Genomic DNA, 72089 nt, shown 5'->3' with positions numbered 1-72089 from the left:
AGCCTCCTTTTTTTACAATCTTCTTTTCCTCCTTTTTTTTTTTTCTTAATTAACTTCTTACCTTATCATTATAAATGTATGTACTCAGCTATTCAAGGCGGTGTGGTGAATCAGTCTCCCAGGACAGTCCCTCGTGAAGAAGTGGGACTGGATGGCTTCCAACAGGTGGAAGAGATGCATTAAAGCGCATTACTCATAAAGAAAACAGGCGAAGGCCCATTAAACAGTTCACATTAAATGCCGGTGAAGCAGACAGAACCCTGGTGGCTGCAATGATGAATGGACGAGCTATCTGAACACTGTGCTGCGCGCAGACCACTTCCTGCGCTTTTCCAGTGTTCTAAATCAGTAGAGTAAGTTTGTCATAAACAAGTATCCTTGTGGTCTGCTCGGATAGGGGAGGTGTGGTTAAGCAAGGCCATAGCAGTAAATCAGCCCTAGATCCCGCAGATTAATACACCCCTCTGTCCTTTTTCAGATAATGTAACAATCATGAAGATAAGAGCCGCTCCCTGTAGACAAATAAACAGCAATAAACATACAAAATTGCAAAAAGAGAGAGAGGGAGAGAGAGAGGGAGAGAGAGGGAGAGAGAGCGAGGGAAAGAGAGAGAGAGGGAGAGAGAGACATAATCTCACCCAATACAAAGCATTAAAAACTTCATCTGAAATATGCAGTTCAGTTTGGGCTCAAGTTCACAAAAATGGATGTTGGGGAACCAGAGAGAGTGCAGAGAAGGCACCTGGAAAAGGAAGGGCCAAAACCATGGGCCATGGTTTTGTAATGGAATTTGGAATGTACCTGACCTCACAAATGGAGCAAAAAGTTTCCCAGCACACTCACCAGCCAGCATGGAAAAAAAACTTGTCTCACCGCTAAGTTTAAAAACAGAGGTTTAGATACACGTCTTCTGCAGAAGCCGCACATCGGCGCCAAGGCACCTCTATATAGTGCGGTCCTAACTCTAAACTATGAGAGTCTCCATCTTGGAGCACATGCAGCAAAATATAAAATTGGCTGCAGGTTTGTCAGGAGGTAGCCCAAGAGGGACGCACAAGAGACCCCGCACATCTCAACGGCAGCTGGGACCCCCAATGCGTCACTGCACCAAATCAGTCAATCAAAACAAATGGCAAACGCACTCATCAACTTATCACCAGCTTTAAAGCAAGGTGCACATGGAAGGGCTTTAAACAATAGCAGCAAAACCTTTCCCAGCACACTCACCAGCCAGCATGCAAAACGCATGGGAGGTCTCAGCTGCAGTTGTAATGTGCGGAGTACCTGACCTCACAAATGGGGCAAATTCCCACAGACACCCTCCAAAGTCTTCTGGAAAGTCTTCCTAGAAGAATAGATAGTATAGCCAAGAAGGGGGGCAACTCCATATCAATGGCCATGGGGACAACTCCATATTAATGGCCATGGGGGGCAACTCCATAGCAATGGCCAAGGGGACAACTCCATATTAATGGCCATGGGGGGCAACTCCATAGCAATGGCCAAGGGGACAACTCCATATTAATGGCCATGGGGGGCAACTCCATATTAATGGCCATGGGGGCAGCTCCATATTAATGGCCAATGGGGGCAACTCCATATTAATGGCCATGGGGGGCAACTCCATATTAATGGCCATGGGGGGCAACTCCATATTAATGGCTATGGAGGGCAACTCCATCGCAATGCCCATGGGGACAACTCCATATTAATGGCTAAGGGGTGCAATTCCATATTAATGCCCAGGGGGGGGCAACTCTATATTAATGGACATGGGGATAACTCCATATTAATGACCACGGAGGGCAACTCAATATCAATGGCCATGGGGACAACTCCATATTAAAGGCCATGGAGGGCAACTCAATATCAATGGCCATGGGGACAACTCCATATTAAAGGCCATGGAGGGCAACTCAATATCAATGGCCATGGGGACAACTCCATATTAGTGGCCATTGGGACAACTCCATATTAATGGCCATGGAGGGCAACTCCATAGCAATGGCCATAGGGAAAACTCCATATTAATGGCCATGGAGGCAACTCGATAGCAATAGTATGGGGACAACTCCATATTAATGGCTATAGGGGGCAACTCCATATTAAGATCAGATAGGAGTGATGGTCAAGCATCTGACATCTCTGGACCCTATAGTGTATGTAGCATGCACACCCCAGAAATGTACATCTCCAAATAATACTAATATTATCATCATGAGCATTATTATAATTATTATTATTATTATACAAATAAAAAGACAAATGGGGAAATGAGAGGTTCCAGTAGCCTCATTGGCCACAGACTTATGAAGAACATTCAGTGGCTGCTACCTACACATTGACCACTGCATACAAGCTGTCAGGATCATGTCTACTATTCATATGGAGCTTCAAACCATCTGTTTGGCTACACTTTTAAACTGCTTTGAATTTATCCAGCATATAATTGTTCAATTGAAATTAACTGAATGTCTTTGTTCTTTATTGAACCTTTTGAACCAGTCCGGTCTGAAGCTGGCCCCTGGGAGATCGTTTAACCTTCTGACATATCGTCTATTTAGATGTCAATCACGCGCGCCTATTGAAAGCCCTTAGATTTAGTTTGAAGCTGAAGTGACTGGTGCCTAGGTGTCGCTTTGTACATAGGTCTACCTGCCCCTGCCCTTTGCTTTGGGACTTTGGAGGTGGATAAGCTTCCTTTTGTTTATCTGTTTGGCTAATGATGACATCTTAATTACACTGCGATCAGAAGAACAATGGTGGACCGGCGGGGTGGTGATGAGTCCGACTCAGTGATTTATTATATTAATAAGCCTAAGCAACCAAGCGGACATGTGTTTACCATAGGCATGTTCGCCTTTTTTTAAATTCAGCTGATCACTTCCGTTTTCCCTTGTCATTGTCCTCACGTAACTTCTGCTGTAGACTAGTCTATCTTTTCCTAATTAGTGTAATGCATAGCAGTTATCTTGGATCAGTACGTGGAAATGTTCACATTACTGGTACACAGAACAATTTGCCTAGCTTCAGCGCGACTCTCTGCCCCGGTTGACCCCTTACAAAGTCATGCTTCCCACCCGGTGCCTTGTTCCTATTTTAGATTGCTGTTTAAGTGAAAAGATGACGATGAACCATTGGCTGCCTTAGGAAACACAGCCGGGGAATAGAGCCAGGGCACACGCAGACGTTCAGAAATGTACCACCGTGAGCGTTTCTAAACATGGCACAGACGCGAACAACACCTTGTGTTTATTTAAAGATGAATAACACGCTGGTCTTGGTTGGGAGTCTTTTCCTTGTTTAGCTCCCTTGTTTAGTTATTCGCCACCCCACCCCCCCGTCTCCCGGGAGGATTAAATAGTCTCATTTCGAGCAGGTTAATATCCACTGACCTCAGCACCTCGAGTCATCCAGGATCCTCACTGCAAACAGGATTGCTATTTACTCGGCGCTCGGCTCTTTGGCGGCCACAATAGAGATGTGGGAGGTATGTCAGCAGGAATCAAAGCTGGGGAAAGCAGTGAATGGAAGAGGGGTCAAGTTCTTCATGAGTACGAAGAGGCTGTGGGAATCTGTCGAAGAGCTGATGGGTACTTGGCTTTCTGCACGACTCCGAGATGCGAGTTGTAGGCCTGTACAGGGAGAAGTGCGGCAAAACATTCATCCGGCAGCCAACCCAACAGATGTGCTGTATATTCTGATGGACTTTACCCCTCGTCATAATATGAAGGGAATAACCTATGTACTGTACTAAGAAGTAAAGACGTCCTTAGTAATTCTGGAACTTCAAAGGAGTGTAATGTCTAACCATAGAAAGCTTTTATATAGGTTCCAAATCTTGTCTGGTGACACTAGAGGAAGAATGTTTGATTCTATAGCTGTCCATATATAGGTTGGAAAAAATGATGGTTATGTTGAATAAATATCTATATATTGAAGTGTATCTAAAACGTTTTTGTCTATTTCTTAGTTCCATCTGAATACCTTTAAAGGTGGATTTGACCTCCTTCTGACCTACTTTTACCTACTAGGGTATGCACCATTCTCTGCTCTCAAATTATGGCACATGATGGCCTGGGAATTGACTGCTCAGACACCAAGTGCTGCATTGTTCAATATCACATATTTATCCCCCCATGCCAAGATGTAGCAAGCGATATCAGTCTGCTGCAGGCAGGAGGAAGCATTTTTCTCAGTTGTCCCTCCCCCTAGTAGACAGACTGCTGCATGCAGGAGGAAACATTTCCTCAGTCTTCCCTCCCCCTAGTAAACAGACTTCTGCATGCAGGAGGAAGCATTTCCTCAGTCTCCCCTTCCCAATGATCAGTCTGCTACAGGCAGGTGGAAGCATTTTTCTCAGTCTCCCCTCCCCAGTGATCAGACTGCTGCAGACAAGAGGAAGCATTTGCTCAGTCTCCCCTCCCCCAGTGATCAAATTGCTGCAGGCAGGAGGAAGCATTTGCTCAGTCTCCCCTCCCCCAGTGATCAGTCTGCTGCAGGCAGACATTGCACACGCCCGCATATTTTACTTTGGATTTGGTTTTTACATTGTGTTCCTTTTTTTAACCTATGAATGTTTTCTGATTAGAGTTGTTTTCTTCAATCCCATCTCCATCAAATCCCCACCTTCTCTCAAGTTATTAAAGGTCAGGACATTACTTCGCTGAAGGCCACTATTACGAGCGGCGCGGTGCTTCTAATGGCCGGTTATATATATATATACTCGTTTTATTTCTATGATGTTTAGGAGGCTGGAACACGCTGTAAACAGTCCGTCTGACACATCTGAAAGAAATCTGTTTTTAATCTGCGGCAGCCCTTATTTTATTGAAACGCGCTACAAGAAAAAAAGGAATCTTACTAACCATTCACATAAAACATTCCGATTCTTTTCCCTCGCTGAAGGAGAACGTTGAAGGAACGCGTCCAGAGATCTGTCACGTTCTTTATTTCTCCCCAGAAATCAGATTATCCTCATTTAATTAGTCAGCAGCACAAACACCACCCTCTGAGACAAAACAGCTGCCATTTTTATAACTCCCCGTATCATACCACTGAAAGGAACCCGGACCCCCTCCGTCATTCTCAGCCATTCCCCCAAAATGAGGAGAAATTGTGAATAGTCCACATTTTTCCCAGGATTTGTCGGGAAAGTGTTCCTAGATCGCCGGCAAGTTCGTCAACGTCTCGAAAAGAACCTGCCGCTTCGAAAAAAGAAGGGAAGCCATGTTTCGTAGAGACTGTTGAAGACCCGGGACAAGTGGAACGAGTTGGTCTAAACCGATTTAAAGATGGAGTGTAATTGTTAATTAAAACCTTTGCATTTGCAAACCTTATTTTAGATCCAGTGATGTCATCACTTGGTCTAGTGGGCTTTTCTGTGCAATGCAGGCATATCATGGCTGGTGGGAGGGGCCGGCAGGGCGCTGTACATAGTTTCCTGAAAACATCACAGCACCCTGTCTAATTACACCTCTCAAGAGCCCTCAGCCTTCATACAAGCAGTGGGTGGGCTCTTGGGAAGAGTTATGCAATGTCTGGAGAATTGAGCACCCTATCTGCATGGAGACTGCCCTAAGAAACAGCCCCATGTGAAGCTGAGCCTACATGATTGGAAGAACTGATGGGTGAGTTGAAAGTCTGGACAAGGTGGGCATCCTATCTGCATGGAGACCACACTAGGTATCATCCCCATGTGAAGCTAAACCTCCATGATTGGAAGAACTGATGGGTGAGTCAGTGTAAGTCTGGAGAAGTGACCATCCTATCTGCATGGAGACCGCCCTAGGAAACAGCCCCATGTGAAGCTGAGTCTCCACGATTAGAAGAACTGATGGGTAAGTGTCAGTTTGGAGGAGTGGGCATCCTATCTGCATGGAGACCGCACTAAGAAACAGCCCCATGTGAAGCTGGGCCTACATGATTGGAAGAACTGATGGGTGAGTTGAAAGTCTGGACAAGGTGGGCATCCTATCTGCATGGAGACCACACTAGGTATCATCCCCATGTGAAGCTAAACCTCCATGATTGGAAGAACTGATGGGTGAGTGTCAGTCTGGAGGGGTGGGCCTCCTATCTGCATGGAGACCACACTAGGTATCATCCCCGTGTGAAGCTAAACCTCCATGATTGGAAGAACTGATGGGTGAGTGTCAGTCTGGAGGGGTGGGCCTCCTATCTGCATGGAGACCACACTAGGTATCATCCCCGTGTGAAGCTAAACCTCCATGATTGGAAGAACTGATGGGTGAGTGTCAGTCTGGAGGGGTGGGCCTCCTATCTGCATGGAGACTGCCCTAGGAAACAGCCCTATGTGAAGCTGAGTCTCCACGATTAGAAGAACTGATGGGTAAGTGTCAGTTTGGAGGAGTGAGCATCCTATCTGCATGGAGACCACCCTAAGAAACAGCACCATGTGAAGCTGAGCCTACGTGATTGGAAGAACTGATGGGTGAGTGTCAGTCTGGAGGGGTGGGCATCCTATGTGCATGGAGATCATCCTAGGTAATGTCCCCATGTGATGCTGAGCCTCCATGATTGGAAAGAACTGAAATCCAAATGAAATCCAAATGAAAGGGGTTGGCGAGGGATAGTCAGGCTGGGAAGAAAAGGATATTGTCCTGGAGATGGGCTTCAAAAGCCACCAAAAAAAACACCTTAATTTCACCTTCCACAATGACTCTAATGCACTTTACCAAAATCTAATAATTTTGATATTTTTCAATATACCAGCAGGGTATATTTCTGTCTGACCGATAAAATGATAGGAGTGAGCAAATGAAAACGAGTTATCTCTGGGGTTTATAGATAGATGATGGATAGATAGATAGATAGATAGATAGATAGATAGATAGATAGATAGATAGATAGATAGATAGATAGATAGATGGATAGATGGATAGAGGGATATATAGATAGATAGATAGATAGATAGATAGATAGATAGATAGATAGATAGATAGATAGATAGATAGATAGATAGATAGATCAGTGTGATTGGTTGGCTTGTGGTTGGGTGAAAGCTTCTTTGACTTGCATGAGCAATAAGCACTTTCAAATCTCTTTGTTGTCATTATTTTGTGTTCTCGAATCCCATTAGCTAACCTCAGACTAGACAGAAGATTTTCTGTATAATACGGCCTTTGATTTTTAAGGTCTTTTATCTATAGCTCTGCATTTGGCAGGCGTGCGCCTACACCGAGGACACAACAAAGGGCAGGTCAACGAGAGCTGCATGAGCGTTGCAGAGTCCATCTGACCCTATAAGTTGTAGGAATTATTTTCTGCAAGAAGTGACTTCTGGTCCCAGGCCAATGCTCCGGGAGAGGAACCGAGAGAGCGCTCTGTGCCCGTGCAAATATTTATCTTAACATCAGACTGGCTTGGATTTAAATTCCTCAGCAACCTGCCTTGGCAAACAGTAACAATCCGGGAGGCAACAGGGTAACGGTGCCACTCAAGCCAACTCTCTGACTCACAGTTCACAGGCCTGTCAGTGAAGGTAATTAATTTGCTATTGCTCGGATATTCATGTCTAATTGCTTGTCTGCCTTACTTAAACTGAGCAGCCCTGTGCAGGTTCGCCCAAAGCGGCCCTCAAATGGGAATCGCTGTTACGTCAACGAGGTCCTGTCATCGTTTCATGTAATACTCGGCTGAGTTCCACCAGTTAGAACGAGGATCTGATGAACAATTTCATTGTCATGAATGTCATTGACCAAATATACCCATGTGGTCATATAAAGTCAATGACTCAAAGTATCCTGTCCTTAGGAGCAGCTATAGGCAGGAAGTTCCCCAGCTGCAGCCAATTAGAAGTTTTGTTTTGTATTCGGAGGAGCTCAGTCGGTCCAAGCCTGAGCTCATGCCTAGTCCTCTACACTACGTGAGGTGCTTTACCAATCTCCAGCCAGTTGTTGGTGCCACTGCTAAAGCAATACATTTTGGGATATGTAGTCATGTCACTGAAGCATGTGCACCACTCTTCATCAACCATGGTCCATGAGGAGAATAAGGGTCACATGACCGTACATTATTTGCTGTCTTTATATTAAAACAGGCAAAAATACCATTGAAATAGTTAAAAGGTGAATGAGTTGCATCAGTGAACGTAGAAAACTGAAATTGGGCTTTTACTCAGCGACGTTCCAATAAGTTTCACCGGCTCTATGAGTCAGGGAACATCCCAATGCACCATCATTGTCTGATTAGGAGCTGATTCCGATCTTCGAGTTCTAATTTCTTAGCCCAATAAGACAGAAGCACAGGGAAGGGTTGCAGCTGGTCCGAAGACTGGCAGCAGTTTTAGGCCTGAGGAATTTGTGGATTTATGTCTTTCAGCAGGTAGATTTCTCTCTTGTCTTTTTAATCAGCCCTCCCTGCCCTCTCTTTAATCACAGATGACAGCTTCTTCACCGCTGCCAGAAAAAAAAGGCTTCTTTCTCCGTTTCCTTTTATCCTATTTTATTCATTGCTGACTCTGTGGAGGAATAAGTACGACTGGCAGACAAGAGGAAGGCTTTGTTACTAAGCTACTCAGAGCACAGGTTGGATTAACACAAACAGTCTGGGGGTGAGCTGCTGTGGAAAAGACCAGTTAGGAGACAGCAATGACAGCCTTGGAATCAGCCCCTTGTTGGTGCCAGTGGAAGATTTGGGGGGGCTTCTATAGTGACCTTGAGTTTGTTTTTTAGTTGAGCACATGATCTGCCACAAGGGGTCTGCATGCGAAGGACAACTGAACTGTGAGCAAAACAGCAAAGGCCGAACCCTTATCTAATAGGGAAGTTTACACAGACAGAAAGGGGATGCCTGATAGACGTGAGATGTTTTTGTGACTGCCTTTATGCTTCTGCCTGAGGGGGACACCGACACCCTGTTTACACAGACAGAAAGGGGATGCCTGATAGACGTGAGATGTTTTTGTGACTGCCTTTCAATAAATAAACCATGGCCTACATTGCCAATGTCCTAAGCCCACTTATTTGGCCAGGAACATTAAAGCCAGGTGTGGTTCCTTCTTCATTGCTCCAGGTGTGGTTCCTTCTTCATGGTTCCAGGCATGGTTCCTTCTTCATGGCTACAGCTGGGGTTCCTTCTTCATGGTTCCAGGCGTGGTTCCTTTTTCATGGTTCCAGGTGTAGTTCCTTCTTCATGGCTCCAGGTGTGGTTCCTTCTTCATGGCTCCAGGTGTGGTCCCTTCTTCATGGCTCCAGGTGTGGTTCCTTCTTCATGGTTCCAGGTGTGGTTCCTTCTTCCTGGTTCTATGTGTGGTTCATTCTTCATGGTTCCAGGTGTGGTTCCTTCTTCATGGTCCCTTCTTCATGATAGTATGAAGGATGGGCACCAGTCACTTTAAAGATCAACTTGGAACAATCTTGGGAAGTCTTTCTAGACTTTTTACCTTTGTGCTCTCCAAGCCTATGCTGTCTGGGTGCCCACAGGGATTTGGCTCCTTGGAAACTCCGTATCTTACTCCTGGTCTTCTAAGGAAAAAGATCTGAGAAGGTCCATATGTGAACTTATTAATTATCCATTCACTTACAACATCTTTTGTGGAGGACAGCCCCAGTTGCTTCCTCTAGATCGGACATGCTATCTTCAAGCAGTCAGCATCTTCAGGAACTCTTTCCAGGGTGGAGCATCCAACTCCTTGGCCGAAGAGCCTGGAAAGAAAAAGGAAAGAAAGAAAGTTTTCAGCATCTTCCTGAGGTTGGAATTTAGGAGCCTGGTGATGTGGCTTGGAAACTGCAAATTATTTGAGGCTAGGTGTTCCTCCATCCAGGGCAGAAGTCCCTGAGGTAAGACCACATGGCCTCAAATAATTAGCACCTCCCCAGCCACATCACCAGGACTCTGAATCCCAATCATAGGATGAGCAATTCAATATTCATATCAATGGTTGTGACTTAAGTGCATCGTGCTGGGGCATATTTAAGGGCTCCTGACAGAAAATTGAACTCTGTGCTTAGAGAACACTCACATAAAGGCCGACTGCTTCTGGCAAGGCACACTAAAGTACAAAAGAGAATTTGGAAAATGCCAGACCTCCACATCCCCAAGTTTTATATTTACTGAAAACAAAAAGGCTTGGAGTGCAAAAGTAGCAGAGACATGCGCAAAGCTCTACAGATTCTTGGGGCAGATTCTTGGGGTAAAAGGTTCACTCTGAACTTCAAGAAGTTTGCAATAAACGAGTAAACAAACTGCTTCTGCCTGAGGGGGACACCGACACCGCTCCTCTTCATCTCCAGCCACGGATCACACACCTTGCCCAGGCCATGCAGCAAATTCTTCCTTCGAAATGTTGGTCCGTCATGACCCAGTGAAAGGCAGCATGCAATTTATTAAAATTCTTGGCAGAATGACAAACTGGACGTCAAAAATCCTCGATGTGTTTCATACCCCTGTGCTGATTCATGAAGCCTTTTAAGTCAAAGCTTTCTGATATCCCCTGCGTCATTTGGTCCACTAATGTAAGAAATTGCAAGATTAAAAAAACCCTAAATGTAACCCTAATGCTAACCCTAACGCTAAGCCTAATGGTAACCCGAACTCTAACCCTAATGGTAACACTAAATGTAACCCTAAATGTAACCCTAATGCTAACCCTTACTCTAGCCCTAATGGTAACACTAAATGTAACCCTAACGCTAAGCCTAATGGTAACCCTAACTCTAACCCTAATGGTAACACTAAGGCTAAGTCTAATGGTAACTCTAACTCTAACCTTAAGGGTAACCCTAACTCTAACCCCAATAATAAATCTAATGGTAACCCTAACTCTAACACTAATGGTAACACTAATTCTAACACTAATGGTAACACTAAATGTAACCATAATGGTAACCCTAATACTAAGCCTAATGATAACCCTAACTCTAATCCTAATGGTAACTCTAACCCCAATGATAACACTAACTCTAACGGTAAGCCTATCGCTAACCCTAACACTAATGATAACCCTAATGCTAAGCCTAATGATAACCCTAACTCTAGCCCTAATGGTAACTCTAACTCTAACCCTAATGGTAACCCTAACTCTGGCCCCAATGATAACCCTAACTCTAACCCTTATGGTAACACTAAATGTAACTCTAATGGTAACCCTAACTCTAACCCTAACTCTAACCCTAATGCTAATCCTAACTCTAACCCCAATGATAACCCTAATGCTAACTCCAACGCTAACACTAATGGTAACCCTAATGCTAAGCCTAATGATAACCCTAACTCTAACCCTAATGGTAACGCTGACTCTAACCCTAATGGTAACGCTAACTCTAACCCTAATCATAATCCTAATTCTAACCCTAATGGTAACCCTAACTCTGAACCCAATGATAACCCTAATTCTAACCCTAATGGTAACCCTAGCTCTGAACCCAATGATAACCCTAACTCTAACCCCTAACTCTAGCCCTAATGGTAACCCTAACTCTAACCCTAATGCTAACCCTAACTCTAACACTAATGGTCACCCTAATGCTAAGCCTAATGCTAACCCTAACTCTAACCCCAATGATAACCCTAACTCTAACCATAATGGTAACCCTAACTCTAGCCCTAATGGTAACTCTAACCCTAATGGTAACCCTACTGCTAAACCTAACTCTAACCCTAACACTATCGTTAATGATTACCCCAATGTTAACCCTAATGCTAACCCTAACTTTAAGTCTTTTTATACATGGGCCTCAGTACTTGAAACAGCAATGTGTATAACAACCTTTTACAAAGTATCTTCAATTCTTTCAGCAAGCTTCAAGCAGCTTTATTGAAGCCTTTAAAGAAAATCTTGGTTCCTGTGTGGGGGTTTTAAACATAGAGACAGCAATTTTTAGACTCACCAAACTATGCAAACTTTTCTTGTCACATGACAATTATACCTGAACGAATTGTAGCCCAAGCTAGCCATGGACACAGTAGCTTCGATTTCAGCAGCTTGGCTGTTTGTAAAGTATTTTTCCAAAAATTGAGATGTCCTCAGATGCTGTGTAGTCAAGAACCAGCTGCACTCCTTACCAGAATAGTAGTAAACCTGCCAAGCAGGTGGGTGCTTGTAGTGACCACGGACGGCCCCGTGAACAATGCAGACCTAGTAAGGATTGTCACCAGCACACCAAAAGTTTTGAAGGAAAAAGTCCTTTATTGACAAATCGCCATCCAATACAAGCGCTTTCGGGGTCTCAGCAGTACCCCTTCATCAGGCTTAGAATGACTCACTTTCGGGGTCTCAGCAGTACCCCTTCATCAGGCTCAGAACTACTCACTTTTGGGGTCTCAGCAGTACCCCTTCATCAGGCTCAGAACTACTCACTTTCGGGATCTCAGCAGTACCCCTTCATCAGGCTTAGAATGACTCACTTTCGGGGTCTCAGCAGTACCCCTTCATCAGGCTCAGAACTACTCACTTTCGGGGTCTCTGCAGTACCCCTTCATCAGGCTCAGAATGAAGGGGTACTGCTGAGACCCCGAAAGCGCTTGTATTGGATGGCGATTTGTCAATAAAGGACTTTTTGCTTCAAAACTTTTGCTGTGATGGTGACAATCCTTACTAGGTCCTCAGATCCTGCACACTATCATTGCCAAACTCAGGTCTATTCGGTATTCCCAAAGAGATCGATCCAGACATGGATTTTAAGTCAAGTCAACTGGTCCTCCCTAGTCCTGGATTCTCCTAACCCTGTATAAAATCTCAGAGGGTCCCAGTAATCTTTTTTTCCCCCAAAATAGTCATTACAAAAACAATTTCACCTAAATCACTTCACTCGGTCCTATAAATAGATGTGTGGAAAAGCCACAGCCTCAGAATTTCAAGGGAGTTAAAGGATGCCTCTGCCATAGGCTTGTTTGCAGTTTGGTATTCGTTTTATCTATATGGGAAATACACAGAAGAAATGCTGAGATAAATAAGAGACAATGATAAAAAAAAGTCACAGTTACTGATCTATTTGTGTTTCTTTTATTCATCTGTATCTTTCTCTCTTCCGATCCTCAGTTTACTGCACCGTCCTAAATCACTTGCTCCCGGTAACCTTGCCTTTATCTCTCTCACAATTTGCGGGTCTATTCTTCATAACCTCGGTGACCTTCATTCAAGACCAAAATATCTTTACCCTTTCCACTTCACTGAATCCATTTTCAGCTTCTAACACCTTCACTTCACATATTTCCCTATTCTTGGAAATTCGACACCTACTGTATGTAAGCAGGGGACCCTGTGGATACGCTTTCATGTTGTTTATGATTTGTGATTCATACATATATACTTGTACACATATTCAGTTATTAATATGATTATTATTATTATTATTAGTAGTAGCAGAATAATAAAATATAATAAGAATTCATTTATTGATGCATTAATATTTAAAGAGCTGCAATAACACAAAGAAAAGCATTACAATAATAATTACATTATTATTTTTAATATTATTATTGTTACTGTTATTATTTCCCTGATGTACATTTCGTCATATATTCAGCCGGGAAGAGGGATTATAGGTTCCTGGGGACTGCTGGACATGGGGACAAGGGTTGTAAAATTCAGGTAAAGTTCAGATGATCATGGAGGTCATTAATGAGCCCGGCCAGTGTAATGAGGGGACGTTTCATTCTTCTTCTGAGCTGCTTCCAGGGTGCAATATATTTCTTTACAAGGTTCCATGTTTATCTTGCCAACCGCTGCAGGGAAAGGATTCCATGTCAAGCGAGAAGCCTCTCTGCGCATTCATTAGCACACATTTGAGATTTCTCAGTTACCGTCCAGGACAGTGACTATTTTGTTTCAGTCAAGGAGCCCGTGAAAGGACTTCACGGTTGAGAAATCGGTCAGTCACGTTCAATCACGGAGTGCAGTCTGGTAGCGGCAGAATTTTTAAGTGCTTGCTTTCACTGGGATGCGTATACTCTGACATCCCTGCCTCAGATCCCTCTTAAAGTGGAACGGAACTCCGCTGTCTGCAACCCAAAAAAAAGAAAAAATACCCCTCGGAATTCCATTTTCAAAATTCAGCAAATTCTTGGAAGAGATCTGTATTGGTTTCCGTTACTTGGTTGCTAATGTAGGCCACTCTACCTCTGCTCTTGCTGAAGCTGGCGCCATCTTCTACACCTCTTGGCATTTACTTCCCCATCCTTTTTTCAGCTCCCTGTTAAAGTGGAACGGAACTTCGCTGTCTGCAACCACCCAGACCACCCCCCTCGGAATCCTATTTTCAACATTCTGTACATTTTTGAAAAACGCTCAAGAGACCGTTTTGGTTTTATTACTTGTGTAATGAAGTCAGAATTAGCCTGTGTGGTCGGACTGTTGGACGGGCACCTGTGCATGCACGTCCGCATGCGCATCTTCCTACACAGAGGATTGTGCACGGCCACGTGTGCACGAGGACTTGGGCACGTGCTCGTTCCTAATGATGGCGCCAATAGGGCTATTTAATGCTGAGACACCTTGACCTCCCTGCTGACTGATCTTCAGCTACCCTTTTGCTCCTGAGACCTGTATACCTGCTTGATCATCTGTTACTGACCCAGCCTGTTTGACCTCTGCTCCTGCTCTGTACTCCTTAACCTCGGCTTGTTTTTTGACCTCTCTCCTGTCTGCTCCCTTGGTACCTTGCTGCCTGCAAGTTACTGACCCGGCCTGTCTCTGATTACGTCCTGTCTTCCGATTGTGTAACTGGCTGCCAGATTGTTGCTGACCCGGCTTGTCTCTACTCTGCTTCCAGGATCCTGCATTACAACTGCATCCTGCTAAGGGACCCCTGCAACCTGCACGCAGCTGTGACAGGAGAAGCAACCTAACGGCACTTGTGCCCCTCCTCGTTCTCACTATCCAGGGGTGTTTGGATTGGAGCAGCAAGAAAGGCCGCCCTCGTCATCTCAGGCTCCCCTTGAGGTACATGACAACTTGGTTCTTGATGTAGGCCACTCTACCCCCACTCATTCTAAAGCTGCCACCATCTTATACACATCTTGGCCTTTACTTCCTCTTCCTTCCTTCAGCTTCCTGTTCAAGTGGAACTGAACTCTGCTGTCCAAAAACAAAAAAACTGAGAACCCCATTTCCAAAATTCAGAAAATTGTTAGTAAACGGTCAAGAGACCCGTATTGGTTCCCTTAATAGTTTGTTAGAGTAGGCCATTCTACCCCCGCTTCTGCTTAATCTGGCGCCATATTGTAAGCATCTTGGCATTTACTTCCCCGTCCCTTCTTCAGATCCCTCTTAAAGTGGAACTGAACTCCACTGTCCACAACCAAAAACCTCAGAATACCATTCCCAAAATTCAGGAAATGCTCTGCAAATGCGCCAGAGACCTGTATTGGTTCCATTACTTGGTTTCTAATGTAGGCTTCAAGAGGAACAGGAAACCCCTCAGAACCCCATTTCCAAAATTCAGCAAAATCTTGGTAAATATTCCAGAGACCCGTATTGGTTCCTTCCCTCCAATAATGTAGGCCACTCTACCCCCGCTCTTGCTGAAGCTGCCACCACCTTATACACATCATGGCCTTTACTTCCTCTTCCTTTCTTCAGCTTCCTGTTCAAGTGGAACAGAACTCTGCTGTCCACAAACAAATAAGAACCTCAGAATTCCATTTTCAAAATTCAGCAAGAGATCCGTGTTGGTTCCGTTACTTGGTTCTTGATGTAGGCCACTCTAACCCAACTTATGGTACTTAGGTACTTATGAGCTTCTAGCTGCTTCTGAGTTGCTTTGAGCTGCTACGGGATGCTCAAGATACACTATAATAGACTGTCCACTTACCGGCCAGACACCACCCCCACCTAAGGTACTTATGAGCTTTGAGTTGCTTCTGAGTTGCTTTGAGCTGCTTCAAAATGCTCAAGATACACTATAATAGACTGTCCACTTACCGGCCAGACCCCACCACCACCACAACCTAAGGTAGTTATGAGCTTCTCGCTTCTTTTGAGTTGCTTTGAGCTGCTTCAGGATGCTTGAAACACACTATGACAAACTCTAATAATTCTGTCCCCCTACCGGCCCAACCTCCCACCACCACCACCACCACCACCACCGAAGGTACTTATGAGTTTCTAGCTGCTTCTGAGTTTCTTCAAAATGCAAACTATAATCTTTCTGTCCACCTACCGGCCAGAAGTCCCACCCCCACCACTGAAGGTACTTATGAGCTTCTAACTGCTTCTGAGCTGCTTCAAGATGCAAACTCTAATATTTCTGTCCACCTACTGGCCAGACCTCCCACCACCGCCACCGAAGGTACGTATGAGTTCAGGGTCCGGCGCTGTCACGGGGTGAGGGGGGGGGCTGACTGGCCGCTGGAATATTGTATTGGGATCTTTCCTGTTTATCCGCGTCTCTTCCACACATTCCGCGTCCAGCAGCCAAAGTGACGGGGAAGAGGCAACGGCGGCGGCGTCCCGGCAAATGAGGGAGGCGAAGGCACCGCAGTCCTCCTCACACTTCCTAAGGTCCTCCTCAGTCCTCCTCGGTCCTCCATGTCAAATAAATAAACATTGCACAATGTCAGGCGTTCTACGTTCTGCACTTTCCTGATCCGCGGGACACCAGTGTTTTTCTTGGCTCATCGGGAATGTAACGTCCCGCTATCTTCCGTCTCCAGAAAAAAATTTTTTTCCTTTAGAATATCGCCTTTAATTCCTCTGATTTTATTTTAATCGCATATTTCGCTGTCAATTCGAAGTCTCATTTTTTTTGTTGTTGTTGTCAGAGACATGTCGGTACCGCGTTGTACATCCATCTGTGAAAATCATACAGCAAAGGAGCTGGAAAAAATGTAATGTATCCAAAGACGTAAATTGTTTTTTTGGGGGGGATAATATGAGTTGGGACCCCTGCCAGGTTTTTACTGTTTATAGAATAAATGGCCAGAATTTTATTTAAAATTGCCAAAGAAAAGCCAAAAATTTTGGAGCAAATTGCGAGCAATTGGACATAATTGGATGGCTGATGTGAATGTGCAACTATGTAAAGCGTAAATTGTCAGCGCTATATAAATACCTGTAATAAATAAATACATTTAAGGAATTCACGCAGATCTTACACTATCACTTTATGTGGCATTTTGAGTGTATATTATTTTTTTATTTTTTAAATCACTATTATTCAACTTTTTTTTAGTCATTACATTATATTTGACATGATATATGTAATACAAGATAATATAGAAAACAATACAAATAATATGAATCATAATATAAATAACATAAAATCATGTAATTTTTATTTTATTTATTATTCTCCGTATATCTCCGTATATATTCAACCTGACTAACTATGTAAATAACAATATAAATAATAATACAAATAAATATAAATCATAATATAAATAACATAAAATCATATAAATTAATAAAAATAAAAAAATAAACCATATAAATAATTAAAACAAAAATTAATACGGGAGCAATAATAAATAATAAATAGTTATCAGTAGAAATTAATTTTAATTTTCCCAAACAGCACTTCTTTTACCAAAATAATATATAGATATCAGAAGATACAATATCCCATTGCTCACATCACCCTTCTTATATCAAAATTATATGACAAATAATATAAATCATAATATAAATAACATAAAATCATATAAATAATAATAAAAATAAAAAAAGAAACTGTTTTCCGGCTTTAGCCAATTTTTGTCTTTATTATTATTTTTGTAATCTTTCTTCCCTTGCTGAGTAACACTCGGGAGGAATCTAGCTCGGGGAATGTTCAATAACAATATTACATTTCAGGCTTTTTTCTGATTCCTGTTTTTCTTTTTCTTCAGACCGACTTCCAGTAGAAAGCTTTCTATCGCCTAAGAAACAAACTCGCCAGCAAATCAGGAGAAATCTTTCCTCTTAGAGGAGCTTTCATTTATTTCAATCTCAGCACTTATCCCTCACTTTCAGAAGGTCTGCATTCGGCTCCCCCGCTCTTCCTGCTTCCTGACATCGCTTTTATTTATATATATTATCATAAATATCTGAAATGCTACAAAAAACGTTTCTACATCTCGCAGGTTATATACAATGTATCTACGAAGCCGCTCCGGGAGGCAGGTCCAGATTATAAAAGCAGCTTAAGGTGACAACTCTGCTCTTCAGTAGATACAGTAGAGTGAGTGTTGTCACCTTAGGACAGGAAGTGTGTTACTGGCTGAATCACCAGGTGAAAATAAAAGGGAATAAAAGACTTATAAAAGAAAAACGAATGCAGCCGCCAATCTACAGTCTGGAAGGTATTGAGGGGAGGGGGGGTTGCATCTAAGGTCTGGAAGGTATGGGGCGGAGGGGTGCATCTAAGGTCTGGAAGGTATGGGGGAGGGGTGCATCTAAGGTCTGGAAGGTATGGGGGGTGCATCTAAGGTCTGGAAGGTATGGGGCGGAGGGGTGCATCTAAGGCCTGGTGTGTTACATTGTATCACATTGTGTTGTTGGGTTCAGTGACACTTTAATGCAGTTTTATGGGAACATTCGCGCACAGATCCCCTCCGCCTGATTTCAATGCTGGTCGCCGCTCCATTAATTTCCGTGGATCAAGGTCCTGGAAGCTGCGCGTTCTCTGCAATTTATATGCCGCGTCTGAAATCTTTTCCTCCGGATTTATCAAAGAAATGACTGTTAGCGGAGAAATCTCTGGAGCACGGCGATGCGAGTCAGCCGGCCGAGAGTCTCTGTGATGGGAGCGGGCGCAGGTAGCACGTTAGATCATGAATATTAATGAGCGTTTTATTTCATATGAGAGGAAGAATGTAGAAGGGAACAAAGGGGCATCTATGGGACGTGAACACCGGATACTCACACGCGAAGAAAAGAAGCCACGATTTTAGTTTATTCACATCAAATGGGCTCTGCGACAGACTTTGCTGAGACCTTCGAAAGGTTCATTATAACCCCATTATTACATGGGGGGTCTGTTTATAAACACTACTTCCTGCAAATATCTGTGAACATTTGTTTTGGGCGAATAATGCCAAAAGTGAATGTTTCAAACATATTTTTCCCAGAGTGAATGTAGTGTGCTGTAATGTTACATTATGGCCACTAGATGGAGCTTTTCCCAATTCGAATGCAGTGTGCTGTAATGTTAGAATATGAGCACTAGATGAAGCATATCCCAGTGTGAATGTAGTTTATTGTAATGGTACATTATGGCCACTGGATGGAGCTTTTCCCAGTTCAAATGTAGTGTGTTGCAATGTTACATTATGGTCACTGGATTGAGCTGAGGGACACAGGAAATAAGTATCTATAAGAAGTATAAGTCAAATTTCCCCAGTTCGAATGTAGTGTGTTGTAATGTTACATTATGGCCACTAGATGGAACTTTTCCCAGTTTGAATGTAGTATGCTGTAATGTTACATTATGGCCACTAGATGGAGCTTTTCCCAGTTCTAAGGTAGTGTGTTGTAATATTACATTATGGCCACTAGATGGAGCTTTTCCCAGTGTGGATGTAGTGTGCTGTAATGTTACATTATGTCCACTAGATGGAGATTTTCTAAGTTCGAATGTAGTGTGTTGTAATGTTTGCATATGGCCACTAGATGGAGCTTTTCCCAGTGTGTATGGAGTGTATTGTAATGTTACATTATGGCCACTAGATGGAACTTTTCCCAGTTCGAATGTAGTGTGTTGTGACATTGCATTATGGCCACTAGATGGAGCTTTTCCCAGTGTGAATGTAGTGTGTTTTAATGTTACATTATGGCCACTGGATGGAGCTGAGGAGCATAGGAAATACATATTTAGGATATAAGCATCTACAAGAAGTATAAGAATTAACTTTCTTAAGGTATATTTTCTCTTTAGGCCAAAAACAATGTATCGAAACACCATATTATGGCCATTAGATGAAGCTTTTCCCAGTTTGAATGTAGTGCGTTGTAATGTTACATTATGGCCACTAGATGGAGCTGAGGAGCATAGGAATTAAGTATTGATTTTCTGTACTTCTCAGCTCCATCTAGTGGCCGTAATGTATTATTACAACACACTACATTCGAACCGGGAAAAGCCGCATCTAGTGACCATCATGTATTATTACAACACACTACATTCGAACCGGGAAAAGCCGCATCTAGTGACCATCATGTATTATTACAACACACTACATTCAAGCTGGGAAAAGCCCCATCTAGTGGCCATCATGTATTATTACAACACACTACATTCAACCTGTAAAAAGGGTCCATCTAGTGGCCATAATGTAATATTACAACACACTACATTCGAACTGGGAAGATTTGACTTATACTTCTTATAGATACTTATTTCCTGTGTTCCTCAGCTCAATCCAGTGACCATAATGTAACATTGCAACACACTCCATTCGAACGGGGAAAAGCTCCATCTAGTGGCCATCATGTATTATTACAACACACTCCATTCGACCTGTAAAAAAGCTCCATCTAGTGGCCATCATGTATTATTACAACACACTACATTCGACCTGTAAAAAAAAGCCCCATCTAGTGGCCATCATGTATTATTACAACACACTACATTCGACCTGTAAAAAAATGCCCCATCTAGTGGCCGTAATGTAATATTACAACACACTACATTCGAACTGAGAAAAGCTCCATCTAGTGGCCTTAATTTATTATTGTAACACTACATTCGAACTGGGGAAAAATATATTAAGAATCTTTCTTTTTGGCATTATTTTCCCAAAACAAACATTCGCAGGTTTGTAAACAGAGCCCCTGGGTTACATTACAAAGGCTCTGGCATATGCTGAGGAGGAAGTTTTTATGTCTGTTGGTATTTATTGTTCACATCACATAAGTATCCTTTGGTTTCCTTCTAACACCTCTGTTGGGATACGGGGAAAGCGAATCGTTTCCTCGGAATTCCGGCACCTTCTACGATCCGTTTTATTTCTGTATTGGTTTATTTTGTATCTAATTGTATCGCTCTGGAATGCGGTCGGGGAAACAAAGTCATTATGAAGTGAGCGCGCGGAACTCTGACAGCGCAGGTCTATATATAGCGCTGTGATAGATCTTTCCGCTACGTGTGTATATTATGTCTTCGACGTGGAGAATCAGGTCGGGAGCGATTATAAATATAATGATTTGTTCTAGAAGTAGATTCATAATTCGGGTCAAAGATAAATGTATCCAAAGGGAAACTTTTCTCTATATTACAATTGGAAGGAGAAGGAAAGTGTGGAATATCTATTGAGGTTTCCATTACTGTCTACACGTCCCCTCTGAGGAGATTGATCCCCTTCATTTGTCCCGGGGGCCATTGGCCAGTTGTCAGTTGGGCAATCAGTGGTCAGTCCCTGGTCTCTATGTGATGAGGCTTAGTGATCACATGACTTTGTTTATAAATAGAGGGTTTGGGGTTATCCTTAGGGTTAGGGTTCGTCCTAGGGTCAGTTTTAGGGTTACTATATGGCTTGGTAATCACATGACTTTGCTTATAAATAGAGGGTTTGGGTTATGCTTAGGGTTGGTCCTGGGGTCAGTTTTAGGGTTACTATTCGGCTTGGTGATCACATGACTTTGTTTATAACTATAGGGTTGGGGTTATCCTTAGGCTTAGGGTTGGTCCTAGGGTCAGATTTAGGGTTACTATTCGGCTTGGTGATCACATGACTTTGTTTATAACTATAGGGTTGGGGTTATCCTTAGGCTTAGGGTTGGTCCTAGGGTCAGATTTAGGGTTACTATTCGGCTTGGTGATCACATGACTTTGTTTATAACTATAGGGTTGGGGTTATCCTTAGGGTTAGGGTTGGTCCTAGGGTCATATTTGGGGTTTCTATATGGCTTGACAATGGATTAACACTGCGCATGCACAAACGAAAATAATTGCGGTCAATTACCGCAAGTGGTCCAGGTGTTTGTTTTTTTAACTACCGCTGATTGAACCTTGCGATAATCGGGGCAGGATGGGGCCGTCTTCCAAAAATCATACGACGGTTCGATCATCGGACGAAAAGTTTCGTCCGATGGTCGTAAGGTATATGGGCAACTTAACCTATAAGCGATGTTAGATGTAAGATGATCCTGTTACAACGACACATTTCTCACCATGAAATAAATACACCCAACCAGGGGCGTCCCGAGGCTGGGTGACACCCGGAGCGGTAACCGAGTGCGACCCCGCCGAGACATCACTGCGCATGCGCGATGATTTTGGTGTCACCCCTCCAATGGTGTCACCCGGGTGCGGGCCGCACCCCCCTTGTGACGCCACTGCACCCGACACCAGGTTCTCTTTAAACAAAGATGGACGTCTCTAGAAATGAGCTTTGCGCGTTGGCTTTCTTCCCGCAACGTTTTTTTCGAGGAGACCTACTTTTACAGATTTCAGGCATGGATACATTTAGAAAAAAAAATAAAAATCAGTTTTAATTAAATGTGCCGTAAAAAAAAAAAAAAAAGAATCACCTTCTTTAGCATGTCTCTCTGCACCAGGGACCGCGGAGGTTATTGTACGGCATCATAATAAGACAGAGACGAGGAAAAGTGCTGCTTTAATTACTGTCTGATCAAATCGCAGGACGGAGCGGCACACATCGCCGTCTGATAAGTCATTCCGCTACGTTTTTTTATATATATATTTTATTATTGAGCGAAGGAAACGCACGCACAGCGAAACGATCAGAATCCCAACCCGGGGGGTTGCCGGCTCCTTGGCTGTATCCTAGCTGCGCACTATCCCGTGGGAATATAGACAGACAGGATGAAGTGGGAGATATGGGAGGCCAAAAAAAAAAGGGAGAAATAAATAACGGCGGATAATATATCAGCTAATTAGGCAACTGAGATCGGTATCAAATCCGCTGAAAGCGGGGCGGGGGTGGGGGGGTGGAGGCAGGCTTACAGATTTTAGTTTAATTGGTGATCTCTCTTGTTGAGAAAGGACAAAAATACACAGCAGATGTCCCCGAACACCTCCCTCCGCCTGTGCTAAGCTCCTGGGAACCGGCGGCGGACTCTTTTGTGTACTGTACGGGAAAAACACAACTTGCCTTATTACTGCAATGAAGCCCATTCTGCTACATTGTCACCGGGGGCCTTCCTATGTGTAAAAGGGGGGACTACAGTCCTTTAAATGTTCTGCGGGCATCAGTGTGAAAGAGGTGAGCTTAACCCCCGTGGCGACCGCCAATAACGACTCGATAGGTCCAAGTGTAAAAAAAAAAAAAATGACCAATGCCGTGAGAACGTTGGTTAACCTTGGGGCAAGGAGCGTGCAACTGTGGGCGTTGCTGGTCCCTGTCAATCATAGTCATAGAGCTAACTGATGCATAGCAATGCTGCAAATTGTGGTATGAGCGTCTGAGCTTCTAAAAACTCTGCTCACAAGAGGGTTCAGGCTTGCTTTTAGCTTTCTCAAGAACGCAGAACTCTGATTAATCGTTAAAAAGTAAATAAAAGAAAATCCGTGCCGCTTTTTAAAAATTTAACCCCGCCCCCTCCTTTCCTCCCAAGTCCTCTTTTCCAGTAGATGGCGATCTTTTTCCAAGCTGAGTGACAGCCAGTGTCATTTAAACAACCCAGGCTGTCATGGACACACCCCCTATCTGGTACTGATGCCACAGTCTGCTCCTCTTCTTTCTCAATGGTGGCAGGGGGCAGTACTTCTTGCTAGACAGTAACGGGGGTGTGTCCATGACGGTCTGGGTTCACAGCAAGTGGGTTCTATTACACTGGGCATCGTTTAATTCAGAAGACTGGCGGCAGCTTGTGGTAGAAAAGGGGTACTGCAGGGAACAGCTCAGGACTCAGGGTTAGTCCTGAGCTGGATACACCCCCTATCTGGTAGTGATTCCACACGCCCCTCCTCTTCTTTCTGAATGGTGAGAGTGGGCAGTCCTTCTTCCTAGACAGTAAAGGGTGTGTGTCCATGACGGCCTGGGTTCACAGCAAGTGGGTTCTAAGACACTGGGCATTATTTAATTCAGAAGACTTGTGGTGGAAAAGGGGTAATGCAGGGAACAGCTCAGGCCTCAGGGTTAGTATTGCATTCAAAGCTGCTTTTGTAACTGCGCCGGGCCTCGCTTACAAAAATGGAGCTAGGCTGTAATCAAATCCATACCGCAAAGTGATTACACATGATCTAATAGTTTAATAAAAAAAATTGCGCACAATGCTATACCTCATTAACAACGTCCATAATACGCCAGAAATAATTAAAGACACAACAGTAAACAAACACATCTGGAAATACTGTACTACCGCTTTATAGATTCAGTGTTGGCAAAGAATGCAAACGCTTTGCGAAAATGATTTGATTTTGCAGTAAAGCCAAACTCCAGAATTTGTCCCTTCTGTCACCCGTCTCCCCGCACCTCCCCTCATCACCACCCCTCTCCCATTAAAAATTAAAGCTATACATACCTTTTTTTCTTGAAGTCTTCTTGCTGGTCCGATTACATCACTGCATCTTCCTCTCATTCCTCTGTGGCGGCGGGGGGTGGGCATTCTTGTAGGACTGAGCAGCGGAATGACATGTCCGGGAGTACTGTGCGGTGTGCGCCCCCTATGGGGACAAGTGTAGGACAGGCTGGGCTCATAGGAAATGTGCAGAATAAAAGAGTGTCATTCTGTTCAAAAGAGGACTATTGGCACTGGGCCGAAAAGGAAGTTAGGGACAATGCTGGAGGTTGGACAGGGTAATTATAGGGGGGTGGTCATGGAATTTTTTTTTTTTAGGGAAGTTCTACTTTAAACCATAGCTTTTGCTATCCCTATCTTCCTCTTAACAATGTTACTTTGTATCTCTCTATCTCCCCTCTGATCAATGTTTATAAACAATGTTACTTTGTATCTCTCTATCTCCCCTCTGATCAATGTTTATATACAATGTTACTTTGTATCTCTCTATCTCCCTCTAATCAATGTTTATAAACAATGTTACTTTGTATCTCTCTATCTCCCTCTGATAAATGTTTATAAACAATGTTACTTTGTATCTCTCTATCTCCCCCTGATCAATGTTTATAAACAATGTTACTTTGTATCTCTCTATCTCCCCTCTGATCAATGTTTATAAACAATGTTATTTTGTATCTCTTGTGGCAGTGCATGGCAATGCCACGGCGTAGTATGCCAACATTGGCACCCAGTACAGAATGTAAACAATGGTATAAGGAAGAGCCTGGCTTTTCATGTCCTTCCAGGTTTTCCTAAATGTAGCTGGGATTTGGAGCTCTGGAGATCTCTTAGAGCTCTGGGTGGGATGAGATCTCCAGTCGTGGGGCCAGGTTTTACCAATGACCAGCTTGGGCTGATCAAGTGGCTGAGACTAGCCTTATTTGGAGTCTGGACCCTCTCAGTCCCCTTGGCTGAGAATCCTGGGTGCCAATGTTGCCATACTACGCCGCAGCATTGCCATGCACTGCCACACTCTCTATCCCCCCCTCTGATCAATGTTTATATACAATGTTACTTTGTATCTCTCTATCTCCCTCCGATCAATGTTTATAAACAATGTTACTTTGTATCTCTCTATCTCCCTCTAATCAATGTTTATAAACAATGTTACTTTGTATCTCTCTATCTCCCTCTGATCAATGTTTATATACAATGTTACTTTGTATCTCTCTATCTCCCTCTGATCAATGTTTATATACAATGTTACTTTGTATCTCTCTCTATCTCCCTCTGATCAATGTTTATATACAATGTTACTTTGTATCTCTCTATCTCCCTCTAATCAATGTTTATAAACAATGTTACTTTGTATCTCTCTATCTCCCTCTGATCAATGTTTATATACAATGTTACTTTGTATCTCTATCTCCCCCTCTGATCAATGTTTATAAACACTGTTTCAGATGGACATTTTTGACAGCAGCAGCTCCTGTACTTGCTCAGCAACTCTGGGCTGTCAATATGACAGCTGGAAATTGCATGCAAATTTGAGGGTGGAGCGGCAGTGTGGCAGACGGACAGGACCTATTACTTTCTTATAGAGAGAGCTGAACCCCCCACCCCAGGAAAAACACATCCGCGCCCATGTCTAGTTTATCAACAGAATAGATGTCATTCCTCTTAATGACGCTGTATCAGCGCAGGGCAACCTTGAAAGCCGTGGCGCCATATTAGCTCCCCTCGGGCACTGCGGGCAGTTAAAGATCACAGAGGGAAAAGTGCCTTCTTAATTTGGACTCGGGCCCCCGAACTGTTCCTGGAGAGAAGATATTGTTTCTGGCAATGCTGCACATCAGCAGGAAGATATGACGGCTCTGCCGAGATACGCTTTATACACAATCTTTCAGAGCCTCACAAGTTTGTACACACACTATCAATACCTCTCCCTCCGATAACAACCGCCAGAAGCCTTCAGAGACTTCAAATACCTCGGCGTGAACATGTAAATTGCAGCGCAAATGTGAAGTCTGCAATTCCCTCTGCGGAATGTAACAGACGATTCATATCTCCAGCACCTGATAAAGACTGAAGGGCACCAACACTGAGGGGTTAGGGAGCACAGCTTGAAGGTCTGGCAACCTTTGGCTTTAGGTTAGTGTGATGCATCTGCAGCAAGGCACATCAGATGACAAGGGGTTAAATCTGAACTCCGGCCTTCCCTTCAGTTTTATATGTGACCTCCGTCCTCCCCTTTAGTCTTCTATATGACCTCCATCCTTCCCTCCAGTCTTCTATTTGACCTCCGTCCTTCCCTTCAGTCTTATATCTGACCTCCATCCTTCCATTAATTCTTATATCTGACCTCCGTCCTCCCCTTTAGTCTTCTATCTGACCTCCGTCCTTGCCTTCAGTCTTCCATCTGACCTCCGTCCTTCCCTTCAGTCTTATATCTGACCTCTCCTTCCCTTCAGTCTTCTATCTCACCTCCGTCCTTCCCTTCATTCTTCTATCTGACCTCCGTCCTCCCCTTTAGTCTTCTATCTGACCTCGGTGCTTCACTTCCGTCTTATATGTGACCTCCGTCCTTCCCTTCAGTCTTCTATCTCACCTCCGTCCTTCCCTTCATTCTTCTATCTGACCTCCGTCCTCCCCTTTAGTCTTCTATCTGACCTCCGTGCTTCCCTTCCGTCTTATATGTGACCTCCGTCCTTCCCTTCAGTCTTCTATCTGACCTCCGTCCTTCCCTTCAGTCTTCTATCTGACCTCCGTCCTTCCTTTCAGTCTTCTATCTGACCTCCGTCCTCCCCTTCAGTCTTCTATCTGACCTCCGTCCTTCCATTCAGTCTTCTATCTGACCTCCGTCCTTCCATCCAGTCTTCTATCTGACCTCCGTCTTCCCTTTAGTCTTGCACAATTGTACCGGTTCCTCTCCTCTGATATCACAGCACACTGGGAGCTTCTTACAATGTGCATTAGAAGCTGCAGCACGTCAGTGGGAGGCCGCCTCATTTCCTGGCTGGAGGACATCCGGTATTATCTAGCTCTTTCTTCCGCAGCCTGACCCCATCCCTTTCATTGATTGGATTTCAGTTGTTTTTATTAAGGAGGCTCAGCACCACATATGGCCGTTCCTATAGGACAGAATGACTTTTGAAATAACAATGAGGGGAATTTATCAAAACTGGAGCAGACCAAATCTGGAGCAGTCGTGCATGGCAACCAATCAGCTTCTCTCTTTCATTTTCAAATCTTAACTGAACAAACTGAAGAGAGAAGCTGATTGGTTGCCAGGCACAGCTGCTCCAGATTTTGTCTGCTCCAGTTCTGATAACCCCCCCGCAATATATTAAAGATTTGGCGGCATTTTAAAGACTGGTGTTTCTACCTCCAGTGTCAGGGGATCTGTCTGGGAAATGTAGAGCGCAGCGTTCAGTTGGGCGCAGAGCTCGGACTCCAGCGTCTGCCTAATTCTGGTTTATTTGTCATCCATAATTGTAAAATAAACGCACCTGAGGAGGGCAGAGGGCGCAGATCGGATCGCAGATACAAAATAATAACATTGTGTTTGTACAGCCCCCAGACACCGAATTATATTATCAGCACATTCCATCCACGCAGGAAGCTGCCACTGATCACTATCACTGCTACATGGTAACATTCACAGATAAGAATCACCTGGAAATGAATATTATTTTTAACTCGTGTTCTTTTTTGTTTCTTTCTCCACAAAAACTCCTCCTGCACTCGTTTGCCTTTCTGTATCGCAGGCTCAGTCAGCACTCGACGCCTCTATGGACCTTCCTTCCAGCCAAGGAAGCCGTGAGCATGCTAAGTATATAGACCATTCCCATATATCAGGCTGTGATTCTTAGCTCTGTCCCTAGGGGGCAGTGTTATGTGTAATGCTTGCATAATGTAACGTTCCTTCTAGCGCGTCTACTCCAATAAAAAAAGAAGGGCTCCTCCATGGATCCAGTGCCATTCTACTAAGTTATTATTATTATTCAGGATTTATATAGCGCCAACAGTTTGCACAGCGCTTAACAGTTTAAAGAAGACATTACATGTACAATAGAAATCAAGACAAGATGGTACGGATGGATACATGGCTCCAGCACCATCTTGACTTGCAACCCTAGTGGTGCATAGCTTCCTGAAAACATCAGAGCACAATGAATCAGTACGGCTCTCAGGAACCCTCAGCCCTAATCAGGGCCAGTTTTCCCACAAGGCCGACCAAGGCCCGGCCTTTGGGCAGCAGGGAGTAGAGGGGCAGCATGGTTGTGGAATTCCTATCTCCCAATGCTGGTGACATGCAGTTCCGGGCATCGGGCGGGTAGTTATTTTCTACATTTAGCCCTGCTTTGGGGAAGCAGAGCTAAATGTACAGCGGGGGAAGCCACCACTTGTTTTGTACAAGTGATCTCAGCTTGGGGGGCACATTGAGGAACCTGGCCTTGGGGCAGCAGAGAGAGTAAATCCAGTGCTGTAAGCAGTGGGCTGGACCTCGGGAGGAGTTATGCAAATAAACAAAGGCATTGTTGCGTGAGTGTCAGTCTAGAGTACAGGGTGTTGTTAAGCACAATCATTTGCATACAGACAACACTACGTAACGCCCACATGTGATGCTGAGCTTCTTTGGTTGAAAACACTGAAATCCAATGAAGGAAAGGGGAAGGGACAGTCAGGCTGGGGAGAAATGATCCAGATGATGCTGGACATCCTCCAGCCAGGGAATGAAAAGGGCTCTGATTGCTGTGGCTTCTAATTGTGGGAAGCTCCCAGTGTGCAGTGAAATCAGAGGGAGAGGAGAGGAGCCGGGACAACTGTGCAAGACGGAAGGGGAGGCCGGAGGTCAGATAGAAGACTGAAGGGTAGGATGGAGGTCAGATAGAAGACTCAAGGGAAGGATGGAGGTCAGATAGAAGACTGAAGGGAAGGAGGGAAGTCAGATAGAAGAATGAAGGGAAGGACGGAGGTCAGATAGGAGACTGAAGGGAAGGATGGAGGTCAGATAGGAGACTAAAGGGAAGGATGGAGGTCAGATAGAAGACTGAAGGGAAGGATGGAGGTCAGATAGAAGACTGAAGGGAAGGATGGAGGTCAGATAGAAGACTGAAGGGAAGGATGGAGGTCAGATAGAAGACTGAAGGGTAGGATGGAGGTCAGATATAAGACTTATTTTACAGTTTTTCACAAAGTGTTCAATCAAGAAAACACAAGAGAAGGTTTTGAAATCCACGCAAACCTTTTGAGGCGCCATATTGAACGGCGCTGCGGAAATGCATCTACCGCGTGGCATACAAACAAAGCGAACTGATCCTCTTAACGTGTATAAATTGGGCAGCGGCCCTCAGGCTGGCGTGTGCCTTTTAGTCTTTCATACGTTGGACTTTGAACGCCAGTCATTTAGCGTGCGGCGGTCTTTGATGGCTTAGAACACGCACCAGCTCTTGGCCTCTTTGGTGCGTCACAGCTGCGATGCGGTCCAAGAGCTTTTCTCGATTGATCGGGAGTCTCCCCACAGCAGGATTACCGATCATTGCGTTTGATTTCTTAATCCACGGCTCTCTATGTAGAGATTCGTGTTTGCATAGACAATGCAGTGAGCAGATTGTGTCTCATCTCCATCCGGCAGATGATTCCTATCTACAAAGGGAATACCAAACCAATCTGAGGAACATCGGTTGACGCAACAAAACCGAGCGGAGCGATCCGTATTTGACTCGGAGAGAATTTATTCTCATACTTCAAACTCGAAACTTTGCATCTGCTCCCATTAAATTTCATCTATAGCCAAGCGGTGCATCAAAACTAAGCTGCCAAGTCTTACAGCCAAAGAGTAGAAAAGCCGGGCCTCTGCCAGCATAAAATGGCCATTGTTCTCTATGTGGAAGCCGTGGTCTCTATGCAGAGGTCTTGCATGCATTGGGTGTGTCAGACCTATGCAGAGAGACCACGGCATCCACACACAGAGCAAGAGCCTTTCTCTGCAGCCACAGCTTGAGTAGAAAAGCCTGTGCTCTGCCAGCACGCTTCATAAAAGTGCCCTTGTTCTCTGTGTGGAAGTAGTGGTCTCTCTGCAAAGGTCTTGCATGCAGTAGGTGTGTCAGACCTCTGCAGAGACCACTGCATCCAAACACGGAGCAAGAGCCTTTCTCTGCAGCCACAGTCTGAGTTGAAAAGCCTGAAAAGAAGTTGTCTCTATGCAGATTTCTTGCATGCATTGGGTGTGTCAGACCTCTGCAGAGAGACCACTGCATCCACACACAGAGCAAGAGCCTTTCTCAGCAGCCACAGCTTGAGTTGAAAAGCCTGTCCTCTGCCAGCACGCTTCAGAAAAGTGCCCTTGTTCTCCGGGTGGAAGCAGTGATCTCTATGCAGAGGTCTTGCATGCATTGGGTGTGTCATACCTCTGCAGAGAGACCGCTGCATCCACACACAAAGCAAGGGTGATTCTCTGCAGCCACAGCCTGAACTGAAAAGTCTGTCCTCTGCTGGCACGCTGCAGAAAAGGGCCCTTGTTCCCTGTGTGAAAGCAATGGTCGCTTGTATGTATTGGGTGTGTCAGACCTCTGCAGAGAGATCACTGCTTCCACACAGAGAGCAAGGGCTAGACCAAGGGTCCTTCAACATGCTGGCAGGGGACAGGCTTTAATACTCAAGCTGTGGCTGCTTTTGGAGAGTCCAGTGACCATATAAAAGTACAACTTTGCCGGTAAAGTAAATTTTTACCAGTTTTGAATCCTTAAGGTAAATAATAAAACCTGAAGTGACTCCTCTGTGTTCTGGTCTTCCTCCGACACTCCAATCTTAAAGGGGCGGCAGGTCTTACCACATATAAGAAGGACGCCGCAGCATTTGTTGGACTGAAGCAATTGGTATGACTAGAGAGCGTCATTGTGACTTCCTTCACATTGAACACAAAGTAACTAGGTACAGCGGTGACATGGAAGGCAGTCTGGGAGTCTGTAGGGGGACAGATGAAAGAAGGACACTCATTGCAGGTTCCACAACGCACCGCGGGGAGTATCGAAAGGAAGTTTTAGACTGGAGGCTCCGGCGGAGTTTTGCCATCTGAAACATGAGAGGAGTCGGGGACAGCAGGGGGGCTCATGCTTTCGGCTGACTAAATTAACAGCGCACAGCGTGGCATTCACATCCTGTCCTTCACAGTCTGCGTCAGACACGGATTACGCCGCACGGGTCTGAAAATGGTGTTTTTAGTGGCGACTGCTTCGGCTCAGATCTACGCTGTCAAAAATATCTTCAAATGTTGTGATGTGGTTCCCAGCGGTCACATCTATTCAGCAGAACCATAAATATCCTCCAAGTGCTCCGAAAATGTCTTTCCACCAAATAAGGAATTCCAATCCGATCACCTGTTCAGTCATTAAACCTAAAAAAATTAGGAAATCTGGGCAGTTTTTTTTAAAGGACCCCAGGAAGTGTTTAAAATAAAAAGGAGGTCTGGGGGCAATACTCATCTCCTCTCTAGTGCTGTCCCCTGCAGTAATCCCAGTTCACCACAAGATGTCCTCAGTCTTTTGTGTTTAGGGACATACTGTGAGTGCGGAGCATGATGGACCTATGAGGGGGTGTCAGCTAAGGTGTAACTATAGCAAAGGCAAACCATGCAACCGCTATGGGGCCCATCAGTACTGGGGGCCCAACACTGCCTACATAATTTGTACAGGTTGTGATAGCCTTTGGCAAATATATTTGGATAAAATAGATTTACCTTCACTTTTGGGAATCTCTGTAAGGTTGCGACAAAGACAAAAAGGATTTTGTATTGCAAGAAGGATTGCCTTGAATCTGATCTGAGGGGGGAAGGTGCAGGAATTGGGTCTGATCTGAGGGGTGAAGGTGCAGGAATTGGGGTGATCTGAGGTGTGAAGGTGCAGGAATTGGGGTGATCTGAGGTGTGAAGGTGCAGGAATTGGGGTGACCTGAAGTGTGAAGGTTCAGGAATTGGGGCGATCTAAGGTGGGAAGGTGCAGGAATTGGGGTGATCTGAGGGGTGAAGGTGCAGGAATTGGGGCTGATCTGAGGTGTGCAGGAATTGGGGTGATCTGAGGTGTGAAGGTGCAGGAATTGGGGTGATCTGAGGTGTGAAGGTGGAGGAATTGGGGCTGATCTGAGGTGTGTAGGTGCAGGAATTGGGGTGATCTGCGGTGCGAAGGTGCAGGAATTGGGGTGATCTGAGGTATGAAGGTGCAGGAATTTGGGTCATCTGAGGGGTGAAGGTGCAGGAATTGGAGCTGTTCTGAGGGGTGAAAGTGCAGGAATTGGGTCTGATCTGAGGGGTGAAGGTGCAGAAATTGTGTCTGATCTGAGGGGTGAAGGTGCAGGAATTGGGTCTGATCTGAGGGGTGATGGTGCAGGAATTTGGGGTGATCTGCGGTATGAAGGTGCAGAAATTGGGGCTGATCTGAGGTGTGTTGGTGCAGGAATTGGGGTGATCTGCAGTGCGAAGGTGCAAGAATTGGGGTGATCTGAGGGGTGAAGGTGCAGGAATTGGGTTGGTCTGAGGGGTGAAGGTGCAGGAATTGGGCTGATCTGAGGGGTGAAGGTGCAGGAATTGGGTTGGTCTGAGGTGTGAAGGGGCAGGAATTGGGTCTGATCTGTGGTGTGAAGGTGCAGGAATTGGGGTCTATCTGAGGCCTGTGGCACACCATTCACTCTCAGACCAGTGGTCTAATGCTTGTAAATTGACACTTCAGGTGGACAAGACTGTTGACTCGTACTCGTACCCTAGACTAAATGAGCAGGTCCACTTCAATTGAAAGGAACTACCGAAACCCTTACTTCACTTTATTTAGCCTTCTCCAATGCATTTTACCAAAATTTTGGCAAAACTAACACTGACAATTTGGCTTGTCCCTTTTTCGGGAGTGCTATTACAATACATTTAGGCACTTGCCACCTTTATAACCCTCTGGGTTTCTTTTATGGGCTTGTTTTTGGCAAGGCAAGTCAACTTTTTCCCCCTAAAAGTTTCAAACCAAACAAATTGAATCCCGACAATGCTGAATTTCGAGCTCAGTTGAGCTCAGTCTGTTTGTGTACCTAACGGAACTTTATAACTTTAAAGTCGGCGCTTTCATCAAACTTAATTATGAACGGACTTCATCTGCCTGGAATCTTCTGAGAAACGGTTTGTACAATGCTGGCGGGTGGGGTGGAGGGGGGGGGGGGTTGTGTGTCATTCATTTGTTCGGCTTCTGCCCCAAATCAGAGCTTCAGCTCCATAGCCTGTAGATATTTTCATAGCACACGGTCCCTTCTTCAGATGAGACTATCTGACCCTGGAATAGAAGGGCAGAGCCAAGGGAAACATCCGCAGACAGCTGCTTGTCTTACTCTGTGAAACAAAAGGCAGAGACACAGACAGAACAGAACAGGGCCAGATGTTCTGTGAGTCACATACCTCAGCCAGCGTGTGCAAAATCCACTCAACCCTTCAGGGTTGCAGCTTCCCTATTGCCACCTCAGCTACTTTGCTACAAAATAAATTTCTACTTCCAGGGAAGAAGAAGAGAAAAATAAAACGGCATAAGAGCATCGGGAAAGATCCCTTCTTCCTTGGCTCTGCCATCATACAAAAGAATAGTAATTAGACGATGTCTAGGTGACAGAAATTCCATAGCTGCACTTATCGGCGGCCCCACCATTACCAGCAACCCAAAAAAATATGCAGCAAATCGACACAAAGAGGCTCATCCATTGGCACGACTGCTCACTTCTAGGCGGCCAATGAATCTATTGTCGGGATAAAGACACAGAGGGCTGTTTGGAAATAGAAAATCCTCTATATGTGGAAATCGGTTTCTTAGTTTCGATGACCTAATTTCCTTTTTTGTAACTCTGTTACCCCGTTGTGTATTTGGTGGTTGGGTTCCGACATTGTATAATATATTTGACCACATGCAATACTTTAGCACCCATGACCATGTTATGGGCTTATCTGAATGAGTCTGAGATGGTTTATGATTCAAGCATGTTGTTTCACAATGGGTTAGTTGTTGGCAGGGGTGTCCCTAGACTTTTCACCGCCTTAGGCAGAGGGGCTGGTGGTGCACCTTCCGGGGGAAGGGGTCCGAGGCAGTCAGGAGGTTAGTGGGGGGCGTGGTGGACCTGAAGCAGGAAGGATGAGACTGTTTCTTGAGGGGGTAGGGTTAGGTTGGTTGATGGGGTGGTGGGCCTGAAGCAGGAAGGATGAGACTGTTTCTTGAGGGGGTAGGGTTAGGTTGGTTGATGGGGTGGTGGGCCTGAAGCAGGAAGGATGAGACTGTTTCTTGAGGGGGTAGGGTTAGGTTGGTTGATGGGGTGGTGGGCCTGAAGCAGGAAGGATGAGACTGTTTCTTGAGGGGGTAGGGTTAGGTTGGTTGATGGGGTGGTGGGCCTGAAGCAGGAAGGATGAGACTGTTTCTTGAGGGGGTAGGGTTAGGTTGGTTGATGGGGTGGTGGGCCTGAAGCAGGAAGGATGAGACTGTTTCTTGAGGGGGTAGGGTTAGGTTGGTTGATGGGGTGGTGGGCCTGAAGCAGGAAGGATGAGACTGTTTCTTGAGGGGGTAGGGTTAGGTTGGTTGATGGGGTGGTGGGCCTGAAGCAGGAAGGATGAGACTGTTTCTTGAGGGGGTAGGGTTAGGTTGGTTGATGGGGTGGTGGGCCTGAAGCAGGAAGGATGAGACTTTTTCTTTGGGGGTTAAGGTTAAGTTGGTTGATGCGGTGGTGGACCTGAAGCAGGAAGGATGAGACTGTTTCTTGAGGGGTTAGGGTTAGGTTGGTTGATGGGGTGGTGGAACAGAAGCAGAAAGGATGAGACTCTGTTTCTTGAGGGGTTAGGGTTAGGTTGGTTGACGGGGTGGTGGACCTGAAGCAGTAAGGATGAGACTGTTTCTCGGAGAGCTAGGGTTAGGTTGGTTGATGGGGTGGTGGACCTGAAGCAGTAAGGATGAGACTGTTTCTTGGAGAGTTAGGGTTAGGTTGGTTGATGGGGTGGTGGACCTGAAGCAGTAAGGATGAGACTGTTTCTCGGAGAGCTAGGGTTAGGTTGGTTGACGGGGTGGTGGACCTGAAGCAGGAAGGATGAGACTCTGTTTCTTTGGGGGATAGGGTTAGGTTGGTTTACGGGGTGGTGGACCTGAAGCAGTAAGGACTAGACTGTTTCTTTGGGGGTTAGGGTTAGGTTGGTTGACGGGGTGGTGGACCTGAAGCAGAAAGGATGAGACTCTGTTTCTTTGGGGGTCCCTTGGAGTAGTCTAATATATATGGAGAGCATAAATGCACCCAGAATATAATGTAAGTGCAATAAATCTTTAAGTCACTTAACAGGGGGTCAGAAGGGAAAGCCAACGCAGTTGGGGGATCAATGCTTCCCCTCATCAGGGATTAGGTGCTGATAATAAATAGAGCGTCAACTGGACTACAGATTCTAAACTACAGGACCAGATGTTTCTCATTTGGGTGGCCTGTTGGGCAACCTATATCTGCAGCTAAGCCCTGATGAAGGGGGAGTATTGGACCCCCGAAACGTGTTAGATTTTTCTTGTGGCCTCTCATCCTGCAATAAAAAGATTTACCGAACTTACACAATTTCTGTGTTGCTCTCATTCTCTCTCCATCTCTTCTGTTTTCCTGCCCCCCCTCCCACCCCCTTTGTCTCCATCCTCTCACCGAGCTCTCACTTTGCTATTTTAATGTATATACTGAAGGAATCTTTTCTCACTTTATTTGTGTAATGAACTATTTCCAATTTGCGGAGGAGCGACTGATTACAGGGCAATTAACACAATTACAAATATACAGTCCCATTGCGATGGCTGTGTAATTTTCCAGTCACGCCATTGTTGGGGTTTAGGTGATAATTACAAATCTGTTTATTTGAGATGTAGAAAGTGAGAAAAGGAACAAAAAAATAAATAAAAATACCGATAATTACAGCAGAGGCCGTCTACGATACCGGGTCATGTGACACAAGCCATCCAATGAGGTGTCGCCAGTGTCAGGATCGCAAACTGACCACTTACATGGGAATTATAAATTTGTAGCATTATACTTCTGCAGGAAATATCGTCACATTGTATCCGGACCTCAGGAACCAATCAGATCCGAGAATAGAAACAATCACATCGATTCATACAACATTGGAAACAGTATTATGAAGTACAAACTGACTGAGATAAAACCTCTCCCAGTCAATGTGTAATACAGTGTACCCCAACATAGCGTCAGCGTGTAATAAAGTGTACCCCAACACAACATCAGTGTATAATACAGTGTGCCCAAAACATAGCGTCAGTGTGTAATACAGTATACCCCAACATAGTGTCCATGTGAAATACAGTGTACCCCAACATAGCATCAGTGTGTAATACAGTGTACCCCAACATAGTGTCCATGTGAAATACAGTGTGCCCCAACATAGCGTCAGTGTGTAATACAGTGTGCCCCAACACAGCATTATTGTGTAATACAGTGTACCCCAACACAGTTTCAGTTTGTAATAAAGTGTGCCCCAACCCCAAAACAATGTCAGGTTGTTAGACAATGTACTCCAACACCAAAACAAAGTATCAGTGTGTAATAAAGTGTACCCCAACACAGTGTCAATGTGTAATACAGTGTACCCCAACACAGTGTCAATGTGTAATACAGTGTACCCCAACACAGCATTAGTGTGTAATACAGTGTACCCCAACACAGCACTAGTGTATAATACAGTGTACCCCAACACAGCACCAGTGTGTAATACAGTGCAACCCAACACAGCACCAGTATATTATACAGTGTACCCCAACACAGCACCAGTGTATTATACAGTGTACCCCCAACACAGCACCAGTGTGTAATTCAGTGCACCCCAACACAGCACTAGTGTATAATATAGTGCACCCCAATACAGCACCAGTGTATAATACAGTGCACCCCAACACAGCACCAGTGTGTAATACAATGTAAGTTGATTGTGACTTGTGTAGGTCGCACTGTCGTTATGTGTCCTGACCTCTGGGTAATATGTATATACTGTATATACCTATATATGTATATATTGTATGTATTGGAGGTGATGCCGCCCCAGCGCTGGGGGGAAGGTCAGGGTCTGCAGTGTGTTTTTAGCTCCTGCTGAGTCTGTCACTTCCAACATGAGAAGACGGGGAAATGGCTTTGGAATTATTTAGACGAGGAAGCATGATCCATATAATGTACTTCCCCCCCGTCCCCCCATGAGGGAGCCCAGCTCTGCCCCAATGCTAATGAATGCTGCCAGGGTTCCCTCCCCGAGGACCTGACAGGTTAATAGGTTTTGTCAGGAAAAGTTTCTTGACTGCAGGCAAAATATGCATCTCATCCCAGGATGGAGGCGGGGAGCCATCTCACTTTATTATTTCAGGTCTTAGCGGTACAAAGTCGTTAGTGGCTTTCAAAGGGTGATTAGGAAACGCTCCGCAGCTATCGACGTGAGCTTAGAGCAGGAAACCTCTTCGATATATAATGGGGGGGCATGTGACCATGTCTCTGAACCTGAAAAAAAACCTCCAGATGGTCCCCTGACTCGCGCTAAACTGCAACCCTCAGCATGTTGGTGGGACTGTCAGAGTACGTCAGCCATTGACAAGCGTTGCTTCTGGTGAGAAGGTAAAAAGCGTGACAGCGCATGAATGAGCCGCATAAATTATATGCTGATTATGCACAAGTGTACGCTTTGCTGTTTCGCTAACACGTCCCTAATCAAGGGGGCGAATGATGAAGTGCATTGGCTGGTTTGATATGCAGATAGAGGCATTGTCTTTCATCAGTCTGCTGCATGCTGGAGGAAGCATTTCCTCAGTCTCCCATCCCCTAGTGATCAGTCTGATGCATGCAGGAGGAAGCATTCCTCAGTCTCCCCTCCCCCAGTGATCAGTCTGCTGCAGGCAGGAGGAAGTATTTCCTCAGTCTCCCCTCCCCTGGTGATCAGTCTGCGGCAGGCAGGAGGAAGCATTTTCTCCGTCTCCCCTCCCGTAGTGATTAGTCTGCGGCAGGCAGGAGGAAGCATTCCCTCAGTCTCCCCTCCCACTCTTCCTAGTCCTGCCCTATTCATGCCCTCTGTGGCTATTAAACACCCGCAAAGGACTTCCCACTGACACGCCCACCTTCACCTCCCTGCTAGAAATGAAAGTGCGCAAAGGTTCCGGGATATGTAGTTGAAGGAATCATTTTAATTATTTTTTAATTAACTTGCATGCTGAACACACCCACCACCTTAACATTGAGGTGAAGGAGGCGATGTTCAGAAAGAGGGAAGGGGCATTTTTACAAAAAGTGGCTCTTTTTGGATGTTGCAAGATGAGCGGAGATGATTCATGCATCACTTTTATGGCAGATATTTAGGCCTCACTTGAGAATCTCATGACAGGTCCACTTTCATGAGCACAAACCTCGAATATAAGTCGCGGTTTGACTTCTTTGTCCCGTCCAAATCCCATGCATTCACGCGGGGGCAGAGGAGTAGAGAGGAATACTAAATCAAGTTTTTGTGCAGCGTGAAGTCACCGAAGACCTCGGCCCGTTACCTTCAACTGAACTCTGAAAGTTTCAACTTTTGTCTTTTCTTTGTTATCCTTCAGTTATTTTGTTAAAGTCATACACTTTGTAAATGTTGAGTCGCTGGTGTCAGTTCATATTGATGTAAGAGCAAGAAAGTTACCCAGATTTAGAACATCTCTAAGCCTTTGTGTAAAAAGAAAGGTTCACAATGGTTACCTAGTATCAACGCCCGCTGTATTCTTTATTCTCCTAAACCAGCTTACTGTGCCAGTACTGAATTTCTGGGTTGAGTCTTGGCCAATGCATGTATGATCATATCCATGTGCACCAGTGTTCAGAAATGCGCATGTGTAAGACCCTGTTGGAACATGTGTTGCGTTGCAAGCGGTTTAGTACCCTCACTTTCCCTTCAGAGGTCTCTCTCTGCCAGCTAGAGGGTATATATAGCAGGGTGAGGAGTCTTCCCTCATTGTGGAGATAGTGCACCCAGAAAATTTAGGTAAGTTCCCCTTAAGGGTTGATGCCGCTGTTCTACTTCCAATGAGTCTACCAGTGCAACTGAACACTCTATTGGGCACCTGTGACACCTCCTTTAGCCAAAAATCTGAGATGGGCTGACCAGAGACACAGAACTAGAAAGGTTATGGAATGTTCAAGTTCCTCCATCAAGTAAAGGAAGAAACAGGTTTGAGTTCAGTGCAGACAGAGACACTTAATTCCTTTAAGCAAATGTGGTTTGTACCTGGAGAACTCAGTGGAGGAGGTGGTTCAGGGAGTGTTGGTTTGGTGATGGTGGGTCAGTCAGTGGCACTGGCTGAGTAGTTTCTGCACCGCCTACTTTGATGTAGTTTCTGTGCTGCCTAACCTCCCGTGTCACAAGGGCTTCAAATGTGTGATGTTGACCTCCTAGGGACTAGCCTTGGAGCCATGGAATCAGCCACGGCCTCCTACAAGTCTACTCAGCCATGGCCAGCTACAAGTCTACTCAGCCGTGGCCACCTAAAAGTCTACTCAGATGAGGCCTCCTACAAGGCTACTGAGCCGAGGCCACCTACAAGTCTACTCAGCCGAGGTTTCCTACAAGTCTACTCTCTTGGCCTACTCATGAGGCCAACTCAGTGAAGCAGCTGGTTCATGGCAGAAGTGTGTCATAGTCTGGTGTTAGTGGGTCAGTCAGTGGCGCTGGCTGGGTAGGTTCCTCCAGAGCAGTTGCTGAACTTCCTGAGCCCCCATGTCACATGGGCCTCAGATGTTTGATGTGATATGATGTGGTCCTCCCAGAGACTAGACCTGGAGCCACAGAAGCAGATGAGGCCTCCTACAAGTTATGTAAGTAAACTCCCACCCAGGCCTAGGGCCAAATTGGGAACCTGCACATGATTGGAAGCGGTGGGGCAAGTTGGGAGCTTTGGCTCGCTGCCCCTACAAAGCTGTTTAAGGCTCCCCCAGGCCTAGCTTAACAACCTGGCTCCCCCCATACACATTTGTGTCTCCTGATTCCTATTGTCAATGGGCGGCGCTGTAAAGGAATCGGCTTAAAGGAGGTTATGCATAACGGGAACATGCTGAGGACGGTGGCTACACCAGACCTACAGTGAGACCATGTAGGACGAGTGTATCCACCCTAAAAAACGAAGAGCAAGGGCCATATACTTTCAATAGTGGTTAAGACCTACAGAAGCAATCATGGCTGATCAAAACATATTCAGAATGTGTAATAATTTTGCTTTAGATACACTTAACCCAACGATTTTCAATGTCTCCTTGAGAAGCGCGGCCTGCCGGAGCGTCAACTCTTTATCCGGGTGTTAAACAACGATCAATTTTCAGGCAGCGTGATAGCGACCTCTTTTTTTCTGCTCTCCCCAGCGACCCAACCAGACAGCCAAGTCTGCGCCCGGCCAGCGCTGCTTGACATGCTGCTCCACAGCAGTGAGTCACCGCGGAGTGTGGAGAAGCAGGACGGCCGCTAATGACTTCCTCAAGTCTGTGCCAGCATAACCTTGGTCCCCAGCTTCTCCTGCTGGAGGGAGGGAAAAAGGGGACCTGTCACAACTCCTCAGCCTCAAAACGCACATGTTGTGTTGATTAAACATCGAATGCGGATTTATACCGGTGTGGTCACGGTAGTAGGGAAAGCCCCCCCCTCGTCTATCTGTTGACGTTCTCCTTTGCCTTGTCCCATAATACATTTTTATAAAGAAAAGAGCGGCGAGACTCATTTTTGTGCGCCAAACTTCAGATTTCACTGCAAAATTACCAATTTTGGCATCTATAGACACCGAAACAAAAAGCTCTCAGATTTCAGTAAATGTGATTTTCACCAAACATTCACTGCTGCTGAATAAATCACTGAGATTTTAAAATGTATTCACCTGGAAGATTCGCCTGCAGCAAATGTTTGCTAACTACCTGATTCATATCTTTAACAATATGACCCTATTCTTTGTATTTTTGTCTATTTTTGTGAATGGGATCAAAATGTGTGTACTTTCACTTTATTTAATTTAATTTTATGTTCATTTTTATTCTATTTTGTTTTATTTATATACTTATTTATATTTTGTCTGTTTTTTTTCTCCTGCTGCAGGGATTTGTAATTTATGTACTGTTACTTTATTTTATTTATTTATTTAGTTTTTTAGTAAGTTTTTTACTTACTTATATTTTATTTATTTTTATTGTAAATAATTTATATGTTGTTAGGTTTTTTCTTTAAAAAGAAATAAACAAACAAAATAATAAGGGGGCATTCTTGGGCACAAACACAGGTCCAGAATAATTAAAAGGATCTTCCGTAATCTTGAAAAATACCCAACAAATTCCCCATTTCTCCTTTCCTATTGGCTAAAATGCATTTTTCTAAAAATATTTAAGTTTGCCTAAATCTCAACCTTTGCTAAATTTTCGAGGAAATAAATACTCCAGATTTTGCTCATCAGAGGAATGGAAATTCAATGCTACTATGCAAGCCACAGGCACCCCAGAAAGTGCTAGAAAACCTTGGATGTAATCTTGACACAGGTTCTCTGTGGTTTCTAGTATCCATTTAGAATTGTCTTCTTTAAAATGTTCCCTTGACTTCATACAAGCTCAAAAAGACTTTTTCTTCCCCATAATGTTCAGTAGAATCTATACAAGCCCATGAATCTGCTCACAAGCCATAGGTACAACTCAAAAAGCCTGGAAACCTTTGGTGTAAGCCCTTCTTCTTCTCCAAATGTTCAGTAGAATCCATGCAATCCTATGAGTCTGCGCTCCAGCAAAACGCTTGGAAACCTTGGGTGTAATTTTGGAGAAGTTTCTTAATGGTTTCTAGCATCCATTTAGGACTTCTTCTCTAAAACGTTAATTTGAATTCATACAAGCCCAAAAAGGCTTTTTTTCCCCCAATAATGTTGTTCACTAGAATCCATACAAGCCCCTGAATCTGCTCTTCAGCCATAGGTACCCCATGAAACACTTTGAAAACCTTGAGCGTAACCTTGGAGCAGTTTCCGTATTTAGGACTTTATCTCTAAAATGTTCACTTGAATTCATACAAGCCCTTCTTCTTCTCCAAAATGCTCAGTAGAATCTATGCAAGCCCATGAGTCTGCTCTCAAGCCATAGGTATCACGCAAAAGGCTTGGAAACCTTGAGTGTAATCTTGGAGCAGGTTCTCTGTGGTTTCTAGCATCCATGTGGTAGGACTTCATCGTCTCTGAAATGTTCATTTGAATTCATACAAGCCCAAAAAGACTTTTTCTTCTCCAAAATGTTCAATAGAATCCATTCAAGCCAATTAATTTTCTCTCAAGAATAGGTACATGGGAAATGCTTGGAAACCTTGGGTTTAATCTTGGAGCAGATTCTCTTTGGTTTCTAGCATCCATTTAGGACTTCATCTTCTTTAAAGTGTTCACTTGAATTCATACAAGCCCTTCTTCTTCATCAAAATTTTCAGTAGAATCAATACAAGCCCATGAGTCTGACCTCAAGACATAGGTACCCCGCAAAAGGCTTGGAAACCTTGGGTTTAATCTTGGAGCAGATTCTCTATGGTTTGTATGGTTACTAACATCCATTTAGGATTTCATCTTCTCCAAAATGTTCACTTGAATTCATACAAGCCCAAAAAGACTTTTCCTTCTCCAAAACGTTCAGTAGAATCAATTCAAGCTAATGGATCTTCTCCCAAGCCATAGGTACATGTGAAATGCTTGGAAACCTTGGGTGTAATCTTGACACAGGTTCTCTGTAGTTCTTAGCATCCATTTAGGACTTCATCTTCTCTAAAATGTTCATTTGAATTCATACAAGCCCTAAAAGACTTTTTATTTTCCAAAAAGCCATACAGTAGAATCCATACAAGCCCATGAGTCTGTTCTCAAGCCATAGGTAGCCCGCAAAACGCGTGGAAAACCTTGAGTGCAACCTTGGAGCAGGTTCTCGATGGTTTCCAGCATCCATTTAGGACTTCATCTTCTCTAAAAAGCCCCAAAAGACTTTTTTCTTCTCCAAAATGCTCAGTAGAATCCATTCAAGCCAATTAACTTGCTCTCAAGCCATAGATACCTGGGTGAAAACGCTTGGGAACCTTGGGTATAATCTTGGAGCAGGCTTTCTATGTTTTCACCTTCAGAGTTATCATAAAGCAGTTCTGCACAGAATTGCTGAGCCCTTGAAGTATGTGAGTGAACCACCAATACCATGCTTCTCACACTTTTTCAAACATGGGTATATTAGACTTGTGCTTTCCAAATGGATGTTACTCGATGTACTTGGCTTTGGCTACACCAAAGCTCATCAACCTGTTGGCTGCATAAATGTACGCACCCAACATTGTTAAGAACATATCTCTAATATAAAATTGTACTATATACTTTTATGTTACAGGATTCTTCTAAACTTTCTGCAGGGCCATGTTCCACTATATAGACCCCATACTCAACAAAAGAGTCCAGGCTCTTATCCAAACTGTTACAATGCTTTCTTGTTGATGGAATAATTAAGGAAACGGGTAATGAGTGTGTTTAATTATTTGGCACTTTAAATGAAGCTAGCAGTATTGGGTGAATAATTTGTGTTTGGTTAATCATTGAAGGTGAGTTTCGGGAGTCGCCATCTGCAATTATCAAGCAGTCAAATGTCACTCATTCTAGCGTGAATGTTCTCAGTGGAATATGACTGCTGCAGGGCTTGTTCGCTGTGTCAGAACATGACACCACGGCCTCATACATGCCAAGTACACACATTTATACACTCACACATACAGTTTAACCCTATACAGTGAAGGCTCATGGCTCAAATTCATGACATATATCTCCTGCAGAACGTTAGAGGGAAATCCACTGGTTACACAAAGGAAAAATGATGTTCTCTGTTGAATAATGGCAGTTATGCAAATATTTCATTATGTACTGATCTCTCTCTCTCTCTCTCTCTCTCTCTCTCTCTCTTATAAATAAAAGGAAATATCACATAGAAAAATGTCACCATCCTATTGCGATACCCTCACCCTATATAGTCAGCTAAAGTGTTGTAATTATTCTGGACCTGTGAGCTAATTGTCCCCTAAAATGACAATTTTGGAAGAATCCTGTAACATAAAAGTATATAGGAGAATTTTATGTCAGGGATATGTTATATTAGGGATATATTAGGACCTAATTTCCCCCTAAAATGTCCTTGTGAGGCAGATACCTGACCCTTGAGGCTTGTTGGATAATATATTCAATCTATGGCACTTGTGGGTAAGAGTGGAAACTTACTCAGTTGTACAAATGAAGCTGACTCTGGTCCAGGAAATGCATTGAACATTTTAAACCTCCATTCTTCTCCTAACTTTATATGTGAAATGACAAAAACATCAATGGGTCTTGACAAAAGCATATATGATCACAAGGGGAGTTTGTAGGCTTAGGAGTAACTGGGTCTAGCAGCATTATGTGGAGCTCTTAAATTGTAAAATATGCATTGGTTTTAGCTAGCTTTTATTAAATATTATAATTATTATACAGGATTTATATAGTGCCAACAGTTTGTGCAGCTCTTTACAATATAAGGAGGACATTACAATCACAATAGAATTCAAGACAAGATGGTAGGGAGGGCCCTGCCATATGATAAAACTATAAAAACATGAATTGCCCCTTCCATTTTAAGCTACAGGAACCTCTACTCAGTTGGTTTCTCACAAGATTTTGGAGGGTGTCTGTGGGAATTTGTGGCCATTTGTGAGGTCAGGTACAGATGTTGGATTGGAAGACCTGGCTTACAATTGGCATTCTAATTAATTGCCAAAGTATTCACCAGGGTTGAGGTCAGGGCTATGTGAAGGACAATTGCGTTCCTCCACACCAAGTTGGTTGCACCATGTCTTTATGGAGCTGGCTTTGTACACAGGGGACTGTCATGGTGGAACAGAAAAGGGCCCTCACCAAACTTATACCACAAGGCTGGAAGAGCACAATTGTCTACAGTGTTTTTCTGGAACTGGCATTGTACATAGGAGACAGTCATGGTAGAACAGAAAAGGACCTTCACCAAAGTGTCACCGCAAGGTTGGAAGAGCACAATTGTCTACAATGTATTTGTATAATGTAGTATTAATAGATCCCTTCACTGGAAATACCTGAACTCAATCATTTGGAGGGGTTCCATTTCATCCCAAAGGTGTCCAGTAGGGTTGAGGTCAGGGCTCTGCGCAGGACACTCGAGTTCCTCCACACCAAACTGGTCACACCATGTCTTTATAGAGCTGGCTTTGTACATGGGACAGTCATGGTGGAACAGAAAAGGGTCTTCACCAAACTGTTACCACAAGGTTTGAAGAACACAACTGTCTTCATGGAAAATAAAAAATAATCAATTGGAGACGGCTCCACATACTTTTGGACATATAGTATATCTGTGAACATCTGGAAAATAACTGACATGTCCCTTAGGTAGGTTAGTTGTACAGGAGAGATTGGAAGCAAAATCAAATACTGTATATTGACTTTAGTTTTGTGAGATGTTCAAATACAGTGGACAATCTCTGCCAGAGGCCTGTTTAAAAACCATGGGTGAACAACAGGGTTGTAGATATGTAGAAGCCAAAATATTCATATGCTGTAATGTTATCTTAAAGTCAAGGCAAATAATGTTTGTTTCCATAACCGTTTAGCCATTATTATAGTCTGACTAAAGCAAAATGAATGCAATGCCTAAATTATCCCGAAGACTTAATAAGAGTACAAGATAACTGTGGAAAAGGAATGAGCAATGTTCTGAAAAGTTTGATCAGTTGTGACAATTGCGAAATTTGGAATTACAGAAAGTCTGGTTGAAGTTGATGGCAATTTGAACTGGGCTCCAAAAAAACTGGATTACAGAGCAGAAAATTATATGACATTGAGCAGAATGGTTTGGGAAGCTCCTGGGAGCCCAGCCTGATGAAATAATAAAAAACAGCCAATTCCTTTAAATAACCTACCAGTGATACTAGTGGGACTGGTAGTCAAGCTAAGGAAAGGTACCTGGTGGGACTGGTGGTTTGGCTAAGGAAATTTAGGCCCTGGTGGGGCTGGCAGTCAATCTAAGGAAATTTGGGACCTGGTGAGGCTGGCAGTCAAGCTAAGAAAGGGTGAGGCGTAATGAGCCTGACGGCCTAGCTAAGGAAATTTGGGACCTGGTGGGTCTGGCAGTCAAGCTAAGGAAATGTGGGACCTGGTGGGACTGGCAGTCAAGCTAAGGAAATGTGGGACCTGGTGAGACTTGCAGTCAAGCTAAGAAAGGGTGAGGCATTGTGAGCCTGACATCCAAGCTAAGTAAATGTGGGACCTGGTGGGTCTGGCAGTCAAGCTAAGGAAATGTGGGACCTGATGGGACTGGCAGTCAAGCTAAGGAAAGGTACCTGGTGGCACTGGCGCAGTCAAGCTAAGGAAAGGTGGGACCTGGTGGGACTGGCAGTCAATCTAAGGAAAGGTGGAACCTGGTGGGTCTGACAGCCAATCTAAGGAAAGGTGGAACCTGGTGGGTCTGACAGCCAAGCTAAGGAAAGGTACCTGGTGGCACTGGCGCAGTCAAGCTAAGGAAAGGTGGGACCTGGTGGGACTGGCAGTCAATCTAAGGAAAGGTGGAACCAGTTGGGTCTGACAGCCAAGCTAAGGAAAGGTGGAACCTGGTGGTTCTGACAACCAAGCTAAGAAAAGCTGGGACATGGTGGGTCTGGCAGTCAAGCTGAGGGAGCTCAAGCAATTAAACCCTCAGATTTTTTAACATAAACCAATACTGTAATGTGTCCCTTACTGTAATCCATGGTTGTTTCCCTTCTCTTTGCTGCTCTTCCTTATAAATCTGTATCTCTTCTCATGCTTGGGGAGAACTTCCCTTTGCAGCTGAGTGCCTCTTCCTGTAGTGCTGGCTCAGGTTGTGAACCTGCACACAGACACCATGTATCAATTTATGATCAGATACAGATTTAAAAGGAAGAGCAGCAAAGAGAAGGGAAACTACCATGGATTACAGTAAGGCGCACATTACAGTATTGTTTTATGTTCAAAAATCTGAGGGTTTAATGTCACTTTAAATCAGAAAGCGTCTTTGGAGCAACCTTTGGATATCCACACTGCCAAAAATAACAATGAAATTCAGATTCGGCTTGGGTATCCAAAGTCATGAAATTTGGTCTGGTTCTAATGTCATCCAAATTTTAGCTAACTGTGGAATGCAAAACCTGACAAAGTAAGGATCAGTATATTCATGCAAAATCCACATAACAGGACAGTGTGTTGTTACCCATTCCAACAGGGAGTGCCTGCACAAGGACAGAGCATTGTCACCCTATATCTAAGGTTACAATGCAGGAGCATAGCTGGGGGGCTGAAACAGAATGTTGTCACCCTGTAACAGGACATTCCTGAACAAGGACCATCATGGCAGGACCACCATGAATTATTTTAAAGACAAAAAAAATGTAGAGACCACATGACTGAGGTGAGGAATAGTCACCAAGAAAGAGTTAACTATAAGTATTGAAGCATGCCTTAAATGCTTTTTAGTCCAAGGTCTGGACGCAGTGGTAGGATCTGTAGGTTCTGCCGGGAGTTCATTTCGGAAGATCAACGAGGGAAGAAAGTTGTACCACCTACGCTCCCTCAATTACAGTTTGACATCAGATTTGAATTGTCATGTGGTTGTAACAGCAGCTTGGCGGGTTAGGGGATCATTGGGGGTCTGTGAGATGATTACAAAGCAGGAGGTCCATCTGGTGGTATGGTTCCAGTCTCACCCATAGGTGTCAATTGTTTTAACAGGGGGGGGCTCCCTGGAGTTGTCTTCGATCTGGTGGGGTTCAGCCGGAGACAGTGGTGGATTTTAGTCAAGCCTTTGTGGCTAGCAGACATTAAAGACCACGTTCTCATAGCCAACAGGCTTTATATTAGTCGTTGGTACATTTTATTCGGTTATTATTCATTTGAACTGTAAATTGTTATGGGGTTAAACAAAGAGCAGCAGTGACCAATTAAATCCAGTTGGTATGTTTATCGGATGTTTCAACAAGAGGATGGAAATCAATGTATCCATCAGTCAGGAAATATACAGATTTAAGAAGATTAAAAGTAACGACGTTGGCATGCTGAGTTTTCTATAGGATTGCGGTGATTGGGTTCACATCGACTTTAAATAGAATAAGCATTGCATGAGAAGCGAAGGGACGGGTGTTTATCCTGCGTGCCGGAGTGAAGTCAGGGTGCCGAGTGAACGCTGCCCCGGCACGGTTTATACGGAATTGTCAGGATACATATTGCAGCCACAGACTGGAGCAATTAATGACCACTCATGGAAAATTCTTTCTCTCTGACAGGCCGAGGGGCTCTCGCTTCCCCATCTCGCAGGATGTTTCTGGCAGCGAGTCGGCATAAAAGGGCACTGACGATACTTCCTCCACCTTCACACGTCCTCGCTGCGCGCTGGGCTGTCTCGGCGAATTAGGCTTACACTGCACAGGGGGGGACGCCGGGGCCTTATTAGCCGGACCTGTTAAAAGAGCGCAACTTAGAGTGCTTCGCTCGCCATGTGCACGGCTGCGGCACGAGCTGAAAGATTAAAAGCCCTGGCGACGGGAGCGTAGCCAAAACGTAGAAAGAAAAAATACAGAAAGCGTTTGTACACAAGCCGATGTCTGCAGCACAGGAGGCAGCTCGCCGAGACGGGAGCGGGAGTCTGGAAACGACTCGCCACCTCTTGATGTGCGGGAGAGGGTGAGATCCTCTGGGTGCGAAAAAGGCTTGTGAAAATAAAAACGTGTCCACTGCAATCATGGAGCCGGGATGAAAAAGGACAGAAGCTAACGAGGTATTGGTGGAATGATGGCAGGTCAGAGGTCACAGTAAAAAAAAGGAAAATATTGCCACAGGGAGCTGGTAGGGTTGTTGCGCAGACTTAAACCCCCACTGATTGGCATTTAGTTTGCTCTTTGGTCTGTGTATATAAATAAAGGCCATTTTTTGTAATAAAATCCTTTTTTTTGTGCCTTTTTTCATCCTTTGTTGCATGCAGGGCCATCCTATTATTGAGGCAGAGTGAAACGGTTGCCTCAGGTGGTATCTCATTGGGTCACATGGGGGGGCAGGTGTGCCTGCCGCCCCCTCTCCGGCCAGAGCATCCCAGGTTCCTCATAGCAGCCTGGGACACTCTGGCTAGCATCCCGCCCAGCTCCTGGCAACCAGTGATATCAATGGGCTGGACGGGACCCCAGACAGAGCTACCATGCTTCCACCTGGGAACATGCACTGCCAGCAACCCCCCACCCCATCCTTGCATCTTAGTGCTACTGATCTAATGCAACCTCTTTGCAGAAACTTCCTGTCTACATGCACTCCAGTGATGGCTGCCTGACAATTCCCAGGGCTGCTTTCCTGATGTTGTCAACAGTGGACAACACTGTTGACAACATCAACAGTGTCTGTGTAATGTGTGCTATAAAGGCCACTTGTAATCTCCATTGGAAGCCCATGTGATGGAGATGTCAATATCATCTTCTATTTTGATCTAAAAGTGCTTCTTTTTACATAGGGGGTTGGGGGGTCTACACGTTTAGCAGACCCCAAATCAATTTATAACTCAAAATCACATGATTGTATGTATGGCCAAAACTTTTTTTTTTTAGTCTTGGATGGGGTAGGAAAGTGGATAAAATCCCAGACAGAACAAAAAGAGAGGGTAAATCTACCCAGAGGAGATGCAGGCCGGTATATACACCTGACAGAAACAAGCCAAGTTCACAGTTGACGATTCTGTCAAAATTTTGTCAATTTTGACAACATCGGTCAAGTTGATAGTGAAGAAGGGTACAAGCCTTCTTCCCTCTATCCAAAGCTGAAAAAGTGTTGACCGTACATACACAATAAATGAATCTTAGTTCATTAAATACACTGGTGTAACTATAGCCACAGCCCACAAGGCTGATATATGGCCCAAGGGTGGGAAAGGGGCCCCATTAGGGAGGTTTTCTGATGTCTCCATTCCAGAAGAGCTGAGGCTAGATTGCAGCATAAGCTTTTGGATGGTGCTGTCCCTAGTCACAGATCTCCATTGCATTCCCCCTATCTGTGAGTAGATATATTGCCTCAGAGCTTATGGTCATCCTGGCCAGCACTGTGATATTAACCCCATATGCCCAACACAGTCTTCTCAGAGTGTTCCCTAAGCTAAAATATATATTTGAGGTTTGTATTTTTTTTTTCATTTTTTTTTAGCACTCATATCATAAAATGAGGCAGTTTCATCAGATAGCATCTCTTTGGGGGCCACATAGGAGGCGGAAGGGGGGCAGCAGGCATAGCCAGGCACCCCCTTTCCGGCCAGGGCATCCAAGGTTGCTTAGAGCTGGGTGGGAAGATGTATAAGGGCCATACATATCTCCCCTCCCAGCTCTTGGCAACCAGTGACATCAGTGAGCTGAGGGGAATGCCGGCCAGAGCTGGGCGGTGCACCACCAGGACATCGGCCACAGCACCATTAGCATGCTCCCCCAAGAATCCCCCAGACGTCACCACCAGACGCTAACTTCCCCCGGAACATTACCACCAGCACCCCCCCTCCCCCTCGCCTCATGTGGCAATTATGCTAGGGACACCCCTGGCTTATATATCAAGGTTCAATTTCCCAACTGACATTACTAGGTGTCACAGAAAGAGAGCTCATGGGAGGCCCCCGTCAAATTTTTCCTATGGATCCCCATGAATAGTAGTTACACCGTGGATGGAGAAAAGGAATACCTTTAAAAAAATGTTTGAATTTGTATTCCTTCCATTCAGAATCGCTTGATATTGTGTATAAACTGTCCTATCTGGGCCCTGAGCATCCCTTAAAAACGTCTTGCCATCTCATTGTCCAGAGATCCTTATTTTTAACCTGCCGCAAATTTTGAGGCTCGGTATGGTGACGGATCTGTCAGTCTGTATGAACATCTTCATCGCGTTTCTCTCGTCTTCAGTTCTGCCGGGACCTACTCCTTCATCATTTGCAATTAACTGCAAAACCTATTATCTCTCCTGCCACATTTCTAGCTCGGGTGAATGAGATAACTATTACTTCTTACTGCCACTGGCATATTGCTCCTAGTGCAGGGGCCTCATCAGGCAGGTAACGAAGCATTTTTCAGCAAGTTCCTTGGAGGAATGGAACAGCAGACGAATGCCTCAATTGGGTTTAATATCTGCTGACCTTACTATGCAAAACCTACCTGTGCGGGAAATTGGCTTAGTGAGACTGGCAGCACCATCGTACCGCATGTCTGCTGTGATACATCATTGTTATTCTAAAACTAGTAACACCACAGAGGGCAATGGAGCAGAACCTGTAACAAGGGATGCTCTCTGCTCACAGCTGATTATAGAGCTATATATATATACTGTATATATAAAATCCAATACCAAGAGACACTTAAGAGAGTTTGAAAGAATAAAAATAGATTCTTGATTGAAGGACCATTTCAAACGTTTGACCTACATCTGAGATTGATAAAATAAATCCTTTTTACATTTTTTCACCTTTACAGCATCCTAGAGGTGCATGTCATTTTTGTTTTATATTTATACTCGTTGAGTGCAATTAGGATAATGTTCTTAAGATATATGATATGGCCAAAAATGTGTGGAACCTCTCCAAATGATGGCGTTCAGGTGTCTCCAGTGAAGGGTCCTTTTATTTCTACATCATACAAAGACATTGTAGACAATTGTTCTCTTCCAGCCTTGTGGTAACAGTTTGGTGAAGACCCTTTTCTGTTCCACCATGACTGCCCCCTGTGTACAAAGCCAGCTCCATAAAGACATGGTTTCACTAGTTTGGTGTGGAGGAACTCAGGTGTCCTACACAGAGCCCTGACCTCAACCTTACTGAACACCTTTGGGATGAATTAGAATGTCGATTGTGAGCTGGGTCTTCTCATCCAGCATCAGTACCTGACCTCACAAATGACCACAAAATCCCACAATTTGAATGAGACACCCACAAAAATCATATGGAAAGCCTTTTGGAACAGTGGAGGCTGTTGTGTCTGCAAGAGGGATGGGAGCAACTCTTTAATAATGGCCAAGCTTCATCAAGACATGATTTGACCAGTTTCGTGTGGAGGAACTCAAGTGTACTGCAGAGAGCCTTGACCTGAACACTACATCATGCAACGATATTGTAGACAACTGTGTGCTTCCAACCTGGTGGTAACAGTTTGGTGAAGACCCTTTTTTGTTCCACCATGACTATCCCCGTTACAGTGCTAAGTCCATAAAGACAAGGTTTGACTAGTTTGGTGTGGAGGAACTCGCATGCCCTGCACAGAGCCCTGACTTCAACCCTACTGAGCACCTTTGGGATGAATTGGAACGCCGTTTGTGAGCCAGGTCTTCTCATCCAACATTAGTACCTGACCTCACAAATGGGCATAAATTGCCACAGACACCCTACAAAATCTTGTAGAAATTCATCTGAGAAGAATGGAGGCCCCAAAGGGGACAACTCTATATAAATGGCCATGGTTTTGGAATGGCATGTCCAAAAAGCTCATATGGGTGTGATGATCAGGTGTCCACAGATGTTTGGCCAGAGAGTATATTCAGTAGTCAATTGTGCAATCTGGATACAGTGGGGAAGAGTTAGACCCTCGGTCACCCCTCTATTTGTCCTGGTTACATTGTCCCTGAGAAAGAAAGTGATGGGAAAGACAAAATTTTAGCGTTTTCCCTTGAACAAGCTGTAAGGGGGAATCTTCCGATGGGGGCACCTATTCATGGTGGGAGGTGGCCCATTGGTGGAAGGTCCTAAGTTCTGACTTGTGACATTTGGTTTCATGTAACTTTGAAGAGATCTGGAAACAAGTATAAGGAACAGATAGAAAAAAAAAGATAAACAGAAACCAAATGATCCCGCTGCTTATCAAAGCCGCTCCACAAACAGCCAAAGTCCCTTTCAACTAATGAAAAAAGTTAACTTACACAACTCAAAGTTGCGAAACTTCTTTGTTTTTTGGAAAGCAAGGGAGGGGGTTGGGGGGAACAGCTAGATATAAGGATAGGTTTTGCTTGGAAAAGGCATTTAGAAACGTTTCTCAATGCTCAAAAAGAAATTAACCTGGTTCATATTTTCCGAGACTCGTGTTCTAATCTTCTACACGTTAACTAACCAGCCTGTGCTTTGCATTACATGATGTTGCTGTAATGTGCGGAGCTGCACATCGGAGGCCTCGCTTTTCAAAGGCAATAAACATCTTCTGACATTACAAATTCTACAAACTTATCATTAAACGTTTTATATGTTTTTCTCAAATGTAGAAACAAATAGCAGAAATAGCGCACGGGTTTCACATAGTTGGGACTGTGCACCTTTTACGCACCATTGAGCTATGCATTGCTGAAAGGGACCATTTGCAGCAATAGTAAACATAAGGTCATTACGCTAAAAAAGGAACATTGGTATTACCGTGAGCTGCTAAAGGAAAAGTTTTCATATGAGACTTTGATCTGATTTGTGCCATTATGGCATGACGTGGGAGGCGCAATAAGACTTCCAATTAAGATATATTTCTTCTCGTTTTACGAGATACAAATAAACCATCTCACAGTTGGTGAAATTTAAATCCTGTGTATCATCACAAGGCAGTATGTAGAAATTCTCAATATAATTACCAATGTATGCTATTACAGGGGTGTGATTATTAACATATGGCATAACAGATCAGCCTCTTTAGTTTAAGACTGTTGGTAAACAAACAGTAAAATGTTCTGACTCAAACTATGGCATGGTTCAGAATGTAAATCTTACTACACTCCACTTATTATTCTCTGCGGACCCTAGTGGGGTAGGAGACTGGGCAGGCCATCTTGAACCTTTTGTCTAACTATCTGTGCGGGCTCACATGGCCACCTATCCAGCGGTATCTAAAAGACACTTTAGCCTACCGACTGTGGTGGAGATACCCCTGAGGACCCCTAACAAACATAATGGCAGTGCCCATAGGCTGATATACATTTTATGGACAAGATATTGTGAACACCTGACCATCACTCCTATATGAGCTTGTTGGGCATCCCATTCCAAAACCATGGCCATTAAAATGAAGATGTCCTCCCATGGCCATCAATATGGAGTTGTCCTCCCATGGCCATTAATATGGAGTTGTCCCCACCATGGCCATTAATATGGAGTTGTCCTCCCATGGCAAATAAAATGAAGTTGTCCTCCCATGGCCATCAATATAGAGTTGTCCCCGCCATGGCTATTAATATGGAGTTGTCCCCTCCATGGCCATTAATATCGAGCTGTCCTCCCATGGCCATTAACATAGAGTTGCCCCCATGGCCATTAATATGGAGTTTCTCTTTTGTGGCTATAACCTCTTCTACTCTTCTAGCTTTCCACAGAAGACCTGGCTCACAATCAGGGTTCCAATTCATCCCAAAGGTGTTCAGTAGGGTTGAAGGCAGGGCTCTGTGCAGGACACTTGAGTCCTCCACACCAAACTGGTCAAATCATGTCTTGATGAAGCTTGGCCATTATTATGGAGTTGCTTCCCCCCCCCCCCCTTACAGCTACAACAGCCTCCACTCTTCCAAAAAGTTGTCCATATGATTTTGGAGGGTGTCTGTGGGAATTTGTGGCCATTTACGAGCTCAGGTACTGATGCTGGATGAGAAGACCTGGTTTACAATTAGCTTTCCAATTCATCCCAAAGGTGTTCAGTAGGGTTGAGGTCAGGGCTCTGTGCAGGACACTCAAGTCCCTCCCCACCAAACTGGTCACTCAATGTCTTTATGGGGCTAGCATTGTTCACAGGGGATAGTCATGGTAGAACAAAAAAGAATCTTCACCAAACTGTTGCCACAAGGTCGGAAGCACACAGTTGTCTAAAATGTCTTCATATGTTGTAGTATTAACAGTACTCATCACTGGGAACGCCATCATTTGGAGAGGGGTTCACATAGTTTTGGCCATATAGTAGATGTGATGGTCAGGTGTCCCCAAAGGTTCTTACCATATAGTCCAGGTGCTGATGTTGCATCTTTACAGCCACTCCATGTTCTATATGCACTTCAATGATGGCTGCATGGTGGGTTTCCTGATGGTGACAACAGTGGACAATCCCTGAGTTATGTGTGTTAAAACCAGGGCCACAATTCGAAATCATGGGGCCCTGTATGGTCTACCATACAGCCCCCCTCCCCTTGTAACTATACAGTTACAAGGATCAATTTATGGGTGGAAGTGTCAAGCTACTGATTGAAGTCACTTTTCTGTACCCAACACAGCAGGGAGAGAGTTACCAGCAACATTCCAAACGCAGAGGGAATATGGCGGGTTCGGAATCCCTCATCAGAACCTGAGCTCTCTCAGTAGCCATGAGGGTCCTGATCCGGCTATTCCTCACCTGTACTCAGTAGGGTGGGAACAGGTCTGCCACTCTTAGACCCCGTCTAAACCAAGACCTGCTTCCAAGTCAGACCCAGGCCCCCCTCCTGACCTGTTGTGTCCCTGGCCAAGTACATAAGTACCCCCCTATCCATGGCTCTGATTGAACTGGCCACTTGTAATCTCCAATGTCTGCCCTTGTGACAAGGTGACAGCACCGGAGCACAATTGGGAGACTGGCCCGCATCATTGTCCCCCCTATAACAGAAAGTGCCTAAACAATGGCCTTCTTTGCAGGATCACCAAGAATTATTTTAATTAAAGATTTAAACAGATTGAAATAACTTTTGAAAATTACGTTAACATATTGAGACGTCTATGAGATTTTAGTGATTGGGTTCACATCTTCTTTAACAACACTAAAACTGTTGGCTCGGTTTGTTGAGCATCTGCTCGCACTTCTCCAAAGCAACCGGACCGATTTAAACCAGCACTGGGAAAAAAGTGTATTTGTTGAAATAAAGTTTTAATCCTATTCTGTGGAGCAACATAGGCCCTTCACATGTCAGACACATTGAAAGAAGTAAAATAGTCTCAGCTGTCTATAGAGCCACACGTGACTTGTGTTTTACATATTACACCACATTACATATCTGTATCATGTTTTAATCCACTTAAACCGAGAAGACAATTTGGGATGAATTATCTCTACGTACATCTGCAACCACTCTGAGAGGGACCTAGACTGACTCTATCTTTGTGTATCCTGGCACCATCTGCCTACAGCCTGCTGCAGTTTTCTTGGCATGTTCTCACTGGCTCTTTTTTTATAATCCATTTCGTAATTCTACTTCGTTTGCTGATTACGATATCACAAGGTACAAGTTTGTCTAAAATACAAGGATCTCATAAGACAAACACTTGACTAAGGTAGAACAGATGTAACCAGTCAACCTTCCATTCCACTGCTAGGCCTTCCCCAACACTACCATACCATTCCCCACAATTGACCAGACCGCATCTGAAATGGAGTTAAATGGCCAAAGCAGCCTTTTAGTACAAAATTACAAAGATACAAAAGGTCCAGGTCAGATTAAGGTTGCAGGGCCTTGAAGTATAAGTCTAAGGTGCCCTTGAAGGCACTAAGAAAAATCAAAATCTTCGGTATGGCATACTCTATGTCAAGTTGGTGGACCAATTTTATGGAAGTGACAACAGCTGGTGAGTGGTTTGGGGTCTTTGAAGGCAGTTTGGTGTTGGTGTGAAATGATTGAGGACCCGTCTTCAGTATGGCATCCCCATGTCACTGCAGTCAACTGGTAGCAACCTGAGATGTTATGGACCAGGAAACATTTTTCAGATAGTTTGAAGATTGTCCACAAGGCTGTATGTTGGCGCTTGGGACCTAATACGCATAAGTGGTTCTGCAGAGACAGACTTTTGAACAACTTACATACAGTATATTAGATCCCCTGACTAGTGGACAATCTCCAAACTAACCACAGACACATGCTAATTTATACCAGCTAACTGCAATGACATAGAGAACACTATACCGGAGACTGGTCCTGATCATTTCACATCAACGCCAATCTGACTGCCTTCAAAGACCCCAAACCACTTACCAGCTGCTGTCATTTCCATAAAATTGGTCTACCTAAGAGCATAGAGTAGGTGGGTGGGAAGTTCTCTTGTTATCTGAAGATCGCTAACTGGGCTTGCTCCCAACAGACTATCTCTGAGTTCCATGCTTACCAGCCTACCACCAGCCAATCAGGTCTGTGACTGCTAAATAACCTGCTAACTTCTCCGATCCATGATTCCCCTTTTCTGCCTTCCATAATTTGGCACGCAGAGGACACAAATTGTTGCACCAGAATCTGGACAACCCCCCTCTGCTCAGGGTCTCACTGGCCACCAGTCCATTAAGCTGTCTCCATCAGATTAAAAGAAAAATCTATAAAAATTGTGTCAAAATGTATTCAATATAAAATGTAAAATACAGTCTCAGGCCGATTGCTTCTAAATCTATATACATAGTAAAAACCATAATCATCGATTATACAAAATCCAAGTACACAGCTGGCATGATAGTCCCGATAGTCATCCTTGTTCAAAGTTCCATCAGATGAGACCCGCTCCACTCTGCAGACCCAATACACTCTACACTCCACTCCATGGAGCACTGAAAGTGCAGCTGCGCCCCCCCCACCATGAAATTCAATATACAAGTGACCCACCAGACTGCACACTTACTCCATCTGCATCCTCCATGGTCCAGATACCCATCAAGGAGGGATATCTAGCCCTCAAACCCACAGTGCCCCCAAAAATCCTGAGGATTCCTAGATCCAAGGAATCCACTATCACAAACCGCATCCCCAAGGAGGCCACAAAATAACACTGGACACCTCACCACAATATGGCATACCCCAAAGAGTCCTGTACCCCAGCCTCCCAGCTCCCTCCTTCATTCCACTGACACGCCAAAGTGACATTTGAGCCCCTCCAACTTTTTGTGCAATTGGGTCACACCCATCATGCCCCGCTGCCCCCGGCCTCAACCCCACTACGGGGTACAATTAATACAAATGCACCGCCAAGGGGTACATAGGTTAAAAACAAACGTCGGGAACAACTGTTCTACGGCATAGTCTTCAGTGCCAGTCCAGATTTTATGGTAAATTACTGAATTGGTTGACTTGCTTGGCCATTGTCCAGAAATCCGCTGTGATCGTTAATTAGCATCGCAGTTTCTTTGTTGTCTTCATGCAGAACATTACAGCTCGGGTGTTCCAACATGAGACGATAAAAGGGAAAACAAAAAAATATTAATCACAAAAGAACTGAAAACATTTAAGCGAAGTGCCTGATAAATATTCCGTGTTTGGATTCCCTTTTATGCTAAAACACATTTTACACATTCCTTTCTCCGTGAATGCAACTTTTTTTTTTTTAATCATCAGTTTGATAATAATTGTTACAGTAGCCGTAAACCTTCACTGGTTGACATTTAAAGAGCAGTGAATGTGACTTTCACCCATCCAGTGGCGTAACAATCACCCGGGCGGCCGCTATGGGGCGCGGCCAGGACATCCCCCTGATGCCGTGCGGGCCGCCTGGGTCGCTATGGCATCTCAGGCTGCTGGCTGTCACTGGCTGTGAGGAGGAACATGCCACTATTCACATGTGCAGCGGCGTGTTCGCCTCACAGCCGCTGCTGAGTCGGTGACAACCAATAGCTTCGGTGGAGGTGGCTGGGCCCGTCGTCTGCAGCAGTGGAGGAGGCGGGCCCAGTGATCGAGTAAGCCTGGCTTAGCGATGGGGAGGCAGGGCCCGATGATCGAGGAGGCGTGCCCCACCACCTCCATCACTGGGGCCCACCTCCTCGATTATCAGACCCCGCCTCCCCCATCGCTAAGCCCCGCTTACTCGATCACTGGGCCCCGCCTCCTATATCGCTGCCGATGATGAAGGAGGCGAGGCCCGCAAGCGATCGTGGAGGAGAAGGAGGCGGACAGAAGATCGGAGCAGACAGGTAAGAGGCCTTGACCGCCCACCTGAGACCCTGCAGGGGGGATGTGTGGGATCTCAGGTGGGCTTATCTAGAAATCACAGGGCCCCATACAAACTTTTGCTATGGGGCCCTGTGATTTTTAGTTACACCCCTGCACCCATCAATCACCGTCATTTAAAACTCATGGGTCTGGAGGATTCACCTGTAGAGAATGTGTGCTGAAGGGCAGATTCCCTGCTTTCTGAATATGCCTCCCCTTAATAAATCAGTGTGTATCATAACCGATTGCCATTTTGTTTTTCAATGGACTATTCTTTGTAGCTTGTTTTCCTCCTTGTACCACTTCCTGTCTACATGCACTTCAGTGATGGCTACATGGCCTGTGTCCTGATGGTGACAACCATTGCAACTGCCACTACCACCATTTTATTCTACAGTTTCTCTACTTTCAGGAAATATATAATGTTGTGGGGTTTAAAGTACAAAATGTGTATGCAAATCTTTTGTAACAATGTCTCCTGCAGGGAAAGGGTTGGGCCAAGCCGTGCTGCATCAACATGCGCGATCGTTTACATCTACTGCCATTACGTTAAAGAAGATGATATAAAACGTGAGGCTTGTTGAAGGACGGTACAACAAAGGCAATAAATTGCTTCCTCTTCCACGTCTATGGAATTATATCATTTCCCGGTAAGATGTAACACATGGGAGCTTGTATCTAACGGAGAATGTAAAAATAACTGATAGCATAAAGGACGTATCTGTGTATCTATTAAAGAACGTGGAATCGTCTGACTGCAACACAGCACGCATAAAACATTGGAAGCCACCACCAGTATTGAGGTCACGGAGCCATGGACTCCACTAGACCTCTGAAGGTATGCTGTGGTATCTGGATGACCCCCCTAATATTAAGTAGGTTCCCCTTCTCCTGACCCATCCAGGCATGGACTCCACTAGACCTCTGAATGTATGCTGTGGTATCTGGATGACCCCCCTAATATTGAGTAGGTTGCCCTTCTCCTGACCCGTCCAGGCATGGACTCCACTAGACCTCTGAATGTATGCTGTGGTATCTGGATGACCCCCCCCATAAGTTTGAGTAGGTCCCCCTTTTTCTGACCCATCCAGGCACGGACTCCACTAGACCCCTGAAGGTATGCTGTGGTATCTGGCACCATCAGTAGCAGATCCTTTAAGTCCGGTAAGTTGTGAGTTGCAGCCTCCATGGATCGGACTTGTTAATCCAGCACATCCCACAGATGATCGATTGGATTGAGATCTGGAGAATTTGGAGGCCAAGTCAACACCTCAAACTCCTTGTTGTGTTCCTCAAACCATTCTTGAACCATTTTTGCAGTGTGGCAGGGTGCATTATCCTGCTGAGAGAGGCCACTGCCATCAGGGAATACCATTTCCATGAAGGGGTGTACTCAGGAACACTGTTTGGGTTGGTGGTACATGTCAAAGTAACATCCACATGAATGGCAGCACCCGAGGTTTCCCAGCAGAACATTGCCCAAATCATCACACTGCCTCTGCCAGTTTGTCTTCTTCCCATAGTGCATCCTGGTGCCATCTCTTCCCCAAATTAGTGACAAACGCACACTTGGCCATGCACACAATGTGATTCATCAGACCAGGCCACCTTCTTCCATTGCTCCGTGGTCCAGTTCTGATTCTCACGTGCCAATTGTTGGTGGGTTTGACAGTGGACACGAGTCAGCATGGGCACCCTGACTGGTCTGCAGCTCCATAACCAACAAACTGAGATGCACTGTGTGTAATTGGGACAACATATTTTCCTCCAGGCTCCTTGCAAAGTCTTGTTGTTCAATGACGAGAGGTAGTCTCGACGTTCTTCAGCGAGAGTCTTTGTCACAGTTGATACCGTGTTCCAACATGACAGGAAATAAAGTCTCTTGTAATTATTGATGTGTTGCTTGTATAAAGTTTTTATATAATAACTGGTTTTCTTGTTAGAATGTCTTTGCAGGAAGATGTTATTGGAACACGTTGTTGCTCTCTCGTCTCCTTGGATAATCTTCTTGTGCAATGTAGAGAGATAGTCTCCACATTCTTCAGCGAGAGTCTTGGTCACAGTCAATCTGATACGGTGTTCCAACATACCAGGAAATTAAGTTTTTTGTAATGAATGTTATGTTACTTATGCAAATTCTTATCTTAATGAGTTACTATGTTACATGTTTATGTATGGGGAGGTCCTACATGGCAAGTACAGGATTAGAGCTTGAAAGCTTCCACATTTTGGCCAAGAGTTCAAATTCCTTACCTCATCTCTGATGATCTCTGTGCCAGTTCATTTCTCTACTTTATAATATTTACTTTTTTTATTTGTAACTTTTCTCTTCTAAATAAAAATGTCACCGTGAGCAGAGGGTGTTCCTTTCCATCAGACGGGCAACCAAATGGCCAATGGAAGGAGCTTGGATGTCTGGATGACCATGAGCATTGGGTGTTCCTTTCCATCAGACGGGCAACCAAATGCCCAACTCAAGAAGCTTGGATGGCTGGTTGAGTTGACCATGAGCAGAGAGTGTTCCTTTCCATCTGTGGGGCAACGCAATGGCCAACTCAAGGAGCTTGGACGGCTCAATGACCATGAGAAGAGGGTGTTCCTTTCCATCAGACGGGCAACCAAATGGCCAACGGAAGCAGCTTGGACAGCTGGATGACAATGAGCAGAAGGTGTTCCTTTCCATAAGACAGGCAACCCAATGGCCAAGGGAAGGAGCTTGGATGGCTGGATGACAATGAGCAGAAGGTGTTCCTTTCCATAAGACAGGCAGCCCAATGGCCAAGGGAAGGAGCTTGGATGGCTGGATGACCATGAGCAGAGGGTGTTCCTTTCCATCAGACGGGCAGCCCAATAGCCAACTGAAGGAGCTTGGATGGCGGGATGACCATGAGCAGAGGGTGTTCCTTTCCATCAGACGGGCAGCCCAATGGCCAATGGAAGGAGCTTGGATGGCTGGATGACAATGAGCAGAGGGTGTTCCTTTCCATCAGACGGGCAGCCCAATGGCCAACGGAAGGAGCTTGGATGGCTGGATGACCATGAGCAGAAGGTGTTCCTTTCCATCAGACGGGCAGCCCAATGGCCAATGGAAGGAGCTTGGATGGCTGGATGACAATGAGCAGAGGGTGTTCCTTTCCATCAGACGGGCAGCCCAATGGCCAACGGAAGGAGCTTGGATGTCTGGATGACCATGAGCAGAAGGTGTTCCTTTCCATCAGATACTTAACCCAATGAAAAAAATGGTTTGCTTAAGAAATCCGAGACCTAAACCCGAACTTACTGAAACCTAAATTTGGGGTTCTGATTGAAAACTATTTTTCTGAGGAAACGATTACCAGACCCCCGGAGCGCATTGTATCACATTGTGCTTCCTGAGTAACGTCAAGGACGCCTATATTATATTCTTGGCTCTGCGTTACCGCCGACTCAACCTTTCCCAGGGTGCACCTGGAAACGACAATGGCAGATGTGATGAAGGAGAACGGCATGCTGGGAGATTATATAATGGGCTAGGCTTGGGAAGGAGACGCCGTAACGACTTGGAAGTTTGCTGCAGGTAGTAAAAGGCGCGCGGCTCACATATTGTTCCGAGGCCAGGAGCGCCATAAAAACGTGTTCTTTCTGGGAAGCCGTAACCGCCGCGGAGGGGTGAGGGGAGGTCGCTGTGACGGGAGGTTGTGTCCGGTGATGAAACGTCACCCCTCCCAGCGGGGGAGCCAATAACTACCTACAGCAGAGTTCTCTACAACCCGGGCAGGAAGTCGTTCTTACCTGGAGTATATATCAGCAATTACGGCGTGTGTGTGTCCCCCGCGGGGGTGAACGACGCTGATTGCGGTAGCTAATGGCGCAGTACAGAGTACAGAGGCTTTCACTCAAGATTCACACAGCTTTCCCCCTTATTGTCAATCCAATAAGAAAGATGTTTGAATGTTGTGTGAATCTTGAGTGAAAACATTTATAAACAGCCCCCCTTAGCTTGCGCAATGTGTTCTATAAACTATTTCCATGATTAACTATTCCGTCTCTCCTGCTGATCTCCTGCAGCCTCTTTATAGCCATTTCTTGTCTACATGCACTCCAGTGATGACTGCATGGCATTTCTCAGGGCGGGTTTCATGCGGGTGACAACAGTGGATCATGTCTGTGTAATGAGTGATGAAATGGGCACTTGTAGTTTGCATCAGGAAGCCCATGTGACAGGGTGACAATGCAGGAGGACAGTTGGGAGATTGGGACAGATTGTTGTCACCCTATAACAGGAAGTGTCTGAACAAGGGCAGAGTGTTGTCGCCCTATAACAGGAAGTGCCAGAACAAGAACAAAGCATTGTCACCCTATAACAGGAAATGTCTGAACAAAGACAGAACGTTGTCACTCTATAACATGAAGTGTCTGAACAAGGACAGAGTGTTGTCACCTTATAACAGGAAGTGCCAGAACAAGGACTGAGCATTGTCACCCTATAACAGGAAGCGTCTGAACAAGGACAGAGCGTTGTCACCCTATAACAAGAAGTGCACTTCCTGTCCTAGGGTGACAACGCTCCTCATTGTACTATATCTATGGCTGAGCAACCTTGTCACCCTAGGAGCGGAATACAAAACACCCCCCATCTTGTCATCCCTGTGGTTCTGTAGTCTTCGTAGATAGCTGAGAACGATGTAACTGATAAGAGTGTGGCACACTTCCTGTCCTATGGTGACAACACTCACTCACTGTACTGTATCTATAGAGGAGCAGCGTTGTCACTCCAGGACAAGACTGCAAAACACCTCCCCCTCTCCTCACCTCCATAAGCCTACAAGGTACACTGTAGCCCTCAGAGATATCTGGGAGGAATGTAACTGATAACACATGCGGAGTGCTCAGGACATTGCCCCGGATTTCTGGCGGGATCTACAGATGAAACAGAACACTCCCTATTGTATATACTGTATATAACGGAAGAGAATTTCCTCCTCAGGGGTCACGTTGTTACAAAGATCTCGTTGTTTTGTCCAGGGCCATACTCCGGGTGAGATGTCACGGCGCGGTGTGCCGCAGAAGATTCTGGGTAATGGGAGAAACCGATACGCGATACCTGCGCTCAATGAATGCAAGCGGCCGAAATCCGATGAACAATGGGGATTAGCTGAAACCCAATATGGCCGATGCAGGTGTCTTCTCGTATGACTATGAGACACCGCCCCCCCCCCTTCATCAACACCTCCGACAATGGGGTGTCAGGTGGCAGCGCGGTGACACCTATAGACCTTCTTAAAGGGGTACACACTCCCTCCTCACCAGGTAATGCTCCATCCTGTGCGCGGCTCCTTTAACGAAGCCCGGAGAACGTGGGAAATCTCAGCCGCGTTCCCTCCGCGACGTGTTTTCTGAGTGCGCGTCATTGCGCTGGCGGCCAGGAACGCCGGGGATTGCGGCCGATCGCCTGAAGATTTCTGCCAGCAGCCGCTTTAAGGAGGTTTTAAATGTCTTCTCAATAGAGGCAAAATGATGAAATGGTAACCCAACGCCGACCGAGAGAAAGAAATCCCCCCCCCAACCCCCCCCCTTCCGGAAAGTTCAGCAGGTGACAAGCCGATTCCGCACAATGTACGGAGCTGATAATAGCCAGAGAGCACTCAGCGCCTTTGAGTTTATGAACCGGTCTAACAAGGCGGGCAGCAAGCATGCACTTTGGTCGCTGGTATTAAACTACAATTCTCAGCAGCTCGAAATTCTCATTATATTATACAGAGCTTCAATACGGGAGGGTTTGGGAGGTCCTGATCCTGAGAGCTTACAATCTAAAAAGGGAGGGGTGTGGGAGACAGAAGCTGATGACTGCGTTGGGGCCCGCACCGGGCCCGGCTGCGTTCAGGAAAAGTAACAAAACAGGTTCACAAAGACATAGAGGGGAATGAGAAGAAAGGAAAGACAAGTGACAATTTTGTAGCAATTGGGACAATTTTGTAGCAATTTGTCATTACAGGTTGGGGGTGCAATTCATAGACGGGCCCGGCTGCATTCGGGAAACATAACAAAACAAGTCAACGAGGACATAGAGGGATACGAGAAGAAAGGAAAGACATGTCACAATTTTGTAGCAATTGGGACAATTTTGTAGCAATCAGGACAATTTTGGAGCAATCAGGATAATTTTGTAACAATGCCATTTCAGTTTGGGGGTGCAATTCATAGACGGGCCCGGATGCATTCAGGAAACATAACAAAACAGGTCAACGAGGACATAGAGGGGAACGAGAAGAAAGGTAAGACATGTCACAATTTTGTAGCAATTATGAACATTTTTTAGCAATTGGGACAATTTTGTAGCTTGTAATTTCAGGTTGGGGTGCAATTCATAGACGGGCCCGGCTGCATTCAGGAAACGTAACAAAACAGGTTCACGAGGACATAGAGGGGAATGAGAAGAATGGAAAGTGGTATGTCAATTTTGTAGTAATTGGGACAATTTTGTAGCAATGTCATTTCAGGTTGGGGGTGCAATTCATAGACGGGCCCGGCTGCATTCAGGAAACGTAACAAAACAGGTCCCTGAGGACATAGAGGGGAACGAGAAGAAAGGAAAGACAAGTGACAATTTTGTAGCAATTGGGACATTTTTGTAGCACTTTGTCATTTCAGGTTGAGGGTGCAATTCATAGAAGGAGCCCCGATCCCCCAGTTATAGATCTATGGAATGATCAAAGTCCAGTGTGGGGATTTCTCCGGCTGGTATGGTGTGCGTGTGGACGGCCAGATCTCTGCTTCTCTCGAGTCCTCACAAGTTTTAAGAAGGAACATTCTATAAACCCGACAATAAAAAAACAGCCTAAAAGCCCCATGAAAAGTCTGAGCCGCCGCCGATCTATCAGCAGGTTTATGTTCTTTTTCCTTCGTGTTATAAAAAGAGGTTTTATAACGGTGAAGAATGCCAGAAATCCTCCACACCGGGAGATGACATTTGGGGAGGAGAGAGAGAGAGAGAGGAGAGAGAGAGGGGGAAGATAGAGAGAGAGGGAGAGGAGAGATGGGGTGGGGAGGAGATAGAGAGGTAGGGAGGGAGAGAGAGAGAGAGAAAGGGGGAATGGGGAAGAGAAAAGAAAGGAAGAGGAGAGAGAGAGAGGGAAATTTGAGATGATGTCATCAGTCTGCTGCAGGCAGGAGGAAGCGTTTCCTCAGTCTCCCCTCCCCCGGTGATCAGTCTGCAACATTGTAACTTTGTATGTAATCACAAGGCGAGAGGCTGCAGCAGGGGCTGCTTTGTATCAGACATTTGTAAACCAAGAAGTACACAGGCACCAGGATTTACATGCTTGTGTCATCTCTGAGCCGGCACCTCAGACCAGGAAGTAGACGGTGACACCGGATGATGGCGGCTCCTAACGTGAAATACATATCTGATGTTGGCTGCACTTTAATACACACATATCCAAGGTGAAAGGGATGCACCTGTAGTTCTAACTGGTTTTCATAAATACAGCGCAGGTCACGCACATAATGATATCGAGGACTCCACACATGCTGCAATGCAGAGAAGGCTCCAGGACGAGGTGCTGGGGCCGGCTGCGCTCCTAGGCTCTAGGTATGAGGCTGTAGCTGTTTAGCAGATGGCGTTGTATACGGATCCATCCCACCCGGCCTCGCGGCCCTCCCCTCCCCCGTACACTCCGCAGGTACCACGAAGGTTATTAGTTTTCCAGCTGATCGCAGTGCGCCGGTTGTTCAGATTACAAGCGCGGAGTGAAGGCGATCAGTCAAAGCTCCACATGTGGTGCCGGAGATCGGCCTTTCCCATCGCAAGTATGTCTCTGAAGTTCTGGAGACTGGAGGGAAGGACGGAGGTCAGATAGAAGACTGAAGGGAAGGACGGAGGTCAGATAGAAGACTGAAGGGGAGGACGGAGGACAGATAGAAGACTGAAGCTGAGGACGGAGGACAGATAGAAGACTGAAGGGGAGGACGGAGGACAGATAGAAGACTGAAGGGGAGGACACAGGTCAGATAGAAGACTGAAGTGGAGGACGGAGGTCAGATAGAAGACTGAAGAGAAGGACGGCCCCTCACCATCCATAACTCCAAAATGAAAAGTTGCAATTTGCTCTTCTGATGGCAATTCAACTTTTTGGATTTCCTTCTCACTTTCAGTTCCCACCATCGATGGACAATAACAATAAACGGGTGTTCTCTCCCCCTCACCATCCATCCATAACTAACTTGTTCCGATGACAGTGACTGGTCCGGGTCCACTGGTCAATGTAGGCTTCAGGATCAGGCCAATGGGAATGGTACAAGGCAGTCAATGCCCAGGAAGGCCGTGTCACCATACTGGTAATGGCCGGTAACGGGCGCGGTTGCCGGGGCAGAATGGATTTCTACGAGTGCTGCGCTTAACAAGATGCAGAAAATAACAAGAACCGGCAACGAACGCGTCCCGGAGGAAGACCAGTTTCTGGAGAACACACAATCCTGGTCTCCCGGAGGAGCGGGCGGTGCGGTGATAAATCTCGCGGTGGGTTTGGTTGCGACTTCTCATTCTACTTAGAACCTTTAAACTGCATTAAATGTGTCGAACGGCGGCCATAAAACACGGCTGATGGCGGCAAGGAGAGGGAGAGCCATACATCTTCTGCTCCCATTAGCTGGAGGTGGGCAGGGGTGGGGGCCGGCCGCGTCTCTCGGCAAAGTGACATCCTGTTTGGTTTATGTCAATGTAGGCTTCAGGATCAGGCCAATGGGAATGGTACAAGGCAGTCAATGCCCAGGAAGGCCGTGTCACCATACTGGTAATGGCCGGTAACGGGCGCGGTTGCCGGGGCAGAATGGATTTCTACGAGTGCTGCGCTTAACAAGATGCAGAAAATAACAAGAACCGGCAACGAACGCGTCCCGGAGGAAGACCAGTTTCTGGAGAACACACAATCCTGGTCTCCCGGAGGAGCGGGCGGTGCGGTGATAAATCTCGCGGTGGGTTTGGTTGCGACTTCTCATTCTACTTAGAACCTTTAAACTGCATTAAATGTGTCGAACGGCGGCCATAAAACACGGCTGATGGCGGCAAGGAGAGGGAGAGCCATACATCTTCTGCTCCCATTAGCTGGAGGTGGGCAGGGGTGGGGGCCGGCCGCGTCTCTCGGCAAAGTGACATCCTGTTTGGTTTATTGCCGAGCCGATCTGATTCCGCGTCCCTCCCGCATCCGAGGAAGACGATCGTTTTGGCTTCGGAAGGAAACGTGAAAATGTTTTATAGGGATTTATGCTCCTCGCCGCTCTTCTGCTTTCATTCCGGAGCTTAATGTTTGTCGGTGCGGAGAGCAAACGCCCCCGTGGGGCCGGGTCCAATGTCAGCCCCGTGTCCCCGATCAGGATCAGAGCCTTGGCTCCTTACTCAATGCAAATATCCCATCCCCCAGCGATCAGTCTGCTGCAGGCAGGAGGAAGCATTTCCTCAGTCTCCCCTCCCCCAGCGATAAGTCTGCTGCAGGCAGGAGGAAGCATTTCCTCAGTCTCCCCTCCCCCGGGGATCAGTCTGCTGCAGGCAGGAGGAAGCATTTGCTCAGTCTCCGCTCCCCCAGTGATCAGTCTGCTGCAGACAGGGGGAAGCATTTCCTCAGTCTCCCCTCCCCCAGTGATCAGTCTGCTGCAGGCAAGTAGAAGCATTTCCTCAGTCTCCGCTCCCCCAGTGATCAGTCAGCTGCAGGCAGGAGAAAGCTTTGAATCTTGGAGCCTGGCTAGGTAGAGAGAGGGTGTGATTCCTGGCCTCCAGGTTGGACAGGCAGAATGTGGATCTGATCTGAATCTTGGAGCCTGGCTAGGTAGAGGGAGGGTGGGCTTCCTGGCTGCCAGGTTGGACAGGCAGGAAGTGGATCTGATCGGAATCCTGGAGCTGGCGGTTGGCAGAGGATGGGCTTCCTGGCCACTGTATTGGAGAGGCAGGAAGTGGATCTGGTTTTGGTTATGGATCCTGGCTAGGTAGAGAGCGATGGGCTTCCTGGTTGCCAGGTTGGACAGGCAGGAAGTGGATCTGATCTGAATCCTGGAGCTGGCTAGGTAGACAGAGGGTGGGCTTCCTGGTCACCGGATTGGACAGGCATAAGTGGATCTGATTTATTCTCTAGAGCATGGCTAGGTAGAGAGGGAGATGGGCTTCCTGGCTGCCAGGTTGGACAGGCAGGAAGTGGATCTGGTTTGGGTCCTGGAGCCTGGCTAGGTATAGAGAGCCTGGGCTTCCTGGCAGCCAGATTGGACAGGCAAGAACTGGATCTGATCTGAATCCTGGAGCTGGCTAGGTAGAGGGAGGGTGAACTACCTGGTCACCAGATTGGATAGGCAGGAAGTGGATCAGGTTTGGGTTCTGGAGCTTGGCTAGGTAGAGTGAGGGTGGGCTTCCTGGCTGCCAGGTTGGACAGGCAGGAAGTGACTCTGATCTGAATCCTGGAGCTGGGCTAGGTAGAGAGGGAGGGCTTCCTGGCCACCAGATTGCACAAGCACAAAGTGGACCTGATCTGAAAAAGCCTGCAAAAGTAGGAAAAACACTGTGAGGTTCAGTTTGCTTTGGGTGAGGTTGCGTCTGTCATTCCATGCGTGTTGAAGGTGGCTTCTTGCGGACTCCGTCGGAAACCCTTGCGACAGGGATGACAACACGGGAACACAATTGAGAGAAAGAGACAGAGCGTTGTCACCCTATACCAGGAATCGCCCTATACCAGGAAGCGCCCAAACAAGGATCTTCATAGCAGGTTTACCAGGGACTATTTTAATGAAAGCTGCCAAGTTTTAAAAGACTGAAAATGGCATCTATGTCTATATTAGATTTTAGTGATCAGGTTTCCATTTATCTGGACAGAACGTAGCTGGTTGGACAGTCAAATCTCCATAGGGTAGCTACTGTAACACCTGTAGTAGGCTGAGTCCGAAGTGGATCTTAGGCTGAGGATAAGGCGAAGACGTGGTCAGGCAGGCAGGGTCGGCAACAGTCTGGCAGCGAGGTACAAAGTCGGGATCCAGGAGAGTAGTCAGGAGGCAGGCAAGAGTCACGGTGTAAATCCAGCATATAACACAGAGGCAGCTCAGACAGGAACTAACCCAAATCAACAGGCTCTGAGCACAGGAAGTGTCCGGTATTTAAAGCCTGAGGTCATTACAGATCGGGAAGCAAGGTACAAAATCGGCAGGCAGAAGAATGGTCAGGAAACAAGCAAGAGTCACGGTGTAAATCCAGCATATAACACAGAGGCAGCTCAGACAGGAACTAACCCAAATCAACAGGCTCTGAGCACAGGAAGTGTCCGGTATTTAAAGCCTGAGGTCATTACAGATCTTCTACAGCTGGTTGGCAGGTGGAGCCAAAGTGTCCATAAGGAGAGTTGCTCAGTACCACGAACCTGCAGCAGAAACCAAGTCCTTCCAGTGCTTGAACGGTTAGCTCCATGCACCTGCGTGCCATAGACCCAGGTCCAAACCCCAAACAGGGGCCGTTCAGACAGGTATGTGACAGCTACACAAGTACAAAGCCCCCAGCCCTTCTGAGCCCAATGCTATGTGTTCCTGCCTATACCTCAGCACTTCAGGTAGATGGTTCAGGCTCCCTCGAGAGCAGCAGTGACGGCCCTGCTCCCCGCAGAGGAGCCATGCAGAGACGCTGCCAGCCTTTCATTTGTAATCCAATTAATTTGTTCAAGCCGGGATAAGCAGAAAGATAAGTCATCATTCATTAACAGCTCTCCAAACACTGTGTAGATTAACCCCGATTACATGACTAATTGTGATCAATTCCCCGTAATGAGCTTATCCTTCATTCTCGGCACTGGCACTCTTCCCTTCCCTCTCATGTTGGGGCCAGCGATTCAAGGTAATAAAAGTTATGTCCCCATAGCACAATCCACAATCATTACACAGAAGACTGTCACCGGCCGCCCTTGGTATTGTGCTCTGCCCGCCGAACAGAAACAGAATTGCCGCTTAGACAAACATTAGACACATTCCCGCTCCGGCAACATATCGGCAATCAATGGAAAATAAGTTGGAGTTTGTTGAGTTTTATTACAGGAATTGGCAGCTCCTCCGCTGCGGCTGCTACAACATTCACTGCTGCAAAATGATCTCTGTAAACAGGCGATAATATATATACAGTATATGGTGTAAGTCGTTCCTCAAGCGCCAAGAATGGCCGCCGATAACTCCATCAGATTTTGGACGCTAAAAATACTCTTTGTTAGGAGGAGTTCCTCTGGGGAAATCAGGGATGGAGAAAGATCTGGAGGCCTTGGTAGACCACAGACTCAACGATAGCCTACAATGCCAGGCTGTGGCCAACAAAGCCTACAGACCATGCTCAAAAGGGAATTTGCTCCAGAGGCAAACCCATGACTCTATCACTTTACAAATCTCTGGTTTGGCATCATGATGAGTACACGGTTCTAGTTTTGGTTCTCAGGATAGATGTAGTTGGACTTGAGAGAGTTCAGAGAAGGGCAACAAAATAATGAGACCAGATGACCTCAGTCATGAGAAAGATGACCAAAACTGCACTTTTTCACCCTGGAGAAGAGGCATTCAAGAGGGGGTATGTAAGGGTAAAATGGCAGCCGTGCACAAACCTAGTCTTTGTGTGACCATAAACCATGCCATAGTGAGCATGCACGCTCTAACCAGAAATGCGCAGAAACACCCGCAAACGGCTGACGCATCGGAAATAGCTGCTACCCTGATAGCCTGGTCTATAAAAATGCCTGCACTTACCCCATTGCTGATGGTCTTTCAGCGAGTGTTCCTGTGTGGCTGTACTCTGTTGG

Source organism: Nanorana parkeri, unplaced genomic scaffold (genome assembly GCF_000935625.1).
Source record: "Nanorana parkeri isolate BGI_ZX_2015 unplaced genomic scaffold, ASM93562v1 scaffold171, whole genome shotgun sequence".
NCBI lineage: Eukaryota > Metazoa > Chordata > Amphibia > Anura > Dicroglossidae > Nanorana > Nanorana parkeri.
Note: the sequence above shows the minus strand (reverse complement) of the source record.